This window comes from Galendromus occidentalis, unplaced genomic scaffold (assembly GCF_000255335.2).
Source record: "Galendromus occidentalis unplaced genomic scaffold, Mocc_1.1 scf7180000077508, whole genome shotgun sequence".
Lineage (NCBI taxonomy): Eukaryota > Metazoa > Arthropoda > Arachnida > Mesostigmata > Phytoseiidae > Galendromus > Galendromus occidentalis.
The window spans coordinates 137667-205821 of record NW_003805496.1 but is presented as its reverse complement, the minus strand read 5'-3'; the positions used below and the strand labels follow the sequence as shown (position 1 = coordinate 205821).

Sequence of the window (68155 nt, the reverse complement as noted above, 5' to 3'; positions counted from 1 at the left end):
TCCTATGTGAGACAATGTGTCTAATGTCGAATGCCACTGGGATTGGACCTCTTCCGTATATCCTCGCGCAGTGCTATTGGAACGGATTGATCAAAACCACGTTCAAATCAGTGGAATTGAATTTTTTTTCTTTTTTTTTAAGTCTCAAAAAAAAATCAATTTTAAGGCGCAACTTCTGACGCAAACAGAATTTCGTTATCTCGCCTCGTTCGATTTCTACGAGCTCCTGGAATCGGTGGATATTTCTTGCCCCACCCTGTATAATAGTAGGAATAGTAGTAAATCCACACGAAGGTTTCATGAGATTGACGGCTCTAAAAAAACACCTACCTCCAGGCGCGCATCCAGGATTTCCTTTGGGAGGGAGCACACGATGACTGCGGCGCTGAAATCTCGGGAAGCGGTTCCAGACGGCTACAGATGTATTATGAAACAATCATTTTTCGAAGGAACATTGGCCCCCGATGCCCCCCTTGAACACGCGCCTGCCTACCTCATCATGATGAACATGAATTTCGAAAACTTTTGTAGAATCGAGCTGCTCCGCTGCCACAACCCCTCGCACCAAGACTCACGATGTGTACACGAGAATCTTGACGAGCATAGGAGGCTCACGAGTCTCATGAGTCAACACAGAAATCCCGCGTAAAAAGTCAGAAAGTGTGTATATAAACAAAACGAGAGTTTGATCTTTTGGCAGCAGATTGTCTTTGAAAGAAAGAATCAATAGCCAATTCTTACAAGGGATCTGCAAGCTGAGCTATAAACAGCAATCTTCTCCTCAGAGAACGTGCAGCCCCCTTGGCTACTGCTCGGATGCCTTTACTCGTATTTCCAGATTTGGATTAGCTCTCGAGGTCATGACTTCTCAGTGTCCATCCTAATCGATCTCATGATCACAACACGCGCGCAATCGAGCATCGAGTGGGGCCTACGAACCTCGGGGTACATGAGACGACTCAATGCGTGCTCGTCTGCCTTCAGTTTCATTTCAGGCTGACCATGGTAGCTTTGTCTCTTCCCCTCCACCCACACCGGGCCTCAATGATCAGATCTCGAGTTGTCGAACTCGTTATAACCCGAGGGCGCGCCCTTTCTCTCATGAAGGAAAAGCTGTCACATGTGCTGGTCCCTCAAAAAGTAGGGAATGAGGTCTCGATTCTGCGCACGCTCCGCCGCCGGTCACTAATCGCAAATTGGAGCGATGCCGCTTCCAGTCCGCTTCAATGAGCATGAACAGAAAACGAGATCGATGACCGATGATGAGATGGGATCTTCGTCCCGACGCGATTTTCCGTCGGGAACGGCGCGACGGAGCGATTATCGCCGAATCTGAGACGAACTCCTATTCAATTATGGAATCGGTTCTGAAATTTCTTCATTGGGAATTACTCGACGGAGATCCAAACCCAAATCATGATAGCATCGAATCTATGTTATGTTACTTTTAGAGATGTCAGAGAATAGGTAGTCGCAGTTTTCGTTCGGAAGTTCCCGGGAACGTCCCAGGCAGCTCGAGAGGACAAACCTGCCTCAATACCATTTCGACCGTTCAGAAATCCGAGAAACTTGTACGGACAAACGTTGATTGCTATGCTTCTCGAAAATCCTCGAGCAGCCCTGAAAACTCTGAAACAAAACATCACCCTGAGAGTGTCGCTGGAGTCGCCCTGTGGACCTTTTTGATTGTTGCGGCCAGTCTGGATTTTCTCTCCACTCCCAACTTGCTCAGCGTTTCAGAGTTAATGATGTGCTTGCCGAGTGTTGTCGTTTTGGGTGAGTAGACGTTCCGGTTGCGATGAATGACAGAAAGGAATCAGTTGGCCAATTTGGCTCGAGGACACAAAGTTTCCTATCTCGGAGCATATCTCGTGTCCACGCTCTATCCTGCCGGCTGATGCCATCAAGAGGCAGAAGTGAAATTCGCTCCCATCACAGATCCGTGCTTCGGATCGATATTATCATGGGATCTCCAGTACAATCTCAAAGAATTCGGATTGTCTCCGATGATCTCTCACCGGATTCCACATCAAGCAGGGCTTTCCTTGTTGATCTCACCGACGCGTTGCCGGAAGGCGTTGCAGGAAGCGAAAGCCATCTCCAAAGATGGGTTGGTGAGGCATCGTGTTTTATGCAGAACTGACTCATGCAGTCCGCGCTATTTATATTCGGACATCTGGGGGACTTGATCATCGTTCGCCTCCGACAGGCAGATATGGAAATACTGAAAAATTCACCGGAATATCGAAATATTCCAGGGCGCCTTCGCTTCCTCCCAAGGGATGGCTTTCGACGAGTATTCGGTCGTGACCTCGGACAGGTGGAAATTGAAGATTCATCGCGTGCGAAGTCCTGACGTCTACAATAGTACGCTGTCGACCCCCGTCCTCATTTCTCACGGACTCACGTGTTCTTCTGCGGATTTCATGATGAATCCCCGAAGTGAAAGCTTGGCTTTCATCTTGGCTGATAACGGTTTCGATGTTTTCTTGGTGAATCACCGAGGGAATCAATTCAGCTACGAAAAGGTCTCGAAATCCGGGCTTGCGTATCCCGCGAAAGGAGAGGACATTTATGAATCGGCGTGAGTCAATATCTTTCGGAACCGGTTCCGAGTCAATATCTTTCGGAACCGGTTCCGAGTCAATATCTTTCGGGACCGGTTCCGAGTCAATATCTTTCGGGACCGGTTCCGAGTCAATATCTTTCGGGACCGGTTCCGAGTCAATATCTTTCGGGACCGGTTCCGAGTCAACCTCAGTCGCGACAGAACTTTCCTCGTGGAGAAGCCGCCGTTCGAGCGATCAAAGCCCAGACTGACCCTTCCTGACTCCCGCCTATTCCTCGAACATCTGTGGTCTTGCAGCTGGCAGTTCATGTCGCAGTACGACATACCCGCGGCGTTGGATTTCATCCTTAAAGAGACGGGTCACGACAAAATTCATCTGGTCGCTCATTCGCAGGGTAATCCGGTCATCCTCGGATTCCTAGGAAGCGACCACTCCTACGATGACAAAGTAGGACTCCGAAATATCGAGCAGGGCTTTGTCCAAATCGGAAATTTTGGTGCCGAGTCGAAACATCAGAACACAATCGCTTCACAGGTGGGACATTTCGCTGCTCTCTCACCGGTGGTAATACTCGGAGACGATCTCGGACCGACGGTCAAGCTCTTCCTCCGCGCATTTGCGCCAATAGTCGAGAAACTTCCCACGGTATACCTCGAGTTCATGCCATACGAGCAGAACCGAATGCATACTCAATGAGACTAAACGCGGAAAAAGAAACGAGAAGCGCATCCCGGATCAATCCCATGCAGGAATCTGTCACGGTCTTTCGATTTCAGTTCCTGTTCAAAATTGTTACGCAGGCCCGCATTTTGACTAGCGCTCAAACGTTCGGCAACCGATTCATTTATCCATTCTGCGATTTTCTGCCAGGGGTCTGTCAGCTCACTGTCAACTGGATTCTTCAAAGGGACCTCATCGATTTCTTCACTTTGAGCCCAGAATTCGATAAGGTCAGTCTTCATGCCCAGTGGTCTTGTCCCGGCTTTGTACGGCGCCAAAGGGATGCCGCCGATGCTACCGGAAATTTTTATCATAATCACCTCTCTTCCAGGGGAGAACCACAGTATTGAAAGCGGTGTGGCCTGGTGGCGTGACCGGCATGAACACTTATGAGCTATCTTCCCAAATATACATGAAACAGGAAGCTTGGACCAGGATCGACTACAGGAAGATCCCTCAGAGCGGTATCACCAATCAAGAGATGTACAACCGCGTTAGTATCACGGAGTCTCGAAGCGAAATCGAAATTCATAAATCGAGTGGGACTCGCTCCGGGTCGCTGGAAGGAGTCGGAGCCGATCCACTGCGACTGTTTAGACTTTCCTCATTTGCAGGAGGATCCCCCTGAATTCAAATTCGACGAGGCTCGGGTCAACTCATCGTATATCTTCGCAAAGAACGACGTATTCCTTGGCCTGAAGTCTGCTCAACGAATAGTCGACTGGTTGAAACCCATGAATCAGCTGATAGTTGATGAAGAAAGATTCAGCCATGTTGATTTCCTGTGGTCTTGGAGAGCTGCCTGTTTGGTTTATAATTTTGTCGTCGAGCAATTCGTGGAGTCCGATGTCGCGAGGAGTGCTCCCCACGCTCAATATCGTCGTGTGGTCGCGGAGCATTTGAAGAGCTTGGAGAGCCCTCGCTGTTCCTACATGGACTCACTCTGAATAGGCTGCCTGGGATGTAGGAACTTTTCGGAAGCGTCAGAGGATGAATCGTTCCATCCTTCATCACGACTATTTCAGAATAGGCAGACTCGGAAGGCGATGATTTTATATTCATGATGATGACAATAAATTAATAGCCTTCGTGTACGCACAGAACTGTTTCGTCAAGCTGCGTCGATCAGATCGAACGTTCTCTAAGCACACATGCTTCACACCTTCACATATGCCGCGCGTGGTAGAACTCGATTCGAACACCGTGTGTATAGGCTAAGCCGATTTTTCGATGAGGAAAAATCGGCCTAATGTTGTCCAGAGCTTCTAGGTGACTTCGAATCGAGCGCGGATTCCTCCCGTCGACCTCCCTGACAGGGGTATTTACCGAATAGCATACGATTCTGTGCCCCCGGAATGATTCAATCCGAATATTTGTCAAAGGCAGAACTTCGAGGAGCACTCAGTGGGTCTCCTTTGTAGCTCACATGAAAGGAAGCGGTGACTTATTCTCAAATGCTACGTCTCAGGAGTCAGGTATTCGTCTAGAAGGGATTCCGGAGCGACGCAAAATGCAAGGCTGTGACGATGCGACGAATCCGGGTGCGTCCACTGAAACTAACTTGGAAAGCAAGGAGAATCGGTCAGACTTGGAAAACCACGATGAACCGAGCGGCAAAATCCTTCGGATTCCCGATCCTGACGAGCAAGGAGCGTCGACCCTGCCGAGACCACCCCCGAATGACGGTCCACGGAAATTCATCCGACGGCCCGCGCCGAAGCCTATACAATCAAGAGAAAGGAGTTTTGTGAAAGACGAACTTGATCAGCGATCTGGAGTGGATCGGCGAGAAAAGAGCGACCGCGGAGCAGATACCGACTTGCTCGAAAGTCCTAATCAGCGAGAAGCAACTGTGCGCACCTTCGATTCAGAGAGACGCGGAGCATCCGATCCCCATGAGAAGTCTGAACGCCGCGAGAGATTCGTCCGGAACGAGGCAGTCGATCAGCACCGAAAACCCGATCAGCCTGGCGAAATAATCCGGCATTGGCAAGGGAGTGTCGATCGGAAAGGGAAGCTTGATCAGCAAGGGAGGAATGACCAGTCCGGAGAAGTCGATCCGAGGGAGGATACCGGTCGGTTAGGTAAGGTCGATCACTCGGATAAAAACTTCCAGCGAGCCAAAATCGATCAGCACAGAAGCATCGATCGGCGAGGGAAGACAAATCGACCGTTCAGGCGCGATTGGGATGATCCGCTTCGTCAACAAAGGATCGCCCCACGTGTAGATAATGCTCGTCAAGATATGATCGCCCGTCAGGAGAGGATTGCAAAACAAGAGAGGATAAGGAGGGAAGAAAGACTCGCAAGGCAGGAGAAGCTCGCTCAGCGGAAGAAAATGGCACGTAAATTGAGAATCGCGCGGCAGGAGCGGCTTGCGGAACAGGAGAAACTAGAACGACAGGACGAGTCTGCGGAACCGAAAAAAACGCGGAGCAAGAGAGGTTTGCGCGCCAAGACGGTGTCTGGGAACAAGGGAACATCGCGGTACAAGGAGGGATCGCCGGTCAAGAGAGAGCCGCGACCAAGGGGAAAACCGCGGGATGGGAGAATAGCCCGGGGCGGGATAAGGTCTCGGGGAAGCCTCGCGTCTCGGGTCGAGGAGACGCGACTCGTCAGGAGGAGAGGGGGCGGAAAGACAGAATCGCGCGGTCACAGCCTTCGACGGTGAGCATAGAACATGCGGCGGACAGCTTCGCAAGGCGAAACTACATCGATTGCGAGTGGTTGACAGATGTTCTTAAAGCCCCGCTGATCTATGACGAAGCGAGTCGACGTAGACACGCGACGTTCCATGAGCTCCTCTTCATTGGATGGGGCCAGGCTCTAAGATATCGGAATATTGGAGCGAACTGAATCCTACGCCTCGAGCACAGAACCCCTAGACCTCCACATTATGCCACATGACCCATTTTTTATCTGAATGAAAATACTCGCTGACTTTGAGCGCGAAACATCCTCAAATGTGTTATTTGTGAACGATGACAATAAATTGACCCAAAGGCTGAACCAAGTGATTTTTTCTCTGTCGGTGAATTGCAGAAGGATGAAGATTCGGAATTCAGTCGCTATTCGGGGACCAAGGGTTTCCTTCGTCAGGGAGAGGGGGCCGGCACACTGGCTTCGAGCAGAGGAGGGTCTAGGGCGATTATCTGCCCACATACCTCAGCGAGAGGGACAGAGGCTCTTCAGAGGTTGAGGCTTGTCTTCGCTGCGCGCCGCGGACTGATCGCAGAATATTGTCGCAATCTCTCCCACGCAATCTCTCCGTGCGCACCTTGAACCCCCTCACGGGGGCGGTCAGTTTGATCGTGAATTCACCCTTGGCTAGACCGTTCTGGAAGAGATTATAGATATGAAAATTGACTAGAGGCCATCTTCGGAGGAGAGTGATAGTTCAATCAGGTTATTATTCCAGTGAGCAGACTAAGGCAGTGGTTCCCAACCTATTTCTTCCATGGGGCCCCTAGAGGTTCCGTAGGGGTTCCGCAGGTAGACTTTGGGGTCCCGCGCAATCCGCCACGGAACCCAAGGGTTCCGTGGAACCCCGGTTGGGAACCTCTGGACTAAGGTACAGGGCTCGGAGCGCTCGGGAGGTCTACCTTGAACGACCAATCAGCTGCTAACGATTGGGAATACCAGCGAAAGGAGGAGGCGGCTGATTGAGTTCTCAGGAACGGGCGAGCGTCCTTACCGTCGACAGGTGACATCGAAGTACATGTTGGACTGCTCCTCCCGATCAATTTTTGAAGATTCGCATTCCGCCTCCCTCGCTCTCGCGTGGTAGCCGGAGTCCTAAACTGCCAGCTCCCGAACTCTGACGCGGAGCCTCACAGTAATCCTTAGCGGGATCCGCCCGGAAGCCTTGAGAGGAACTATGATAGAACTTGCCGTCTCCGCGCCGCTCGATCAGAGTCTTCGAGGCGTTCCACGGAGCGGTACACGCGAGTGATTTTCTCGTCCACGCCGCTTTAGAAAGGGATCAGAATCATTTAGATTCCATGTTATTATATCTCTTGACTCTGAACTCAGATAAGTGAATGTCGTAAATCATCATCTCTCCTGGAGAATTTTCCGATGGGAAAACTCGCAAGCGCAGCAACTCATCGATCACTGAGTCCGAGGGCTGAAGTTCGACAGATCTCCGTCTCCGAGGAAGAAGTAAGAAGCCAGTCGGCGTATATGCGGTCATGCGCTCTCAACACTGTAACTCAAGCGGTGCCTACGGTCACTTTGAGACAATGAAGGAGGCATCGCACTTCCCCGAATCCACCACTGCAAAGAAGTTATTCCGGAAGAGGAGGATCGCGGGCCAAGCAAGCGGAGTATCGTTCATGATCGGTGCGCAGTTTAGGACATGGCGGTGATGCGATGAGCCCGCACTCCTCCGAGAGGTCGACCACAGACGGCCTAGACAACTTTCCCATCTCTAGCCAGCACTAGTGGGGAACTTTCGATCGAAATCAAGGGTCTAGCATTCCCGTCCCACGCCCGGAAACGACAACGATCTCGGCGATTCGTAGGTAGATTCCTCAACCCAAGTGGAGGTCGCCCCGGAACAGAGTAATGTACAGTCTCTCGACCTAGAGGTCGCCTCCTATGATATTCTGAACCATTCCCACCTCCAAAAATTATAGCCGTCCAACAGGTTTCTGACATCCTCGCTCCAATCCTCACCCTACATCGTGCTCGTTGCTCAATCCCGATCGAAACAGATTTCACGTGCTCGATAACCCTTCATGGCAGTGTAGAAGGAGCGCTAGCCGCGAAGGGTGAGTCAGCTCACACGAAATCGCTCACACGAGCTTACAGCTCAGTGCGAAATCCGAATCTGTAGCGTCGGCCTGTCGTAGCATAATACCATGACTCCAAGCAGAGCGGATCGACCGCACAGTTCGAGTGAAACAGCGGCACTCGTAACACATGGAGCGTCATCCAACGTGACGTGAGGACGACGAGCTGTCGTAGACGCTCTGAGAGAAGGAAAGGAGCCGTGCACTTTCAAACTAGTGGACATTTGAGGACTGACAACAATAACGCCGACATCTTTCTGTCTTGCAATGTAGACCGAGTGAACGAAGACTGGTCGTGAGCGATCAATCAGTTCTGCGCCGGTGTCGAATGAACAGAGGAAAAATGTGAAAATGTGAGCTGTGATTGTGAGCGAGCACAGGATGTCAACGAACGGCCATACAGACCAGCCGTCGAAGACGCCTGGGATCTGTGAACGTTTGTGGGGCGGAGTGTTTCTAGTCATCACCGCCGTGCTAATAGCCACGCTCTACAGTTACGCGGTGCTGTATTTGCTGCTGAGCGCACACCTTCTGAGCTTGATGATTCTCATATTCCTCCTTGTGTTTATATTCTTCATGCTCATGTGGTCGTACAAGGTCACACATTCTACACCGACACTACCGATCCCGCAACGATTCGAATTCACCCCGGTCGAATGGGCCTTTCTGGAATCCAGAGCCTTCCTGTCAGAAGACACGCGGTATGAGCTGTGCGCATGGGCGACTGCGCGCGGGATCCGAACCAGGGGCTACAATGGTCAAGTAAACATATGCCGGACCTGCCGCATCATGAAGCCGGAACGCACTCATCACTGCAGGATATGCAGGAAATGCATCCCCAAAATGGATCATCACTGTCCGTTTTTCGGGAACTGTATCCATTTTGGCAACTTCAAGGCTTTTCTCCTGACGCTGTTCTATGCGACCTTGGGGTTTTTGTACATTATCGTGGCCACTGCCGTGTGCACTGTGTCCGTGGGAGCAGAGAAGGCGTTCCAAACCTTGAACGAGGACGTAGTTGGACTAGTTGCGTACATTGCGCTCCTGATATTTTCAGTGATGGCAGAACTCTCGTTAGGGGCCTTTTTCTGGACGTCCTTCCGACACGCTATGCACAACCACACGACTCTAGAGCACATCGGTGGCTCGGTCATCTTCGCGAGCGGATCAAAAGAATCCTACGACCTCGGAAGCTTCTGTAAAAATATGAAGAATCAGTTCGGACCCTCTATCGCTGCGTGGTTCATACCCAAATCGACAACACCCGGAGACGGAGTGACTTTCCCGGTACGCTCACAGATCGAGGAGCTCACCGAAGTAAGACCGGCCATGTGACGATAATTCATTTGATTATATGTATAGCGCCAGAGCACTGCGAAATGAGCACCGCCATACGGGCGTCAAGTACGGCACAGCCTCTTCGACAGATTAGAGATTGACCTTTTGTGGGATTTACAACAGAGAGCGAACTTTGTCGAGATCCCGGTCAGCATACACAGCCATTCCGAATCTATCTCACTGAAATCATCAGTTCTTGTGATTCTTAGTCGAATGTAATCAATTTCTAGGATTAAATGGTTAAATTAATAAATGTGATCATCTGTGATTCATGCTCAGGGATCGCGAGGTCGCTGCTTGGACATTTTGCACGGAAATTCCGAAGAAGATTGAGATCTTGATTCTGACCCTAATATTACGCCGAGATTTCTTTCTCACCTACTAGATGCTGAGGACTAGCGAATAACAATCAATGAATAATAATTGATGGGCTCCTCTCTGGGCCCTGCTGATGTCAATCATTCCGGATCGAGGATTGCAATCAAACGATTCTGTAACGAGAGGTGAGTAGCAGGACAGGGAGACGTTTTTCTCCCCTCAACCGGAAGAGCGCGAGCTGGATCCAGGAATCTAGACGTCAGCGTGTGGCACCCTCCATTCGCCAGTCGATCTTTCTAATACTCCCGAGAAATCGTTCGAAGACAGCATCCAGCCGTTCCCAATCATAAATAGAATTTCCGTCCGCTCCGTGCTTACAGACTGACTCGCGGTAATCTTGATCAATGAGTGGGCGATTACCACAAATCTGGCGCAAACCCATGTGTCTCAAGGGTATTGCTTCAAACGCTCCATAGGATTTAGGTGAAGGCTTGAGCTCCTCCGGGCCGCCCGTAATAATCCACAAACCTGCACATGATCATCAAGTTCAACCCATGAGCCTATCATCTGAATCGGCTTCCTCTTTCGGAACATCGATTCTTGCGAGATGCGGGAGTCCGCAACGATAGATGGGAACGGGAAGGAAGGTGGAATTTAATGACAGGAGAGATGAGACTCCAAACCGCTCCACCGATTCCATGGCGAGCACACCCACGTGGCACCATGTAGCTGCCACCTTCCGAATCTTCCGCGTCGAGAGAAAATGTCGAGTCGAGCCGGAGGGTGCTCATGTTTTCCGCTACAACGCGGGGCATTCCGATGAGCTCAGAGCAACCGAGAGTATTCTTCAGGGAGCGTGCACCGGGTGGCTACGGAGAAAGCTATCATCTAAGTAATCCGATACGGGCTTTCCTTCTCTGGTTATGCAATTGACCCAGCGTCTGATCAGCGCCAACAGCGATCATGGAGAATTTCAATCAGCGACCGCAAACAACAAAGTCCTCATGTCAACATCGTTCACAACCGACTATACCCTCACGGTGCCGTCGGCACAATGTACCGCGAATTACGTGCTCACCAATTACTGGGGAAGTGTCCTCATCTTCGGGACCGCTCTATTGGTACTGCCGAGCTACATTTCGACACTAATGTGTTTCATGTCGAAAAATACTCTCGGTTTCTCCATCCTCGTGTGCTTCCTCGTTTTCTACCTCGTGATGGTGATTTGGTCTTTCGCGCTCACTCACTCGACAGCTCCGCCAAGCATACCGGAGCGTTATTATTTCACTAAAGAGGAGAATGCCTTCGTTCAAGACTACGAAAAAACCACCGAAGTAGAAACTCGTCAATCAATGCATGAACGATTGAGCGATATGGCGAGGCGACGAGGCATTCGCACATGTGCTAGAGACGGGAGCGTGAACTACTGCATAACTTGTAAAATTATCAAGCCCGAAAGAACCCACCACTGCAGCATCTGTCAGCAATGCGTCCTCCGCATGGATCACCACTGCCCCTTTTTCGGCAACTGCATCCACTTCGAGAACGCCAAGTTTTTCTTACTGACGCTGTTCTATGGATGTCTCGGAGCGATATACGTCCTCGTGACGGGGGTCGCTTGCTTATCCATGAGGTCCTCGATGCCCGAATGCAGCAATCGTTCCTTCTTCTGGTTCGGTGCAATGACTCTCTACTGCGGGCTCCTGGCGATTCTCGTCAGTCTTTTCTTCGCCTTTTCGATGAAAAACGCGATGCACAACCAGACCACCTTGGAGTCGATGTCAGACATCGTGTTCATCGACGGCAAGCCGCATTCGTACGATTTGGGTTCGGTGCGCAGTAACTTGAAACAGATCTTTGGACCTATCTCCGTACTCTGGCTGGTTCCGGTCCATACCACCCCCGGGGATGGCACGGATTTCCCTCTACGAGATGACTTGACTTCGATCGAGTTCACATGACGACGAGAAGCCGCTTACTCGTCACAGTTTCCATGCTTGGTAGGTTTGGTATTCGGAAATAAATCGAATTCGCAACTGTTCGGATGGAATCGTTCCTAAAGGCCGCTCCGTTCGGTTTCCGGAAGGGATCGTTCTCGAAATGAGAACTTCGCATTATTCAAGCCCTGATCCCTGATAAGTACTGTAGAAAATAAGCTTCAACCGATATCACCAATCCCAAATGTTTTCCAGTCAGAAGTCGCTGATTGGGAAGTGACGGCGCGAGATCGCCGTCGCCTGCTGAGAACGCATCACGAATCAGCGCATTCGTGGGAGTTAGGCGAAGTCTCATAGATTCTCTCTCAGGCTGTGTGAGGATTGCAGTTAATATGATCACTGTCACACTTTTGAAGGGAAAGCATCGAGCCGAGCTCCCCGGCGGAGTAGTGATAGCGGGTTGCTGCTCCCCCAATTCAGGGAGACTAGCTGATATTGAACTTTCCAATAAGAAAAAGATCACGATATCGAGGGGTTTCTGAGAATCGAGTCGGACTTGGGCAAGAGCCTCCGCCCGCGCCCGGTTTCAGTCTGCCCTATTCGAAATGATGCCTATATCGAGCGGCTCGTAATCAGTTTCCTGATGCATCGAAAAACTTTTCAAAGACCTCCTAGACCCATGCCTAACCCGAATCATCAACGTATACATGTACGTCGAAGGTCTACGGCTGAGAGTCTTCGGGAACGGAGTCGCTCGAGCTGCATCGAGAGGGAAAAAGTTCTCCGGAGAATGATTGAGTCTCAAGAACCGAATTTATTAACATTCGAGTTGCGAGAGCTCGCTGATGTGGCGGCTTTCTCCTCGGAGCTCACCGGAGGTGGGATCCGCGCAGGAGCATCGAGCTTCGTGGCATTGAACCTGAACAGAAAAGCCCAAGTGATGAGGTCATTCTTTGGACAGCCGTAGTCTCTCTATGCTGCGGGTGACTTGTCGGATGCCTGGTGCAGAATCATGGAAACACTCCCATTACTCACCTTCTTGTAATAACCAGATTCCTCGCAAGCGGGAATAGCAGCTCCAAGAAGACCCTTCTTCATCTGACGGTCGCGGTGAACGATGCAGACACAGGTCTCGAGAACACGGGAGGAGTTCTTCAGGTTCTCGCCAGTGGGGTGGACGCATCGGCACATTCCTGCGAATCAAGATTCAATTGCTTACAGAACTATTGACCGGTGTAGGAATCTCCGTCGAGCCAGATTCCGTATAGGAAAAACATTTCCTCCCGATGCTCTAAATCTCACCAGTGGATGCATGGCACTGCAACGCCTTCCATTCTCCGCTGTCCTCGCATTCCGGAACGAAGACTCCCAGCATACCAGCGTCGACTCTCTTCTGAGCCTCCTCTCGTTCCTCGATGCACGAGCCAGCCAAGGCCGAGGCCACAACAGCTGCGAAGGCGATCACTGCGTAGGATTTCATGTTTATAGCGTAGTTGCAATGAGAAATACTCGATCGCGGGCCGTATTTATAGCACAGCCACGGGAGAGCGCAGACGGATCATGGGATCGGAGCAGCCGGCGCGCAGACGGAGGGAGCGATTACGCGATCAAACAAAGCTTATGGCTCGATGGAAGCGAAAACAGAACGAACCGGATAACGTCTCCAGATGCCCTTGGGCCTAATCTTTGGAATAACAGGTATGAAGCTTATCATTTTTATCTTAGTCGGTGGAAGTTTTCGATTCGGTATGCATGCTGATCCTTACACTCTCTGCGAGAGATTAGCATCTCGAGTACCAGGATCCAAACTTTAGCATCCGGGGAATCCAAGGATGTCGCAAGACTCGTCTGGGAGGAAGTACATGATCTCTTTCGGGCTGAGAGAATGTGGACGAGGTAGAAAAGACGCCGTAACACATCTCCGCCGAGCCTTCGCGAAAGATATGTAGAGCCCCATCAGGCTTTACACGCGTCGGAATGTCAAGATGCCCGATGGTCGGGGTCGAGTCTCTCACCGGATGACCATTACCCGAGCTCGGCGCACTCCGGACGCGGTATTCAAGGCCCCCGGGCAGTCCCCTGAATTCGAAAGAGGTCTTCGGTAGGCGTAGCTGAATGTAATCCGATTTTAGCGTTCCAGCATCCTCGGAAAAGATGAAAGGAATGACTAGCCATTGCAAGTGGTGACGGTCTGCTTTGGTAACGACTTCCTATAGACGCCGGTTTAGATCTCGTCGGAATATTCCAAATCGAATTCGTCGTCACTTCCCCGGAGCAGTCTAGGCGCGATCGCTAGAATGCTCGAGAACAAAAACGACTCAAAAGCTTGCTGGGAATTAGAGCCGAGGCTGTACGAGAGTTCTGCCGCCGTCGGAAGCTCTTCATTGCCTGGATGCAGGCGTCTGAAACCGGATTGATACACGATCAAGAATACCGTACGAGTCCTGACTCAGGATTCGGTCCAAGGAGAGACCGAAGACGCTCGGTGATATCTCATCATTCGCTGACGCCACGAGCAACCGGGCTTAGGAAAAATGATGATAAAGGAAATTCTATTTCAAAGTTCGATGAGCGCAGCTGGGTGTGTTTCGAAGCTCTGGACACTTAATCTGTTGATGATCCTTCAAGCAATAGCGATCAAGTGACTCCGCAAGGCGATCCATGTGGCGAGAAGAACGCTGGCGCTGATCATGCGGGACTGCGGAAAAGACGTCCCATTGTGTAAAACGTCGACGCGGTACACTTGATCTTCACCGTTCGAGATCATCGTGCCCACAAGCTCATCCTCGTCTCCGGCTATGCAAAGGCGAACTTCGCCAACTTTCGAAGAATGCACGTCGATCAGCATGAAACCAATCTCGAACTCACCTTGGATGTGCGGGGGTGCAGCACCGGAACACATTCCCACGCTTCCAATGTCATTCTGGACACTGACATTCGAGAGTTGAAAGGTTGAAAGCGGGTAGCGTTGGTCGAAACCTGAAGCACACTAGGACCGTTTATCAACGAACTTCGTTAGGAGAAGATGGAGCGCAATACTCCGTCGCTATCATCGATCTTTGGAATAATCATCGATTTATGACAGTACGAACGCATATCCAGCGTTCCGGCTTCGCTCGAGAGGACATGTCGAAGGAGCAAATGGTCAGTTCTATGGCTGAGGAATGGAAACTCAAGGTCGAAGTCTCCTTCGGATTCCACTACTCTCCAAGTCGTTTGCACTCCACTCACTTCGAGCGCATATTTCAATCGATCGTAGATTCCACAGACAAAGCCTCGAAGACAGGAGGAATAGTGTGTAAATTAGATCTATAGATTGCCGATTCGAAATCGGAACCCTGGACCCGAACTCGCGCGTCTCTTACAAGCTCGCTCGGACTTCCCGCGATAGCGTTCTAATTGCTGAACTTCACCACAGAAACATAAGATCAGAGCTGTGCGCCGCGCCCTGATATCGCCGGCGATCGCCGCCGCCGAGCTCCGAGCACGGCGTCCTGCGGCGGAACGGCGCGCCGTCATGATCACCATGGTGAATAGTCAAGAGCCCTTTTGAAAGATTTCGGAGCGAATCGAGGGAATACAGCAGAAAATGTTCATCGAAGTCAAAGAAAGAGAACCTGGGCCGAGCTCGATGCGCTCGCTCGATTATGAGAATCGTAGACGATTCATAAGCTTTTCTGTCGACTCCTCGCCGCACATCAAGAGACGAAATAGGAATGACGATCCTGCCGGCTTGTCTTTCCATGCACGATAATCGAGAGTTCTCGCAGAATAAATGACTTAAGAATGAATCAACCTAACTTGTGCTCGCTCTTCGATTCCTTCTTTCGCCATTGCGAAGCTTACTCCCTCTTTGGTGCCCGAGCTCAGTCCTTGGGATCTACTTTCCCCATGGAGCTCGCTCCGGGTAAGAGAGGGCCGCGGCGCGCCGTGAGTCTTAAGTCCGCTGAAAAACGCCGCGGCGTCCGCCGCCGCCGCCTATTCTTTCGCCTGTTGCCGCCGCCGCGAAAAATCAGATGGCGCACAGCACTGCATAAGATTCACCGGAGATGACTCCAACCGGGGGTCTATCCCTAAGGAAGATGTAAACTCACCGATAATGAGGACCGATGCTCCAGACCGTGAGGCGGCAAGAGGTCAAATTCCCCCGCTCATCTTGAGCGGCGAGAGCATCGATCATATGTAGCTCCTCAAGAGAATTCGCGCCTCGCAACAGACAACTATAGGGTGTTAGTTGTGTAGTGAGACATTTCAAACGGTTATGTCCCGTCGCGAGCGGGATGTACACCTCCGGTGGAAGTTCGCGGCGAGGCGTCAAAAAGGTCTTTTCGACGGGACGTTTCCCTCTGTAGGAGCCATCATCCTGAGCTATGACAAGTATCAATAATCGAGGAACTCCCTTGTCCACCTCCGAGAGACTCATTTTCGCCGGTGCGTAGATGCCTGGACAATATGGAGTCGACTACCTACGCTTCAGTACGGTTGATCCACGATCTCCTAGCGTCATTCGGTGAGCTTCACAGAGGCCTGTGCTGGGCAGAAGGAGCAAGGATGTCGGAAAACATCGACGAATGCCCCGAAGACCAATTAAGCGAGAAAGGCATCCCCGAAATACCTCTCGACTTCCGAAGCTTGGGACTGGGGTTTCCGACTCCACCGACGATTTCGAGGATTTACCCGATCTCCTCCTCGGAAGGTTTATCGAGGAATTGCGCAGTTCGCATCGAGGCCTTTGACCGATTTTTAATTTATTCTTTGAGAATTCTCGGCATGAAGAAAGTGTTCGGCGCAGAGCGGGTCGATTCAAAATATTTATCCATCAGTCGGTTCCTGAGACGCGAGGGTAATGCGACGAGCGATCGAAAGGATGAAGTCTCTAGTGAAGCTAAACGGATGAGAGGTTGGAAGCCGAGAGTCTGCTTAATTAAAGCGGACCTAATGCCTGACCCGCATGCGGTCGTTTCACACAAGCCGTGCTTCAGGGTTCCCCGGAGAGGAATGGAGCTTCAGATATGGACTGTGACATCTCCAAACAGAGCACGAAGGATCGTCCCATACCTGGATCCAGGGAGCTCTTCTGGCTCCTTAGACTGAATTGCATCCAATCAATTGGACCGGAGAAGGTTTCCTCGTATCCGGAATAGGTTCCGCGAGCTTGATTTCGTCTCTGGCAGCGTTGATGTTCTGCTTGGCCGCATGGGAACTTCGATGTCCCAGAGAGACAATTATAGAGTGAGCTCTTGGGTCCAATCCAATCCGTAAGGAAATGGGCTCGATCATGGAAATTCTGATCGTAGGGATGCTCCTCGTGTGTTCGTTGTATATGATGCTCAGGGTGAAGTTCCGAAAGATGCTCGCGATCGCCTTCAACGAACGCAATTTCTTTTGGTCGGCGTAAGTAGTCATTTTGACTTGTACCTCATCAGCTTTTGAGGTGTGTACACGGTATCTCTTTACCCCCCTTCCATGGAAAATCCTAGAACTCGAGCTCGGGTGCTGATGGAGTGAGTCCGACGAGGGGAAAGCCTTAGGAATCGACCCAGAGAGCGGTTGCGAGTCCCACGCTCAACACAATATTTTTCTTCGACGTTGAGCTCTTCCAGATCAGGAAAACCACGACTGAGATTGGCACTCGTCGCTTCCGTGGCCGGGCCATGGAGCATGATTCTCATCTCAAGCACTGTTATGGGCTTTCGACCGTTCGACTATCGGATGGGGAGCTCAATCGAGATTTTGAAGGAAGTCGGATATTCCACGGTCAACACTCTCCTCTTAAATTGCTTGTCCAGTGTACATATACATATTCATGATATTTGTATACGGGACTCTGAACGATTGTCTGGGAGGCGTCTCCGAGTCTCTCCGTGGCTCACGGGGAAAACCTATCGAAATAGAGCCATCTTTCGAGGCGAGTCTCCTCCCGATTTGATCACGAAGCGTTGCCTGTTCCTCCCGTCTGTCGACTATTCGACTGAAAGAAGCGTCCTCTCGATCTTCGCCAAAAACTGGTCACGATTTTGCATCGTTTGCTCTCATCCATCTCGTACACCTGTTCGCCGCCGATCACTGCAGCGTTCGGAGCCCTTATGACCTTCTCGCTCCATCAAATATTCCTAGCAAGCGTGTCTCCCGCGAATTCACAAGGGCTTCTTTAACCTTTCGCCTCCAGCGGGCTCTGGACATTCGGCGCAACAAGGACTAGTTGCCTGCTTCCTGGACTGCTCACGAGACCGACGGGTGGTCGAGTGGTTAGCGCGTTTGTCACTACTCGTGCGAACGTGCGTTTGACTTCGTGAAATGCCGCAACGACGCCGCTCGCGCGGGAGGCGGTGTGGGTTCGATCCCTGCTGCCGGAAAAATATTCCTTACGGAAACGCAGGTACTCAGCCTTCATCATCCTGGGTACATTTGCTCTATGGATCCGTCCTCGGGAGCAATATGAATAACGGTACCCGGGACGTTAAACCTTGGCTGTGTGGATCAGCCCGAAAAAGTTTGGGACTGCTCACGAGCCTTCGACAGAGTAGACAGAGCGAAGCTTTGGAAGATCCTGACCAAGCTTGGAATGCATCCATCCTGGGTCAGCCTCCTCGAACGACTGTATACGAATTGTAAAATCAGAATCGTACATGGAGAAGAAACCTCGGGATGGGTGAATTCACACCAAGGAGTGAAACAGGGATGCCCTGTGAGCAGCATACTGCACTTTACATAGCAAGTTTGGAGGAACGCCTGATCCAGCCCAAAGCGGGCATCTGGATCAGAAAGAAAGGAAACTTCTTTAATGTGAAGGAATCCGAATACTCCATCCTGCCTGGACTACTCTGCGCCGATGGTCTCGTGCTTCTTGCACACCACAGCGAAGACCTCCAGAAAATCTTTAATTCCACGTCTGCGTTAGGGAGGATGAGGGAACTCGACTTCAACCCCCAAAAAAGCGCGGTGGTGGATCTCCAAACACGGGACGGAAGATTGTAATTGCCCACAAGCACAAGGCAAAGAACTCCCAGTGAGCCACGAATATACTTACCTAGGATCCACCCTTCGTGAAGGCTCGAACTATGACTCAAAGCAAGAAGAGAAAAGGCTCGACAACGCCAAGAGAGCCTCACTGCAGATGCAAGCACAACTCCTGTGGGGTTTCAACAAGTTTGCCATGACCAAAACATACTGGAAGGGTGTTTTCGCTCCGGAACTGACCCATGGCAATGCAGTCACGACGATGGAGGCGAAAACTGCCGAGAGATACAGCGATGAGCAGCCCGGAGGGCCCTTGGAGTTGGATGGAACGTAGCGAATGAGTTCCTTTCATCCGAACTCAACTGGAGCCCCTTTGGAGCAAGGGAAGCCAAGAGTAACTTCAGGTATCTTGCTCGCATTCAGTCCATGCCGGACACACGGTGACCTGAAATGATGCTGATCGCGATAGATTTGCAAAAATCGAAGATCAAAGCCTATCGGAGGATGGAACAGCTAAAGGAAAAGTGCGACTGCGAAGCACTGCAAGTCGAGCTGGACCACTACGGTCGAACGTTACTTGGAGCATGCTTTCGGAAGATGACCGAGAATATCAAGACGACACAAGACATAGCATGGGCGAATTGAAAGGCCGGAAAAAACTACGCTGGATGTGTATCGCATATACAACAACAGTCGCGGCTCGGCGCCTTGGGTAGAGCTGGAGCTCTCCAAATTGGACGACGCGACGCAATATATTCTTCGAACCTGAAACGCACTGCGAACGATGTGGAGTTCACCGAGAAACACTAGCACGTGTTATTTTTAAATGCAATGACCAATGAGCTTCTCAATACTGATGAAGACCTAGCTGCACGCCACGGCCTAAGCAGTGAGACAAATCCGAGCACTGAGTATTTTCTAGAGGATACTTTTTTCTGAGAACGAGTAATTGATTGAGGGTTTCCAATTCCCCAGAAGTGTGTCGTGTCGATGTCGAAATAAAGAAGCCCTAGGAATCACAAAAGAACATGGAAGCCTGGAAGTATGGCGGCGGGCCGCGTGTCGTGCACCCCTGGCTAAAGAGCAGCCTAATCCTCGATCCAAAGATTTCAGAGCTCCGGAACCTCGTGCGCAAGAATTCTCCGAACCGGACACGATTTTAAGAAAAGTTGCTCATCCCGCCAAGGTGCTCGATACTTTCGATTGGGACTTCCGCATCGTCGTATCGGTGAGTCCTCGCGTCGTCTGCGAGACTATCACGATCACTTCGGGGCGGAGACGCTTGTCACGAGGAGCCCGGAGGATTTTCAAGCGACGCTCTTTGCCTACTCGCTCCACCGATGCGTCCGTCAAGTCGCGACGCCGCTCAGTCAGTGGATCGGCGAAATTCGCAGGATTCGTGCGAATCTGGCGGGCCGGATACGCTCAATACGTGCTCGCATCTACGCTTGCATGCGTGGGAGTAAGTGTGTGAAGGATTGGCAATTGCATGTACGTCGCAAACGTTATCTGTCGATGCCAAACGTCGACATCCGTTGACCTTGAATCCGCAGACCCACGGATTCCTGTGGATTATTCGCTCAGACTCTTGGTGGATACAGTTGCGGAATGATTGACCCCTGGTGCGGAGTCGCCCCCGTGAGTCACAATTTTCCCAGCCACGCCCAAGCAGGGTGGCGACAGACCGGAGATCGTCGTCGAAAGACTCTGCCTGAGTTAGACTGTCTCGGCGCGAACCCGACGAAATTCCGGATTTTAAATGACCTCGTACCACAAAACAGATCTCGGAGGGACGCACTGATCCCGTTTGACGCTGACAAGCTCGGGCTCTCTTCGACACTGCAGGAGGGAGCAGTATTCCACTCGATTGCTCGTCGTATCGGGATTCTCATGAGGCATTCATCAATTTGCGATCAGGAGGAATAACTAACAAGGCGAAATGAGGAACAGTGCGGAATTCGACTCCTAGGTCTGACGACGGGTTGTTGGTGGGGAACAGAGGGACGGCGTACGCGAGGTGTCCCGCGCAGATCGTGGAGGGCGCTCCAACGCTGCAGAGATAACGGTATTGAAGGAGTCGTGGGCAATCTGATTCGAATTAGACTGACTGCAGTGGAACTCCCTCAGGCATGACATGTCTGTGTATTTCCTCTGAGGCTGTCACTCTCATTGTGAACTACTTCATGGTCATCGTCCGATTCAAAGCCATCATGGTCGGTTCTGCATCGAGCAGCGGCTCCTGACTTACAAAGGTGATTGCGTGAAGGGACACCCTTATGATTCTCGATGATAATCCTATCGAGAAACGTTGAATTTCACTCGATGTCGGGATTCGGGTTAGGAATGTAATGTTGCGATCTCGATGCAGGAGCCGCCTCGGTGCATCTACAGCTCTAGGCGCGGGGGTTAAGACCCCACGAGGAAGCTGGACAGAACCGTTCGGAATCCGGAAGAATCTGTACCGCAGCCACGAAGCACTCCGGTCATCCGATGGTCGGAGGGCGATCGACAATCCATCAGCTCTGTAGATAACGCAGCATCATCACTAATACCGTCCCGGCTCCCCATCGCGACTTCTCGCTCGGTGATCAAAAATTGAGTTTCCGCCGAGCGCGACTCACCTACATGCCACCCTGGCCCTGCGCCCCAGCTCATGTGTGCATCGTTCATACACAAACATCAGAAATCTTCAGGGTGCTGGGTCCCGCGTCGTTTCCATCGACGCGCTAGCGCAGGTCCACTGTTCCTTATCCGAGCCTTACGTTCGTAAAGCTCCGGACGTAAGCTTACTCCGAACGTAAGCTCTGCGCGCCGTCGGCACCCCTTTGTAAAAACCTGCGAGCCCGTCTCCCTCACGCGAGTCGTCGAAAGCCCTTTGTAGATGCCCCCGTTCATGGGATTCGAACCCCTCCCATTCACGGACGGCTATACTTCTCCAGATCTGAGAAATACGAAAGCGCTTCCGACATGATTTTGCGGGAATCACCTTTCTGAATCGACCCCTTTATGGATACCTCCGTTCATGAGATCCGAACCCCTCACTTTCACGCAGGTCGTCGGAACCCTTTTGAAGATGCCCCCGTTCATGGGATTCGAACCCCTCCTCTCCACGGACGGCTATATTTCTTCTATTCGAGGCCGCGAGTCCCCTTTCCTAATATTCGACCTTTCCCTCAACCGTTTAGCAGATCATAAGAAGGCTTCAAGCCGCGTTTGCCCATCCAAACTCTAGAAACCGTGAATCGACGATATCGCGCTGGAATCGGAAAAAGTTAGTCGAATCTCGACTCTGTAGTCATCATGCCTCCCAAACAAACCAGATTGAGCCGGTCAACGAAGAAAGCTGCGAAGGGGAAGGCATCTCGGAAGGCAGAAACTGAAGAAGAACGACAATTGCGGTTGGCAGAACGTCGGGAGAGCCATAAAAGTGAAACCGAAGATCAACGGCAGAACAGACTAGAAGCTGATCGCGCTCGGAGCTCAACTACCCGCTCCAATGAATCAGACACCCAACGAGCAGCCAGGTTAGCAGCTAATCGTCGCCGGACTTCATCTTCACGTTCCATTGAATCAGACACCCGGCGAGAAGTCAGACTAGAAGCCGACCGTGCTCAGACTGCTTCCACGGGGAAGCGAGGAAAGCGGTAGATTGGGAGGCGCATCCAGAGCACGCCGCCCCCCCCCTTCCCTAATATTCGACCTTTCCCTTAACCGCAAGCACACCCGGAGCCAGCGCATGTGTAGAGAGTCTAGCGCTACCGAGTCGGTGCGAAGCGGGGACCAGGAACGCTAGTCTATATCTATATACCGTAAATATTCTAATTGAAGGGCATGCCCGTCTATTTTTCGACCCCTCCGAAACCTGCCCGTCTATTAGGGGCTCCCCGTCTATTGCAGACTGCCCGTCTATTTCTTCTATCCCCCGACAAGAGAATAGGACCAGGTTGCTCATGTAGCCATAACAATACTCAAACCGTCAAATAAATGCCTAGACCATGCTAGATCTTCATATACGCAAGCTTCGAGAGAAGGTTCACTTTTTCCGCGACTTGGGCACCTGAATTTCTGCCCCCGAAGGCGCCCGTTTATTGGAGACTGCCCGTGTATTGGAGACTGCCCGTCTATTTCTTCGGTCCTCCCGAACCTGCCCGTTTATTAGAGACTGCCCGTTTACTGGGGACTACCCTTCGGTATCTAAGAATATCTGTCTGTCTGTCCCGAACGCTCGAACCGATCGCCGTGAAAATTCAGGGGTGGGTTCTCGGGAGCTCCAGGAAGGTCATATCAGGGTCGCCGTCCTCATGTGATTGGTCCCCCACCATAAAAAAATTCGCCAAGAAATTCGAAAACTAAGAAAAAAATTGAAGACTGCCGTCATCACTGGCCTTCCTATTTCTACCAATGAATCTCGATGAAAGTTGCTGTAGCCGTGAAGGGTATAGATTTTCCGGAGAACATACGGAATAAAAGTTAGGTAACGGGAAAGCGGGCGAACGGGAAAGCGGGACGAACGGGAAAGCGGGGGAACGGGAAAGCGGGGGAACGGGAAAGCGAGGGAACGGGAAAGCGAGGGAACGGGAAAGCGAGGGAACGGGAAAGCGGGGAAACGGTAGAACGGTACGCGCCTCCAGAGCGAGCGCGTCCAGAGCAAGCGCACCCGGAGCAGGCGCATGTGCAGAGAGTCTAGCGCTACCGAGCCGCCGCGGAGCGGGCACCGGGAACGCTGGTTAGGAATATAATAATAGCTCGAATGAATGACTTACTTAATGAGACAGGGCTCATGATCGGTCCTTCGATGTCCCACAAGACCTAAATATCTCGATTCCGCTAGAGTTCCATATCTCGATTCCGGAATTCGGATCGTTCCGTTGCGCTTGAGGTTTCCCATGAGACTCGGAGCTAGGATTCTTCCCTGTGAGAAATTATGCGAAGTATTGAGCGGCGACTTGAGGAAGTATTGAAGGAGGCTCAATTGACGCTCGTGGCTCGTCGAGCCATACCTGGCTGCCGGGAGCTATTCTGGCTCCTCAGGTTAATTTGCGTTCATCCGGTCATTTGGGAACGGGATACTTCTGCGATCTCCGGGACCGGTTTCGAGGCGTTTCTGTGCTCTGTGGCTGCGCTCCTCCTCTAGCAAACCGTACAAACGCTTAGGGAAAGCCAAGTGAGGTTTTTGCGAGTTCTTCTCAAGACGAATCCAATACGAAAGGAGAGCGACTGGCTCATGGAAATAGTGAGCTCGGGAATGTTTCTGGCGACTTCGCTCTGTCTCCTGACCTCTGTGCAACGTCGACGAGAGATACATAGGCAGGCATCCCAAGCGCCATCGACCACGTGTTTTTGATCGCTCGACATTTAGGCGTGCACCTCCGGTCCGCCACTACAAATGATTGATGCGGAGTCGAATGGAATGAGAGTTATGGCGGAATAGGGGTGCGAATTTCACGTGTCTTCCGCGAGGAATCAGAAATGATCGAATGAGCAATGATGACCTTGAGACTTGCGAAGGGAATCTGGGCCAAAGGATGATCTTTGAGATCGAAGCATGCCCGAATGATGATCTTTGAAATCGAAGCATGCTCAAATGATGATCGTGAATATCCTGGGACTGGTTCAAATGATTATCATCGATGAGTGCTTCGTGAGTGACTGAAGATGGCAAGGCCTCACATTTTGCTCCCTGTCTCTCCAACCCGCGAATCTCAAAATGATTTTTCCATGCCTTTCCCAGCTCTTGTGCGTCCTCTCTCGAAATTCATGAGCACTCGACCAATCATCCACCCAGCAGAGGGACTTCGAGAAGCGTGTACTCCCCACTCGTGACTCGCGGGAGGTGGCTTGACTTCGCTCCCAGCAGCCGGCAGTATATTTCTTACGGAATTTCTTGAGGGAAATGTGAGGAGCAATGTGGAGCAATGTGAGGTGAGAAGCCATTCTCGGGACGTCAAACTTTGGCTGTTTGGTCCGGCATCGGACACTTTGGGTGCCCACGCTTCACGTTTTTCGTTCTCCGCTCTCCGGACTGCGAATGAGGCGACCTTCGGAATTCACGACGATCAAGCCTTAACTTCGCTGTTTGTGCGATCTAATTCGATACAGTTATCCTATCGAGCTCAAGGAGCAACCCTATGCACGATGTCATAAGTGCAAAGATCGTGATATAGTTCGTGAAGCTCTTCTGAATACCTTGCGATTCCCATCGGTGGGCAGTACCCTAATTTCTCCGGCCGAAGTATCAGGGGGTGCACAAATCGGTCCGCCCGCTCCAAGGGGTGTGCGGATGGAAGAAAGATGTAGACCTGCTCTAGAGTTCTCAATGTCTAGAATCTGGCAGCTTCCATGTCCGTTATCAAAGTTGCGTTGCTTTTGTCAGTCCGGACCCGCGGTCCCCACGAGCTCGAGGATTTGTCACTCGTCTGAAGGATAGGTACCAGCGGAACGCCTGTTTTCCGAGTGCTTGGTGTCGGTTTATAATTGATCAGCGGCCGGCGCATTTCTTCACTGAGGCGAAGCTCAAATCTTTTTCCTTCGAAGCTGGCGGCCTCTGCAGAGGAGTTTTGGGGGCTTGAAACGTCCACGATCACGGTATTCTCACAAATATCTCCCGTCGAATGATGGCTCTCCGATCGGTCCAATTCCTCCCTGAGTTCATATTCTGTCAGTCATGATCTTTTTCGGAAGACTGAACTTCGGGACCAGTCTAGAGCTGAATCCCGGACACTCGGTCCCATCCTTCGAACGAGAAACGAGCCAATGAGGCGCATCTCGTCGTACCTACGTTGAGAACACTCTTAGCCGATGTGTAAGCCCTTGCTGCGATCTTCAAGCTCAACATTCCAGCTGGTGGATCTGGCTCGTGGAGCCGGACTGTCCGAAGACGATCAACCATCGGGCCACCTGGTCCTCGGAGCCTTTCCAGACTTCCTCGAGAGTTCGAAGAGGAAGTCGAGGTCGAGTTGTCCTCCCCTCAAGCGAAACGTCGCGACCGCTCCCCTATGCGGAGCTCCGTCTCGGGAGCGGAGCGCCCGGTGTGATTTTTCGTGAGCGGCAGAGATCATTTGACGTTTCATCATCATTCGCATCATCATAGAAATGTTTACAGTTCGTATTAAGATAATTCCATCCAGCGTAACGTGAGCGGTTCCTCAACTCTATCTCCGCGTCGTTCACTTCTCCAAGGACGCTCTGTCATCTGGAGAACTTTGCTCGGAAACAAGCCTCGGGTCTCGGAACTGGCAGCTTCTGAATGAGTGCTCGCTCTGGTAGCCGGGAGAGGCCGGAGAAAGACGGTGCCTCACGCTCTGGGGCCCCCGAATGTTGGGCCGCACCCCTGCACCACTGCATTACACGCACATGCGGCGGAACTGAATTCGGTCGGAACTCTCCATGATGAGTACCGCTGAAGAAAATTCGCGGAGGATCTGCATTTGAAGTTGTGCGAGATCGCGCCACTAACTTGTGGCTCTCATGTGACAAGTGCTCGCGAGTGAGAACTCCGTCGGAATACGTCGAACGAGCCCATGAGTCAACTGTGCTTCATCTAGAACCGAGTTCCGCAGCAGGTTCTTCGCTTCAGTGGAGAGTTCTCTGTTTCTATCAGGGAGTCTAGAGGACCCTGAAAATTTCCGCGCGGACCAGCCCCAAGCTCGGGGTCAGAGGAGTGTGCGAGCATGCCGCTGCAGCGAGATTGCGCACATCGCGGTCGGGCGTGAAAAGGGTTGAACGACGATCCGCGCTGAGTCAGAATCGGGCGGCGTACCCTCGTTCGTCGGTTCGTCAGTCAGTCAGTCAGTCAGTCAGTCAGTCCGTCCGTCCGTCCGTCTGTCTTTCGATCTGTCTATTTGTCAGGACACGTTGAGAGTGGCGATTGGGGAGGCGCTCTCTTTTTTATCTCTCCCGTTATCTGACAAGTGCGTCGTGTTCTTGCGCTCTGTGATGCAAGCGGAGGCCGTTGCTGCTGCTACTGAAAACTCTGTGTGGAGGGTGGGTTCTCTATTGTCGCGGATAATCACTTACGCCGTACTGTGATCTGTGTCGCGTTTTTTATCAACGTATGAATTCAACGTTTAAACGTATAAAGCGCGTGACTTCGTTTTAGGCTGCGTAGGTTCGTATCGGTGGTGCTAGGTTCGCATTTCCCCACTAACTTCATGTCGCCTAATTCTCTTGAGCTCCCGTGCTCACCGCTCATCCACTGTATTTGTGAGTAGTCCGCTGAGGAGCCTCAAGAGCAAGTTCATCTGACAGCTCCTAGGTCCCGACCTCAACGTTTTCTCCGGTCGCTCGCACGATCTAAATTGATATTATCAATGATGGCGCAATAGAAGTTGTCGCCTAGGTCGCGATCTAAGTTTGACGACTCCACCGTGACCTTTTCTTTCCCGCGGTCCCGCTCAGGGTCCCCGTCGCGACCAAGGACCTCCTCCGGAGATCTGGAAGCTCCTGTCGTGAACGGTCAGCCGGTCCAGATCCGGACCATCGAAAGTCAATGCAATCGAAATCGGAAGCTTGATAGCTTCTAATGGGACGAACATTGTCGACTTGTCCGCGGCGATAAAACCTATCTCCGATTCCGCGAAGAATTCGAGGTGTATGTCAGAATCGAATCAGCATTATGTCTACCCGTCTTCTGCTTCCAGGTAGACCCGGCGCAAGCCGTTGTGGGAGAATCTCGAAGCCGTTCATCTCCCGTAGCATAACGAGAAGGACGGGTACTCAAACAAGTGACAGGCTCTTGGGCGTCACCTGGAATTCATATGTTGCCAGAGCAAACCCAATAAAGTCCATGCTCGAATGACTCTGCGTCTATTACTGACTCTTGTTCATCCTCTCGCTTATCGAGTGCAAACACGATTTTCATTTGATAGACGGCGGAACATTGGATTAGGTCGCTGAAGCCAGTCTCTGTGCCCGCAGACTTCGTCAACAATAACCAGGCGTTCATTGTACAACACAAATTTACACGGAGCAAAAGTTATTACATCGACGACGATGGGCAAGCGAAAGCGGATCCGAAGCAGCTTCGATGGAGTCCGGAGGATCCTGAGGTGAATTTCCCCGAGCTTGCGAGTCGATACATTCGCTTGAAATAGATCCAATCAATTTCTCGAGCCCCATCTCCCCACCCCCGGTCATCGGGAATTATAAAATATTTCTCGGCTGCAGGTAATGGAGCTTGCGTTGAAATCCGGTGTCTACATAAAAATCGCGGATCTCGTGAACGTATTCCATCGGTCGAAGAATGCGGTCTCTGCCGCCAGGAGGCTGTTGGTGTGCGTTTTCAATGATCAGACTCTCATGGAACGGAGCGTCAAGGGATCTCCAGATAGACCTGGCCTCTGCCCAATCACACATCAAGCCATACTCGGTGAGTAATAGTCTTTCATTTAATCAGCCATGATTTCCGCAACGGACTCATTCATGAGGGCCGTTACTGTTTGCTCAAGTCGGTGAGCCCTCTATATCGATGCATCGATGCGATTGATACTTTGCGGAGGAGTACGGGAGGCGCCCGGGAATGCTGAACGTGAACCGATAGCGGGAATGGCTTTCCAAAGTGCCGATCAGCAAATCTGAGCCGCGTATTCCTGGAAGTCGGTGCCGAACTGGATCTCACCCTTGCGTCTGATGTTTTATTTTCGCAGACTGTGTCGATCAAATCAGTCATCTCAAACCGGGGGACTGGGCTGCTGACGAAACGATGATAAACCGGTCACTCATTGTTCGCCTCTGCGAGTTGCGCTCCAAGCGGACCGCGAAAATCTACGTGACATCGCAGACGAGTCCGCTCGCGTTCGAATCCTACTTACCGATGAACAGCATCGACTTCGCTTGAAAGTACATCCTCCAATGTACAGCAAACATACTGTGAATGAGCATCGGCGAAGTTGTAGTTCTCCTCTCCGCCGTCGCCGTCCTTGTTCTCCTTGTTACGGTAGTTATCGATGGAACCATTGTGCATTTGCTGCAATAAGTCGCCTCTGACGTCAATTCACCTTTTTGTTGCATATCATGAACTCGCTGTACCGTGATATTCTGCCCTCGACGAACGAGCCCCTATCGGGTGGGATTTTCTCGAAGTTGGGGCGACACCAAGTCCCCTTCTTTAGGGTGGTTCGCGCTCCGACAGGGGAACTTTTTTTCCCCCCGGGAAGCCTCAGGTATATCGGCGCAGAGGTCCATTTGTGTCACATGGAGACCCGGTACATTACAAGTTGGTATTCCTCGGAGATAGTTAAGAATCTAGAGTCATCTTCGTGTCCGTCGACGCGTGAATATCATACAACACGACGCAACACATTTGCATACTTCTTCACCTCTTGAATGATGGATCGATGATTGAACGTGAGTATTAGCCGATTTCGGTCAGACTCGGCAGATCGGACGACTTCCCAGGACGGATGGGCTGCTGAACGTCTGAGGTTATAAAGCTGGGATCGCGGAGTCAGAGAGCGACCATACGGCTCAATCGAGAGGGGTAACCTTCTGGATTGGGTTAGTCGTCCGCCCTTAGGAGTCGCCATATATCGCATTCCGGCGCGAAATGACGGGATCGCTTCAAGCCGTTCGTCAAGCGAATTTCTCGATTGCTTGTCATAATTCAATTTGGCGAGACTCGCCGAGAAAGCCCTATTCATATTGTTAGGTATGCAGCGGCGATCCGCACCTAATGAATAATAATTTATATTTCGATGGATCTGTCGCTGTAGGTCTAGGATAAGGGTGGTCGACCCGAAACTCAAAGTCACATTCATGTAAAGTTCTTCCTATCATCCTTTTGAGTTCTCGAGCTGTGGTCAGAGCTCCTTTGGAGAAAATCTATAAGCCCGGATTTGGTACGGGCCTTTGTCGGACCCCAGGCGTGTCCAAAGGTATGTTAGATACTTATGAACCGCGAGCCAGGAACAAACGTGCCGGGAGCGTATCAAACTCGCAAGAAGGTCACGTCGTGTTCAAAGGCACCGTATCACAGTTTATGCGTGAGACTGAGACTGTAAGCGTATGAGGAGATGCGAGTTCCTGAGGGCATACCCATGACTCCTGACGATGGCAGCTAAAGAGGATGGGATGATCCAGCGTGCCATACGTTGTTGTAAAGTACACGATCATGCTACACTTATTGGATATATATACAAACACAATCATGTCGTCTGGTGAAGTTCTCAGACCAGCCGCGCAATATATATTGTAGTTGGCCTCTATTGTAAGCTTCGAAGAGCATCTACTCCTCAAAGTCAGTCAAATAAAATGGAATTGAAATGCTGAAGATTCGTCTCTTGAACCCATGGTCGCTGTCGCGTATAATGCGGGGCCGAGATGAATAAAATGAGGCGAAGTTCCCTCGAGCCGGACGAGCCCGAGTTCGACGTCTCCGGATGTAGCGACGGTGATACGTTCAATTTTTAAATATAGATATTTATTGCCACAGTCTTCCTACTTTATACATAGAATATTGTACAATTACCGTCAGAAGGCATCGATCCGATCAAGAATCTTAATGAAGAGATGGGAAGGGATTGTGGTCGGGTGGCGCGAGAATCAGGTGATGGATGTCAATCGGTCGCTCTCATGATTCGTTCTCTCTGCAAGTTCGGCTGGTTGCGTTGGGTAGAGAACTTAGCAGCAGCTACCTTATTTACACAGCTAAACCAATTATAACTAGATATCGTAATCGTTGAAATCTCTGTTCTTGAAACTACACAGGGGTCCGTTGTTCTCCCTTATGCGTGAAATATAATTTTCCCGTTTATTCTAATCGTCCATGATGACTTTGCCTCTTGAGGTGAACGAGAAAAGTCAGATCGGCAGCGAAGCTCAACTCGATGCGACGAAATAGCTCGCTTTGGTGACAGCGAACAGGGTATCGCAGGAGAAACGGTGAACATGATTGTGAGGATGATGGGAATGACTGGGATAACCAAGGAAGTTAAAGGCGAGGAAGGATGGGAGCTCCGAGCGAAGGAAAATTATGGTCCTCAGCGAGTGAGAAAACGCGCAATGACAATAACAATGACGATAACGATCGGTATCGACTACTGGACTTAGCCACATCGAAAATGCGGTAGCGGACCCATATAGCGGTTATAGTAGCGATAATAAATGCAAGTAACGGTATACACTTCCAGAAGCAATGGCTGTTTTCGATGGATAATGCGGATAAGATAAATGAGATGACAAAAAGAACGATAATCGCAATAAAATCGAGCGGGGTGATGTTTTTGTAAAATAATAGTGATATATCTGTCAAACCAAGTGGTAATGGTCTAGTAATGATTATAGTAGTCGTTGTCGTTGATGTAGTAGTATTTGTCGTAGTAGCAGTAGTAGTGCTAGTAAATCTAGTAGTCGTAGTAGAGTTGACATCTGGCGAAAACCAAGGAAGAAGCCGAACCAACAACTTAGTCGAAAAGATCTCACATTATTATTTCGCTTGACACGTGCCAATTCGCAATCATGGATTTGGATGATAGCAGGGACGGGGATGCAGAGTGGAGAGAAGCGAAATTAATCGGGTCATGGTGCTCCTGCCTACGGCGACGTAAACGGAAGCGGGAGAAGATCATGCGGAGGATACATGGGGATAAACTCAATAACGATGGATATGGGCGTGAGTAAGACTGGTGTAGTTCCTTTCTCGTCGGGCATTCTTCATCCGCTTTCTCAGCAGCTCTCTTAATGTAGTATGTGTATCGATAATCCAGAATCGAGTCGGCCCCTGTTACATGGATTACCACTCATCATCGAAATGTAACTATTACAAAGGGATTTTACGTGCTTTGCACGCTGACCCCATCGATATCGACCGGAAGCACTCTAACCGTCGAAACGAGTGGCGATCCAAGTAGCAGTTGAGATTGATTCATGGATATCATCGAATTGAGGTTAACGCCTTTGAGACTGCCCTGCAGAGAAAGTACACTGCTCAAGTCTATGGATGGCATTTGGACTATCTGCGGAACGACGACTTCGTTCGCGCCGACATTAGCGATCGCGGCTGCGGCTTCTTGCTTGCGCTGCTGTCTGCTTTTCGCGGGTTCTTTGGGCTCCTTAGGTTTGGTGAGGTCCTTTTCAGGAGCCTTGGCGCAACGTGACCGATGTCTACGGATGTCTTTGAAGGCATTTCCGCAGTGTGGACAGTTGTGACGAGTGTTGTCGAGGTGCTTTTTCAAATGTCGCCTCAATAGCGATTCGATGGCGAAGCGTTTGCTACAATGGGCGCATTGAAATTGACGTTCGTCCAGAGGCGTGTGCTGGGTAACCTGAAATAGGGAAGACCGTGATTTCATGAGGGATAAATCTCCCAGCAGATCGAAGCCCCGAAGTGAGAGCTAAGTTCTATACCCTACAGCGTACACCCGAGATCCAACCTCTCCCGCACTCATCTGTCAGGAGAGTAAGGGGAATATCTCTGCTTGGTCCGATAGCGGACCAAGAAATATTCATGAAGTCAGAGACGGGTTATGGCGTATTTTCTGGTAGTGGTCGGGGCTCGCTCTCGAGAAGTTTCCTAAACTACTTGTGTTTCCTTACCTTGTGTTTAGCGAGGTAATCGCTGGTACGCGCCTTGTATGTGCACTGTTCACAGCTGAACACTTTGTCGCTTTCATGGATGTCTTGTTTGTGTCGGACGAGCTCCGACCGATCAGTGGTCTCGTAGGGGCAGAAATTACATCTGAAACGGATACAAGAGTCTCATTCAATTTTCCTCCGTCACCGAACGACAACAAGTCCGGAAAAGAGCCCGTCTCAAAAAAATCGTATAAATTAAGGTGACTGACGCCGACTTCACGCTGATCGCCATCTCGGTAGCCTCTAGTGGGCCACGAGCTTCCGCGCTTGAGCTCGACGAAATCACAATTTCGGGATTGCTTATTCTTGCATTAATTAAAACTGGTCAGCCGTACGGAGACGGTTCAAATGCTGCCCGGCCACCACACAGCTTCCGAGGAGCGACCCGAATCCCGGGCACGAACCGGAGTAGGAGCGGGGCCGTGCTCCGGAAGAAAATGCCGACTACTCACTTGTAAGGAGGAGTTTCACCGCCGTGGGTTGGAATGTGCGCGTGCAGGTGTCGCTCGGTCTTAGCACGGTAATCGCAATGAGGACATGGATATGGCCGTTGATCAGCGACGTGCATCTGATTTACGTGCGCGTTCAGATTCCCCTTCTTCTGAGTCGTGTAATTACACTGATTACAATGAAGTAGATCAGGTTTACACTCAACGGGGCCCACTGAAATGATCCGTGTCGATGTCGGCTGGCAGTGGGCTGCCTGATAGTGATTTGAGACCGTATTTTGGTCGCTCGCGAAAAACGGACACACCTAAAACGAGAGGAAACCGTGATACTCAAACACCCGCTCGGCGGCACGGGAACGATTCCGACTCGACGGAGGCGATCGCCACGAAAAATCGAAGTGAGTGTGGTTCGAACAGTTGGAGCCGCTGTTCCCCGACCGCAAAAAATTCGAATTATTTAGACAAACGACCATCACGGCTGAGTCCTCTCCACGGATGGCGCCTCGCCGAGACTGGAATTCGTCAATGCGAGAGAAAGCGTTGGCAATCATGTGAAAATTGTGTCCGAAGGAAAACTTTCTCAACAACTTTGAATCTGTGAAGCGCCGTTGGCGCTAGTTCATTCGAGGGGGAAGTTGGCCTAATCGTGTGAGGATTTGTCCTACGTGATGTGCGTAACAGGGCTGATACCGCAATCGATCGGAGTTCGTCGATTCCGTCAAAGGATTACTTGCCTGACACTTATATGTGTATGAAGGCAGGTTAAGATCAAAAACGTTGATCTCCGAATTCGAAAGGCTCTCTGATTTGGCAACGCTCATTTTTCGAAACCGTGCAAGGAGACTACTGCTCAACGGGACATAGTCCTGCAACCAGGGTGGAATTCGAGGTTTTCGACTGCGTCACGAAAATATCAGCAGCTGAGACCCGCTTTTTCGTCTCCGTTCGCTGTTTCAAATAGACAGACCGACCACTGAAGAAAAGCACACAACACCATAACACAGAAAACAACAGCAGCAGCAGCAGCGTCTTCTTGTTCACACACCACACCAGACCACCACACACCACCAATAACATATACCCACTACGGACGAAAGCGACGATGATCTCTGTCTGATCACCTTTTTTTCATTTCGAATGTGCGGCGGGAAAACTTCATGAAGCTCGACTTCTCCGATTCAGGACGAGTGGAAGCGGCAGGAAGCGATGTGCGGGGCAGAGCCACATGGGGGGAATCGCCGCCGGGTCGAGAGGGCAGTCCGATCAATCGCTGGGAAATTCGGTCAGCAGCGAGTCGCTTCGCTCGGCCCAAGGCCTCTCACAATTGGGCGCAATCCGTCTGGGGAATGCGTTCATCCAACTGCTCGGAAAGCCATCACAGGACACTTCGTACTTTTGCTCTTGTTTTCACTACCGACTTCCGGATGATCGGAGCCTCTCAGAGATTCTGAGTTGCTGGCTCCGAGGTTCATCATATACCTACCGTTTCAGCCGGACGGGACAGACACGACTTCAGGGGCGGGCGGCCATATTGGCGAATAACGGTGATAGCCAGCTTGGCGCGGCGCGGTTTTTGAGGAGACTACGAGAGTCGTCTGAGTGAGTGCCAGACAGACCGAGTACGAAGCTAGAGAAACGCTTTCGAGAATCGACCCGGAGATCTTCCGGGTGGAGAGGACCGTTATTGTCGGGGCTTTGTCCACAGAGCCCTTGGGGGAATCAAATCCGACAGTCCTCGAAGCGAGGGCCCGTGACATTCATGAAGTCGAAGCACAGTATTCTTCTCATGAGTTGCTAATATTTCATCTCTACAACCCGCGTCCGTGAGCTCGTTCATCATAACGGAGTTTCTGGAGTTACAGCCCCGTTGGATTAATCGTTCATTCCCTCCGTGAAAATCGTCTGATTGTTCTCTACCGTATGGTAGATCGTGGATAGGAAGGGCTGTGGCTCCCAGCCTCTCCCTCCTGCGGGACCCCTTGCAAGGAGCCCAGAGTTTCGAGGATTGACGCTTTGACATTCCGAAGCAATGGATAGATATCTCGATCGCTGACCTAACACTTTGGCCGCACGCTTTGTGGAAGAACATCCGAATTCCGAGGCGGCGCGAAAAAGCTGAGATAATACCCGTAACCTCCGGTCACTCGAAAAGTCGTAGGCCGGGCCATCCTTGCTCAGCCCCAGAAAACAGGAATCAAGGAACCCTGAGGTTGTGCGGACATTAGGTCAGGGAAGTCCTGGAATCGGACAATGGGACCCCAAGGTATCCGCGGAGCACCTTCTGGGAACCCCTCATCTAGATACACGTCGATGGCGGGGTCCATTTTGCGAACCATGGCTATTCCCTATTAGGGGGAACAGTATACATTCCCGAGGATGGCAATCGTCATCGAAACGCCCACGGACCGGCAAGTATCTGGGCAAGGGGCCGCTACATTGCCGACGATGCATGGGACATACGGCAAGCTTGGGAGGGTCCCTCCGGAAACCACGGTTGGATCTCCTCTCCAAGACTGATCTCACGAAATCAGCGATCCACGAGGTCTCGAATTGATTGGACGAGGTGTGTACAGTCACCCCAGAAGGCGTTGAAACAGAGCGTATACGCTCGTCTGCCCGATTGAATGCAATCCGGATCACTCGAGTCCGAATCGTACGAAGAAACACAAAGACTCCGTCCAAGCATTCCCGGTCTATGCAAATCCATTTCCCGGGAACAAGAAATCTTGAGTCGGCGAGAATCTGTAACGGCAATCGCAGAGTCATAGCTCGTCATAAGTCTTGTCCCACTCGCGTCCCGCGAAGCGCTCAACGAGTAGTTGGATCGCCTGCTCGGAGATAGGTCTTCTTCTGCACCGGGATGGTGAGCTATCGCGAGTTGCGCTGAGTCTTCGCGGAAAAACGCGGATTTTCCGGAGACCCGCCCCGTTCGTCCCCGTTGACATCCGATGTTAAGCCGAGGCCACAACGACCGGCGCCGGCGGTTCCAGGAGCTACGACCATGCTTCGCGGAGTATAGTCGTTGCACGTAAAGCCAATGGAGAAATAAGGGTCTGCACCGAATTTTCGCATCGCCCTTCAAGACTTCGAACTCGCAGCTCTCCACAGGGGGAAATGATTTCGAGATTCTCTGGTGCGGAAATGCGCTGCATCGTTCGGTCGCACGCCTCCAAGACAGCGGATCAGCCAATCGCCGCCACTACCGACCCCCATCGATCCCTCTTTCAGTATCTTACAAATCGCGTCGACTCCGGTTCGAAGCTAGCGCCAGCTATTTCGCAGCGTACCATAGCTATACGTCAGTCTCAGTCGGTCTGAATGGCGGAAGAGCTCCGGATGACATTAGACATTTTGGTGAAGACCTTTTGGGCCCTTACGATTAGTCTAATAGGAGGGAACCGGTCCGGAACGACCCCGTTCGATGGCAGCTCTACGGACAAGTTCGGAATGTTTCCAGGGCGTATCCGGAAGCGCTAGGCCTGGTGCCTCCTGCTTACGATCTTTCATTAATGGAATTCCTTCCTGGTCTCCTCCGTCGAGGTCGATGCAGGGTCGGTCAGGCTGTGATTTTGCGTGGAATCGAAAGCGAGAGCTCGATCGTAGCGAGTTTGGATCAGATTCCGCCAGTATCCCGCGAGCGCGCTCTTCTCGATCTGCAGACGGCCATGTGGAAAGCGAGTCTCATCTTGCTCGAGGACCCTCGCCTGGCTCATCTTACACCGAAGGAGCTCGATCGTCTGCTCTGACGTCATACCTCGCCCCCCCGCCCCAATGATATGGGAACACGTTCACGAATTGTCCCCGGCAGAGTGATATCAGGAAGCATCACTTGCTGCATGACGGTTGACGGAGCTCTGACTGTACTCGATCACATGTGAGTCTCACGGCGACTGGCCCCGCTGCCCTGGAGCCATTAGCGCGGAAACCCCCCGCCCCCTCTATCCCGAGTCCGTATCACAGGCCTCTAATGGAGTGAACTTCGTAGAAAAATTGGTTTGATACAATGAGTTGCCTATTGTATCGGAAAAATTATCGAGAGGCGAGCTTCGAAGCGATTGAATGCATATTGTAGAATCAGATAGGAAAACTCGTCTCCGCCCATCGCACGCCTTGCCCCTCGCGTGTCTCCGCGATCTTGTACCGTGAGGTAGTCAGGGGTTCGGAACACGCAACGTCAAGCAGTCGCAGGATATGTCAAAATTAGCCAGAGATGTCATCAAAAGAATCTCATTCCTATCACAGAATGATGTCGACTCCATAGTCAAAAGAAAGCGATGGTCTTATCAGGTAGTGACAGTACAGAGAGTGCAATCCGATCTCTTATCGAGGGAGGTGCGAATCGCAGCTCCGGAACGGAATTTCGCCCCCATCAGACCTATCCCTCCTCCCAGAATCCGGCTCCAGGAAACAAAAACTATCCAGCACCGAATCTCTAGAAGCTGGGCGAAAGCTTCCGGAATGATCGCTGTCGGGGCCCAAACTCTCGGAGCCGATCCAGTCACGAGGGCGGTAACATTCTGTCCCACACAACAATTACGAGGGTTAACTCGTCTGGGCCCTATTTCGATCAGTTCTAATGCTCTCTGAAGATTGAGAGCTACTCCCGCTCTATCCATTTCGGCTTATCTTTACGCACAGGGAGACATGTTTCGCGCATCTTTCTCCATGAGCAGAGCATGTCGGGGCGAGACACGCTCGGGCGTCTCAGGACGGATGTCCGGATGGCGTTCGCCAGAGAACCTTATCCAATCGTCGCCGGACGAGATCATGACAGCTAGCTATGTACGTATATGGCTCCAGCGGCCACTCGTCAAACTGCATCTCGGCTCACGGGGGAAGCTTCCGCCGCGATTTTCTTCCATGCAGAACGCTTACTTCATCGGTCCCTCCGAGGTTGCGGGGCTCGTAGCTATTCGTGATGATTCTTGCTCCGGAACGTTCCGTACAGACTGCAGATAATAACACCGCCACCCTCCAGCTCATTCCTCTCCCAACAATTTTCACAGCGTCACTCAAATCGGTGTCCGTATAATTTGCTAATTCGGAGGCATGATCAATCACATCAACGTCACCCAGACATATTCCTGCTGGTCTCAGTGTATTCGGGTAATTTCCCTTGGATGCAAAAATGTTTGGGAAGTGTTCTCGAGTCCATGATCATTGAATTTCGCGCTCCGAATTGGGAACAGCATTGAAGGACAGGAAATTCGCCGGGGAATTTCGCCCCAACGCGGGTCCGTTGCGTACGCGGTGCTCGTTTTCTGTTCGTGGATATCTCGGATAGTAGAGGCATCCCGGGTCCCGTGCATCCGATGACCCAATGATCGCCCAAAATAACGACATCGATCGCTTCCAGGTGATTACGGCTAGCCTTTCTTCAGAGAATGAGGAGAATCGATGCCGCATCTCGACGACTGTGCCTTGCGAGGAGGCGCGGACCTCCATCGGATAACAAATAAATTTGATCTTCCCAGGGCTCTTCGTTGCTCCGCAGAGTGTACGCCAACGATGACGTCAACAGAATGCGAGTCGGGAGTTTCCATCATCCCGGGAGAAGAACAATCGCATCACGCCGTACGCGTCGACGGAGCGCCCTTGCGGCAGTGAGATCGATGGACTTCCGAAACCGAGCACCGGATGTCTCCGTATCAATCCATGTATCGGTGCCAGGTATACGCAGAACTGTGCGATTCTCATATGAGGAAACTAGTCGCTCGCAATTACCGGTTTGGAGCTGGTGAGATGAGCTCCCCCGTCGGAGCAAAATATTCGCGCTCAGCAATCGTACGTGTGGAGTGTGGATATGACTCGATGGCGTTCTCTAGATCAGGTGACGCCGTCTCCCCCTTCATTCCGGAAAGAGGAGAATCCGCGGATAGTTACACACCAATAATAATAATAATCGCATCCGGGAGGAATTCCCGTAGGAACGGCTTTTCGGGTGACGACGGACTCCACAGATCCGGCCGGGAAATCATGAAAGGCAATCTATTGAGGTGGGAACACTGAAATACATCATGTGGGAAAAGGTCTGCGTCGGGAAGGAATTCGTAGGGGAGGAATTCAATTCTTCCGACACGGGAGCGATCATCAAGACGGACGGAAGTTGACGGGATACAGTTTTTTTATTTTTCTCAGATTTCGTATTGCTAATCGATAATATTGATCCTACCAGTTCTTGTAAAGTAAAAGCATCACAATTCATACACAGTGCTCTGGTCTGCGAACGTCATGAGCAATGATCCTAATCCGCGATCAGAAGCGTCTCCTCCGTTTCGAGGTTCGTCAAGACACCCAAAAGGCGAAGACACGATCGCTCCACAGAGCCGAACAACGCTCTCCCCACAGAGAGCTGTGACTGTTCCAACATTTATTTATCATTATTATAATCGATGCCTCCATATATTAAGATTTGCGAAGGTGTTCATCATTGTTCCTCTAACCGTTCACCCGACAATAAATTGTAGCAGGCAGAGTGACGAACAACCTTCCAATTATTACCGACCTTGGCTCATCATACAAGAATTGTAGACTGCTTCAGGAGTTCATGTAGTTCTTGTGTACTTATGTATAACATTGAATACTCGCTGGTACGAAATCCGTGGACAGACTCCGGAAACGATAGTTTTCTCGAAAGAGGAACACGAGCGATCCCTTCTTGTAATCGTGGAAGCATACGAGAGACCTGGCGGGCGCGATTCATGCCGCGCTTTCGCCCGGTCTGCTTCCGAAGGACTCCCCTGATCCGTCCACAGGTGGTTTAATTGCCTCGATATAGCGCAAGCCTTCCTGCGTTTTTTCGGTCATGAAGCGATCAGCGACGCAGCATATCTGAGTATCAATCTCTGCAAAGCACGGAATATTCGTCTCGATAATTATTCGGGGGATGAGGGCAACCCGGAAAGCACTAGTACAGCGGACGAGGTCCACTCCGCTTAAGCGACCGAGGGCAAATGGGTTCAGACGCGAAAATCCGTGTCCCGAGAACGCCAGAGCGTCGCTCTAAGGCTTGGGGTAGGTTTCCGCTTTGACAAGCACGTGAGATGAGTAGCTTCTTAGGTGAGAGAGGGTATCGGGGAGCTAAACGGTGAGGATACGACTCGGAACGGAGGAAGCAAGGCAATCCGTGCCTCGTTCCGTCCCGCGTACATCGAGCTGACTGAGACACTGGAGCACAAATGCATGGACGAGCGGACGGGCGAACGAACAGACAAACAAACGAGCGAGCGAGCTAGCTAACAGTATCGGGCATCACCTTTGTCAAGTTCCGTATGTGCTTCCCGCTTCCAGGTTCCTAGTCTATTTACAGAGTGCTCTCGAATAGAAGCTCACAGACTTGATTTAGCGTTCACCAGCTGAAACAAGAAACGAACACTCCGTCTATAGAAATTCGGCTTGACGGCGGCGCGGCTACTTTATACAGAGAGACAGAGAGAGAGACGGATGTAAATGCTGTGATTATCAGCATCATCGTCTTCATCGTCATGGTTGTCAAGGTCACGAACGAGAAAGAAAATCATTCAGAGAGACTGTCTGAGCTCAACGACGAGCTTGCAGCGCGTCTCTCACCTTCGCACATGTCGCGGTCTATTTGACAAAAATCGCTTTCGCTCGAGGAGCTGGGAACGCTATCTTCGAGGGCGGCGCGCGCGGAACCAACCTTGCGAATGTCCCAAGGCTCCTGGAACTTCGCCACTGGCAGAGGAACACAGTGCGTGGAGTTGAAATCGAACATGTGCCTCTTCGCAAGGTAAAGGAGCAGCTGAGCGCGCTGGTCGAACGGCATACCAGCACCGAGCTGCATGGGATATGTGTCACCGTCTTGGACGGCTTTCTGGAGGAGCCGCTCGCATTCAGCGTCGTCGACATGCTGCTCCTCGTAAAGAATCTTCTGGTGAGATCGGTCGCCCGACAACCACTCTCGAAGAACCCAAGCTGTATCTTCGCAGATGACTTTGGGGAAACGGTGTCGCAATACTTTCGTGAGCAGATCGTTCGCTCGATTGGAACCTAATCGATTGTTGATATCCTGCGAGAGAAGAGGAAGACCGAGTGAGTGAACTTGTTTTCCGCCAACTGCGGGAATCCCTCAATGGAAGCCTGCACACAGCATCCTCGCACGAGGAGTTTCTCAATAGATATTCGAATACTCGGAATCGGGAGTCAGGATTCCGAGCTCGAATCTGGAATTCGAGGCCTTACCGTGGAGATGACTTCGTCGTTGGTTCGCCTGTACATGAGGATGGGACCAGTGTACTTGTTCGCTTGCTCGGCATTATTCAAATTGAAATAGTCGGCAACGGTCCGTTCGACGATGCCTCGAATCGTGGTTGGCATCTTGGATGCCGCCAGAGGAACTACGTCGTCGAACGTTGCATCAAGGATGAGACCCTTGATGTCAGGGTAGTTCATGGCGCACCAAGAAGCCGTATACGCTCCGATGGACCACGAGTATACGATGATGTCCTCCGGTTTGAATTTCAGTTTGTGAATCGCGAACTGCATGACGACGTCGACAGCGTTCTGCTCCTGAGCTGGGAACGGGACGCCCTGAAAAGGTGGAGATGAGTAAATTATTGTCAATAATTACTCTCTGTCAGAGAGTTCTGACTGTGCTCGTAAGTCTGTACACAGTTTACGCATTATAAATTCAGATAGCGGACGGGGATCCGGTCACGTACCGTGCTACCCGCGAAACCAGGGTGGTTCCAGCCCAGAACGGAGTACTGGGCGTCGACCGGGGTTGCCATTATGCCGACTTCGTAGAAGCCAGCGTTGCCTTCACAGCAGAGGACCAACGTTTTGCCTTGCGGCAGATTATTGTTCCGTCGATCCACGAAAACCGAGTCAATGAAGTTGCCGTCTCTCGTGGCCAGCTTGTAACGAGTCGCGCGGTGTTGCTCCATGAGTTTGGCCCGTCCCTCCAGGAGCATGGGTCCCACGGCGGCCTGGAACAGCTTCACCGCACCAGGATACATCATGCTCCGTCCGAACGAGTGAATACATAAGAAGCCAACGACCCGCAACGGCAAGTCGCGGACGAAGTCCAGAAGACCTTGACCTCTGGCGGAGGATGCCGACGGCTCTGTCGTAACTCGCGGTTTGTCTTTCGAGCTGCGAAGGAAGGACGTTCTTTATTTTGGAACGCTCTTGATTCTGGAGCGCTTTCGGGAACGGAAATGACGGAAGCAGCGGCGGTCGCTGCTGCCGCGCTCGTCGCAGAACACGATCAGCTCCGCTCAAGGGGCATCGGATCGATTTTTCTCAAAATCGCTGCGTCACCATGAGCAAGAATCGGGCTGCTAATGAATCCTCTCGGATTCGCTCTCCATCGGAGTCCAATAGTCAACTCATAAGTAGACATCCTACTTTGACATTTCAGAATCTGAACGGCTGATGAGCTGTCGAGCGGCGCCCTGTGGCCAGCTAGCTTCTGCTCGCAGGAGACACGTCCGCGACAATAATTTCGGGGCTAGATTTCACCCTAATGACGTTGCTCACCTTACGACGTCGCTCCATGTGAAATCGACGGGCCACGCGTCGAAGTCTCCGTCGTAGATTTTCAGGGCAGCTCGGTCATTCTGCGCTTTCTCGAGAGCGGCCAAGAATTTGAGGTAATCCGTATTCGCGCACCGGCCGATGCCTCTGAGACATAGCGTTCCGACCCATACAATGACAACGACTTTTGCGAGTCTGGAACAACAAAAATCACAGCTCTTGATCCGCGCCGTGTGCGACCGACTGCAATCTTTCCCGACCGACTGCAATCTTTCCCGACGGACTGCAAGGTCGCTCGGAACTAATCCAATTCCATTGATGTTCGGGAAGGTGATAGCGGCTCGGGAATGATCCGATTTACATAAGAGGGAATCGTTCGCGTGGAACCTAGGCAGACTCCGCCTCAGGACCTACCCTGATAAGTAGAATACGACGTCAAGCGATCCAACGATGCCTTTCCGGTAGAGAAAGTACGCGATTAGAGGTGATGCCAGAGCCCCGAGAGACCACGCGAACGAGAGCTGGAATATAATCATTACGTGAGGAAATCCACCGAATCTTCTAGATCGTCCACCATGCGGTCTTTGTCTTCTTCCTCAGCGGTCTTCACAGCCGCCGAAGCGCGGCCCTCATATGGTTTAGGGAAACATGAACGATCGCTCGCTCTACGCAGTGGACGTGAGAAAACGAGTCCGAGGAGAACTCCGTGTTCCTCAGGCGTAGCGGAACGCTTCAGAAACGACAGCAGGAACCACCTGACTGCAGTGAATGGAATAAATTCCAAGAATTGGGAAAACTCACTGCGTATCCGAGGGAACGAATGATGTTGTCTGAGTAGCCTTCGAGACAGTTGGCCTCATAAATTTTCCCCTGGAAAAAAACGTCCGGATTGAAAACCAAGAACGCCTGAGCCAATACCGCAGACTCCCTGTCACCAGCTGAAATGGATCCGGTGGACTTTGAGGAAAAGCCTTCAGGAAAGTCCACTTTTGAACGAGAGTCACTGTTTCGGAACGGCATCGAGCTCAATCGGTATTACTCATCGTTCTCTCAGGCGAAACACCTCACGTAAACACGTGTCACTCTGAAATGCGATCATGAACCTGTTTGGAGCTGTCCCCGCACGAACCTGGAATGTATCCGTTTTGTACACTCTGTAGAGTCTCGGTCCTGAGATACATTTGAGGATCCACCCTATAGCCATTTTGAGGCCTCAGATCGTCCGGGTCTGACGAAAGCTTGCAATCTGCGGCAGCGTCAGTGCCAAACAGTTGCGAAAACGGTTTCACTAGCACAAGTCGCTGCTCCTCAGACGACGGAGGGACGGAAGACAGCAGTCCAAGTCGTCAGCAGCAGCAGAAACAGCAACACCAGCACCACCACCAGCAGCGGCTAGCGCAATTATGTCAGACCTTAAGTTTGGCCGGGACGGTCCTGCGCAAGAATTCTAGAAGCGATTCCACCAACGGCTCGGGAACGGAGCGTATCCTGTACGTATGCTAAGTCTACGGGGAATCCGCTCTCCGCGAACGGGGACTCAAATTAAACAGAAATGGAATCTTTGCATGGGAGAGTGAAGGCGAATGATGACGATGGTCTCTGCTGAGAGCCTCAGCGGAAGCGAGCGGTGCGTGCGACTGCCTCCTCTGGAATTGGGACTATCGATTCGAATTCGATTGTATGAAGGAATCGAGCATGGTCGGTGACGATCCCGACCGGAGACTCGTCTATGATCGGATCTCAGTCCAGGCCTGTCTCGCCCCACAAGCTGAGATGCTTGGATGTCTTTGAATGGATTTGTCCTTTGGGCGGAGTCCTGCGTCACCTGATGCCCACCGCTCTGCACTAATTCAAGTTCCCCGTGATCGTGTTCCGAACCCCCGTAAGTTTCCCAGGATTCCGCCGGAGTGTCCGCGTGTGCTCGAGCGGACCTTTCGGTGCGTTGTCCACGGAAATCATACCAAAGTCGTCGTGGGTGCGTGAGCTGCATCCTGGTTCATGGAGCGTCCCCTTCATAAAGGATCGCAGCTTCCCACACTCTTACAGCATTGAACACCCGCAGGAATTCTCTCCCTTGAACTCTGAAGGGTGTTAGGCGGATGAAATCATCATGGCGCTAAACAGAGAGTCTCTGAAAGAGATCAAGTACACATCTCCTCGCGTCAGGGTTGCCAAATTATTCACTCGACCGGCTGATTGAAGCCTGATTGAAGTCCCGACAGGACACGCAGGAAGCCAAGGATGAACATTTACACATATCTTAGAATGGGTAACTGAAAATCTTTTCCGTCCGCCGGTCTTGCCCCGTTGAAAACTCCTCGAGCCAAATTCAAGTGTGTACATTATCATAACCTCTATCCTTGATTCTTCCCGGCTCCTCCATCATCCTCGATCAGAGCGGATATCTGGGCTCCCGATGACTCGCTTATTCTACATTTTACATCATAGTGATATTCTCAGCTCTCCGTTTCACCGGAACGATAATCTTCATTCCGAGAAACACCGCCTGACACGAGTTTTGGGAAATGGACTCCTCATGGCCTTGGACTCCTAGCGAGCTCATCCAACACGGAGAATACGGCTCGGTTTTACGGAGAATCGTGTTCCTCGATCGCTATCATCCATGATCCAGAACTGACTATCGGGGGACGCGTTCTTCGAAAAAGTAAGCATCGTTTTTTGCTCCAACTCGGGCTCTTTCAAGCTGCGCGCTTGTCTCCTCCACGGTCAACTCTCTCCCCACCAGTCATCCGGAATGAAAACAGGCAAAATGGCGGCGCCCGCGTCCGCACCGGTTGGTGTTGTTGAAAATGCTGCAAAACTCTGGAATTGCGACGAGTCCTACGACCCAGCGACGGTCGAGAGGATCTACAACAATGAAATCACCAAAGCGACTAGTAAAAAGGCGCTCGAGTTCTCTCAGTTCCTCGAGAACTACCTCTGGCCGAATTTCGTTTCGGAGAAGGCGACCAAGGGCCACCTGATATCGATTGTTGCAATGGTGAATGAAAAGTTCCGGGAGAGAATTCCCGCCTGGAGAGCTTTCCTCGATCACCCCAAGGAGTTTCCCGCCTTCTTCCGCAAAGTCATGCGCGCGGCACTCGATGAAACCTTCCAATATAGCATTCAGGAGCAAACGAGTCTTCTCATCTTTCTCAATCGCTGTTTCAACTCGGTCGAGGTAAGTATCGAGGGAAGTCGACACCCCATGGGCGCTTCTAGCTGAATCAATCATTCGATGTGAGGTGCCTCCGCACGCGAGGGAATTCGATATCAACGTATCCACGAGACATTCAGTCTCATGGGAGATCGAAGCAAAAAGCGGAGCTGTCCAATAGCAATCCAGCGCACGTTGTTCGCGCGAATGGCTGGGCTCCCGTATCCTTACTGATGAGGACACTGTCTGACAGACCAATCATACTTCCAGGTAGAGCTCATCCGGGATCAGATTCAGAAACTAGTGTCCATGCGAATCTGGAGCGAAATCCTCCCTGAGAGGCGCCAACACGAATTTGAAGCCAATCCCAAACTTCTGAAGTTCTGGAAGTTTTTGGAGAAGGCCGAAAAAAAACTGAGCCCTGAAGAACTGGACAACGTTCGCGAAGATCGTGTATTCCTGCGGAAGATGATCGACAAATTCCTGAAACTCTTGGAAACGATACCGGCGAAGGATAAGGTGAGAACTTTTCTTGGCTGTACCTGGAGCATGGATCATTCAGGGAGGAAACTCTCCCATCAGACCGAGAATTAGATATTCCTCACCCGATTTTCTCGCGAGCACCGCCTGGACGTTCCAAGGTCAGGCTGCCCTCCGTAGACCCGGATCTAACGGATATCTCGACTTCCAGGTCCACGCTCTCGAGCAGGGTGCCCTCGACGTCGTGACGTATTGTGAACGTTTCATCGAGCTTATGGTCGATCTGGAAGCGTTGTTGCCCACGCGACGTTTCTTCAACACGCTACTCGACGATTCACACTTGGTCGTGAAGTGCTCGATCTCCAACTTGAGTCAGCGACCCGAAGGGCGGCTCTTCTCTCAGCTGCTCGACATGTTGAAATTTTACGCGAAGTTTGAGATTAACGACGCCACCGGAGAAGCCTTGCGAGACAAGAACATGATGGCAATTCACTACCAGAAGATATCCGAGTTGCAGAAGGCGGCTTTCAAGTATTTCCCCGAGCTGAAACGATTCGCCCTGTCGAATGTGGCCGCCGTCGACAAGCGAGAATCTCTGGTCGAGCACTTCGGCGACCTCTCCGCGGCCCAACTCCACCCGATCGCAGCTTTCCTGAAACTGGTGCCGCCGCTCTCGGAAAACGGAGATACACCCTTCTCCAAAGAGTTTCTGTCCGAGTTGTTGATTGCTAAAAATGAGAAACGGCTCTCGCAACTCGAAGCCTTGAATGAGATGCCTCTGTATCCGACGGAAGAAGTTATCTGGGACGAGAACGTCGTCCCGACGGCGTACTACAACGGCGAGGGGTGTCTAGCGCTACCCAAACTGAACCTACAGTTCTTGACCCTGCACGACTACCTTTTACGAAACTTCCAACTCTTCCGACTGGAGTCCACTTTCGAGATCCGTCAAAACGTAGAAGACGCTGTCCTACGACTCAAACCCTGGGCATCTGAGGACGGCGGCGTCATTTTCGGGGGCTGGTCCCGGATGGCGACCCCGATTTCAAATTTCAACATTCTCCATGTAGGGGAGCCACGGATCGGCGAGAAACAACCTAGCGTCGTCCGAGCCGATGTCACGATCCACCTCAACGTGAAGCGTGACGTTAAATCTGAATGGGAAGCCCTGCGTCGGCACGACGTCATGTTCCTTGTGACGGTTCGACCCACGAGAGACCCAGGTACGGCTTTCAATCGCAAGGAGCCATTCATCCCTCAAGTCGGTCTCACCTACGTCCGAGGTTGCGAAGTCGAAGGTCTTCTAGACAACAGCGGGAAGATCATTGAAGATTTCGAGCAGGTCCCGCGTTACGAAACCGACGATCGGACCTATCGCGTTCTCCTCGACTGCAATCAATACAAGGAGGACACGGAGAAGATCTCGAAGGGAGGCGACAACGTATATCAGAGCTTCAATATTCTCCTACGGCGCAAACCGAAGGAAAACAATTTCAAAGCTGTCCTGGAAACCATCCGGGAGCTCATGAACACCGATTTCGTCGTGCCGGACTGGCTACATGATATCATACTCGGTTACGGCGATCCGGGCTCGGCACACTACAGCAAGCTGCCTAATCAAATCAGGAGTCCCTTGGATTGGAACGACACGTTCCTGGATCTGGATCATCTGAGGAAATCTTTCCCAAAATACGAAATAGAGGTGAACAACCCGCAGAACCTCCCCGTCGAACGACCCTTCAAGCTCGAATTCTGTGATGTGAGAACGGAGACGCAGAAAGCGATCGAGAGAAAAGTTATGGTCACCCCTCACAAATTCGAAATCAGGAGCCCGTACTACAAGAAAAAGCCGAAGGTGAACCAAGTTCCTTTCACGCCTACACAAATCGAAGCGATCAAGGCCGGAATGCAGCCCGGGTTGACCATGGTCGTAGGTCCACCCGGGACTGGAAAAACGGACGTGGCCGTTCAAATTATCTCCAATATCTATCACAACAATCCGGAACAGCGAACTCTGATTGTGACGCATTCGAATCAAGCTTTGAATCAGCTGTTTGAGAAAATTATGGCCCTCGACGTCGACGAGAGGCATCTGCTGCGTCTCGGACACGGTGAGTACTCGACAGCCCGGTCGATGAATACAGGCGGAATTTCGCTTGCAGATCGTTTCAGAATTTTTCTGATTCTTCTGATACATCTACATCCCTGGAATTTTATTCGATCGAATCTCCTATGATACATTATCTATCGAGAGAACGCTCGCTCAATGATTCAGAATAATTCATACTCACAGCTGTTTTCTTTCGGGCTTCAGGCGAGGAGCAGCTGGAGACGGAGAAAGATTTCTCGCGTTATGGTCGCGTGAACTACGTTCTCGCCCAAAGGCTACACTTGCTTTCCGAAGTCGGGACGCTTCAGCAGAGCTTGGGGGTGACGGGCGACGTCGCTTACACGTGCGAAACAGCGGCGTATTTCTATCTCAATCATGTGAGTGCGCTCCGCTGTTCATTCATAACTCCAAGCTGCGAACGTGACAATAATTGACTTCGTTTGCTCCGTTCTCAAAGTATCCCTCTGACGACAGACGGCTGACACCCAAATATTCGAGAGAAGCCTCGTCATGGTGCATTAACAAACCTACAGAATTTCCTTTTGGTTTCCCAGGTCCAATCGCGGTGGGATCAATTTAATGCTAAACTGAAGAATCCCTCCGGAGACGCATGCGAAATCCAGAAAATCTTCCCTTTCACTAAGTTCTTCGATTCTCTTGATCCGTTGTTCATCGGTGATTACGAAGCCGACCTCGAACAAGCCCGCAAGTGTTTCTTCTACATTCAAGACATGTTCACTCAGCTCGAAGAATTCCGAGCGATGGAGCTCATGCGGACCGGTTTGGATCGGTCTCGATACCTGCTAGTGAAAGAAGCGAAAATCATCGCCATGACTTGTACGCACGCCGCCTTGAAGCGGCACGAGCTCGTCCGACTCGGCTTCAAATACGACAACATCCTCATGGAAGAGAGCGCTCAGATCCTTGAGATCGAAACCTTCATCCCGCTGCTGCTCCAGAACCCCCAGGACGGCTACAACCGTTTGAAGCGATGGATCATGATTGGAGATCACCACCAACTCCCCCCAGTCATCAAAAACATGGCTTTCGAAAAATACTCCAACATGGAACAGTCTCTATTCACCCGTTTCGTGCGTCTCGGAGTACCTGTTGTCCAACTCGACGGCCAAGGTCGTTCGAGGGCTTCCATATGCTCCCTGTACAACTGGCGTTACGTCACCTTAGGGAATCTACCGCACGTTATCAACGATCCCGAGTACCAAGTTGGCAACGCAGGACTCGCGTTCGATTACCAACTGGTAAACGTCGAAGATTTCAACGGGGTTGGAGAGAGCGAGCCGAATCCTTATTTCTACCAGAACCTCGCCGAAGCCGAGTATTGTGCTGCTCTTTTCATGTACATGAGGCTACTCGGCTATCCCGCGGAAAAAATATCCATACTCACCACCTACAACGGACAGAAACATCTCCTCAGAGATGTGGTCAAACAGCGATGTAGCGAGAATCCACTAATCGGAGAACCTCACAAGATCACCACTGTTGACAAATATCAGGGTCAGCAGAATGACTACATAATTCTATCGTTGGTTCGTACGAAGAATATCGGCCACATAAGAGATGTGAGGCGTCTGGTCGTGGCTCTGTCTCGTGCTCGACTGGGTCTGTACATTTTCGGGAGAGTGTCGCTGTTCAAAAACTGTTATGAGATCAAGAGAGCTTTCGATATCCTCTTGAAGCGACCCCAAAAACTACACATCGTCAAAGACGAGACCTACCCTACGTCTCGCAAAGCCACACAGAAGCCGAAATCGGTTCCAGTGGAAGATATGAGCGCGATGGCACAACTCGTTTTCGATATGTACGCTGAGAAAGCCAAAGCCCTCACAGCTAAACACGAATTGAAGGATGATCTGAAGGAAGAAAAGGAAGAGGACGAAAAGATGGAAGAGGGTGGTGAAACAGAATCGAAGCAGACATCGGAAGACAGTTGAATTATGTGTAAATAAAATTATTGTACACGGCGAAGACCGGCGTCGTTCTGCCAGGATGGGGGAAGGGGGGACTTCATGGATCCGTTCAGTGATTCGATCCTAACGAGATCGAGTATTCGAGATTGCCGAGCCACCGTTCCTGGATCGACTCCACGCACGATTCGGCGGGAATGCCTCGTACAGTCTAAGGTCACGTCGGAGGATTCTCGGAATCGAGTTTTTTCGGGCTGAGAGCTCGCCACCGCGCCAGGAAATCCACTCGATTCTTTTCATGCACGCTCAGGACACCAATTGAAATTCACAATGGCGAAATCAGGACCACCAGGATGTGATCAATATTTCTTCAACCCATTCGACAGTTGTTTGCGAAGTCAGATGCCCACCATGCACTAACCAAGTCGGGGAACGGGGAACGGGGGAGGAAGGAGCTCGTTTCCAAATGTTCCACAGAAAAAAACAGAATCTGGGAGAACCGCCCACTCCTCAATACTCCCATCCTGGATTCCGGGAAAACAAGAGGCATATGACCATTCGGGGGAGAATTCGTTGAGATCTTCCGGTCCGGGAAGTCGTGTAGAGACTCTGGAGCGAGCTCATGCAAAATATTGAAACTGGTCCCATCTGAGAGAAGATCGAGCATGAGGGATCGCTGCGAGAGGAGCAACGAGCAATGGCGAGATTCGTTTCTTAAACTTCCCTGGGAGACAAAAAGAATTCCGGTTGAAGTCCGATCACACCGTCAGCGAGCGATTCTCATTCGAATGTCGGAGACGAGGGATATTTTTCGGAGCCAGATCAATGTGTCTACATTAGCGGGCGATTGCGTCGAAGGGATCACTTGATTGCATAATCGATCTGACTTTCTGTGATTCCAACTCAACGCTGACCGCAGACGAAACCGCTTCACTAGAATGATTCACGCTCAACCTGACTACACTTTCCGTCCAATAGTCGAATCAATCACAACTTTCCCATTCGCGACCAGTGCCGGTCGGGCCGCGGTCGATCAGCGAGTGAGAGATTGCGACATCGAGCGAGGCAAGCGGGACCATTTGCATAGAAACATCATTTCCTGTGAAAACTTGTGGCTTGCTGACGAACGAACTTGCGATGACTAGTGATCGATTGAGAACAATCTGCCAATTGTGAGCAACGAAGTGGAAATGTTTCATGAGCGCCCTAAAAGACAACATCTCGCCGCGAGTTCGCTGCGAGCTTTTCGATTTCGCATTTTAAAACCTTCAGTTCAGAGTCCACGATTTCTCACTCGGATCTTCCTGTGGGTTCCTCTTTCGCTCTGGCATACTCTGGAATCTGCGTGTTCTGCGATCAAGCGGTTCATGCTCCAAAGAGCGAAAAGCAAGCTTCTCGAATAACTGTCCTCAAACTCGGGGATCTCCTAGATGTTGTCGGTCCTATTATTTAGAAGGTTGGAAATCACCGAAGTAGCATCAGGGGGGGGGGGTGATTCTGAGTACTCACTACTCACTACCAGAGCTAGGAAATTAGGAAGAAGCAGGCACGAAAACACTGCAAATATGTGGAGTAGGCAGAAGAACTGCGCAAAATAGGCATGACGGGCAGGGAAGAGGCCACACAGACTCCCGAGCTCCGCTTATTGATTACTGTACGGAGGATGGAATCCTTTTCAGTTGCAAGAGAGCTGATTCTCGACCAGGAATCGTTCTCTGTGGAATTCCGTGTTTTCTTCCTCGCTGCGATGATGACTACCGCGAGAGTACTGAGCATGCCATCAATTCCTCTCCGAGACTGTTATTTGCTCCTTTCTCAGTCAGAGGGAGAACACGCTCAAAATTCTTTCCGTCGGCAACCTTCGTCGCCCGTCAAGAAGTCATTGGCTTCTCTGTAGAGTCTCCACCAACTTCAGATAGAGAGATTCTTCGGATCCTGATCCGGGCCGTCACTCATCAGCGACCCAGGCAAGAATCATTGAATCATTGATAAGGAGAGCTTCCGGTTTGGAGATTGTGCTGATTCGGGAGAACTCTCCTGATGCGTTGTTGAACCAGGAACTTCCATTTCAGGCAACGATTCAGAGCTCTCAGAGCATTCGATGCTCCTTTCAATTACAATCGGGAGAGCCAATTCTGATAGACTCATTAGACATTGAATTTCACCGTTAAGTCGATTTGAAGGGGTCGCCCACGCAATGGCGCCTTCGACAAACCTCGTCGAGCATTCCGTCACTCTCCAGCTTCGAGCAAACTTCAAAACCAGGCGGGCCTATGAAATGCGATTAATTATATTCGTTGTCAGAGGTTTCAGCCGCTCTAGCTGATGCCGTCCAAGCTTTGGTGATGTTAATGGAATGGAGAAGATGAAGAAAATGAGGCTTCAAGTTCATCTCCACCCAGACTTTGACGTGGTCGTCGAAGACAGCACTGACAACTTGAACAAGCGACCGAAGCGAGTCTACCTAGCCACGGAACGGACCCTATGCGCTCTGGCGAGAATGAATCGTTTCCGGCAGATGTTATTGTCTGCGGGTATTCGTTTCTTGTGCCTGAATACCACTGAATCCCATAGAGCTGTTAAGTGAAATTGGCTGTTTTTTCTTCATTTTCTTTTTCCGCCGTTAGCAAGAGTTCTGTTGTTGATATGATGAAGCGCTCTTTAACAAAGACCCTCAGACGTGTCGTTTCCTCGTTCTCATTAGACGTCTGTTTTCTCTTACCGCTCGACAGTCCGCGATCGGCGAATTTTCGCACGAATAGCGTACACGAAAGTTGCGATTGCGTGAGGGATCCGTGGCGAGATCGAAGGATTCGCAAAGAGTTTCCTCTCCTCCCTGGGGCGGCCGCGTGAGTCGCTCCGATATGCGTTGGAATTCTCCGCCTTCAATAGCCACCTGATTTAAATGTAGAAATATGCTAACGATACGCCTCCTGTCAACTCGAATGGCGACCATCCCGCATTCTGCGCCCTCCTCACAAATTCTCATTGACGTCTTCCCTTTCACCTCATTCTGACACACGAAGAGGAGAACGCAAGGAATGTACGTAATTAGTGCGAGGAGGAATGTACCAGCGGATATCGGCATCGATATTCTAGTCACAGAGGGATTGGGATTCGGGAGATGGCTCGGATTCCCGAAGGTCATGCAACCTCTCAAAAGCTTGGAGGGATTCCTTCCTCGCTCTCCTGAATACTGAGTCCGGAAAGCCGAATCAATGCTTCCGGACACTTAAGACACCGAATCGAGGCCTTTAGATTAGAGCGCCTGGAATCGACTAGGTGTCCAACTCGCTCCCAGTCGATGCCCTGGGAGGAGGATCCGTTGATGAGATTCACAGGACTTCATCCTACACATGCCGATCCCAAAGGAATCAGCCCATTCGATTGAGTGACGAGGGCAGCAGAATTTTCTCTCTGACGCTTTTCTGGTTGTTCCTTATGAATGTGGGCTGGCCATCTACATCTTGTGGCGGTGTCTTTTCTGCTCCGGTCGACGGACGGATGCCTGCTGTTGGTTGCGGAGTAGTCCCGATGAATCGGCTCACGCATCCACGAAATAGGGGTCATCGTAGTAACCCATCCGAGCGCTTCGCGTTCGATACCGTCGGGTAACCGCTCGTTACTGGGAGGGATCTAATTATGAAAGACCCTCCTGACGAGCGCGATTCTCGATTTGGCTTGCATAATTCCGCATCGCCTCTATAATAATAATTGGGTGACTAGGAGATAATTTTGGGCTGAATAATTACCCTCCCAGGTACAGGGAATCCGTGGAGGAGAATCACGGAGGAGAGCGTGAACGATGACTCGGGGGAACAGAGAAGATAATCAGCTGAACGCTCCTCCGTGATGGAGGCCGGATCGAATCGACTCGAGTTCCAGCCAGAAACTTTCCTCAGGGTCGCGGTTCCGCCGACTCGAGTCGTATCTCCGATATCCGGAGAACTTCACAACTACGTCTCCATTTGGAAAATCTAGGGTATGAATCCCTCTTTTTTTTGCCAAACAGAGGAATTTTCAGCCGGGCCAATAAAATGCACCCGCGCATTCGAGACCCGAACGACAGAGAAGAATCGAGACACGGTGAAAGCGCGCGAGAGAATAGCGGGAATGGCAAGAGAACGGCTAGAGCAAGCCGGAACAAAAAAATCAGTCTGCACTTGACATGAAAAGGACTCGAGTCCTGAGTGCACAAAAGGCTCGGATTAATTGCTACACGACTACAAGCTGCCGAAGAACAACGCATAAAAAGGATTACACAAAAGGATACAACTCAGCCAATATCTCCTTCCTGTCCTCGGTCTTCCTTTTCTGAATGACGCCTGCAACGGAGTGCCGGACTGCTCTTATAATACTGCGGTTCCGAGTGCTAGCAGTGTCGTCTCAGTCTCTCTTCTTCGCCTCCTCCTCGCCTACGAGCGGAACCTCAAATTTCGAATAGACAACAGAGAGCGCTGTCCATGGACGTCTTTTGTATCGGATCGGTACCGATAATCCTCACAGCTTCGTTGGAGTTAGGCTCTCGTGCTCGGAAAGGCCATGCCCGAGTGAGGTTTCGCTGCTCGGAAGTCGAGACTTCATGATAGCTCTCGCCCGACGATATCCCGGAAAAACGACCGTTTCGGACACCGAAGGATAATATCTCGCGCGCTTAGGTTCGGGTGTCGGCAGGGGGATGTGATTCTCTTTCAGTTTAAGATGCGGATCGCTCGCCATTAGGAAAATGGTTTAGGTATTCGTTCGTCACGAGTAAGAATGGGCGATCGGTTGGCATTGCTGCCGTTGCTGCAACACAATTTCGATTATCATGCTACTAGACGGGCGTTTGGGCGCGACACAGACACACACAACATACACGCTTACACTCACTCGTTCGCTCACTCACACACAGCCGAAAGAAACAGCGGGATCCCACTTTAATTGCATGGATAGCGTAGCGAACAGCCTCACGAACCAGCCAAGCAGCGGCATCGAGCGAGCGAGCAGGCGAACCAGTCATAGGGTAACACAAGCTTGTATGAATACAATATCGGAAAGCAGTGACACAGGCGCTCAAACGGCCGGACGGAGGGCCAGATGGATTTACAGACGAATTAAGTCGAACAATGACAATTGAATAAACCAATCAATGAGTGAATTGACGAATGGACGAATTAATGAACGCATCAATGGCTTATTCAGCGAACTGAACGCTTGGGCAAGCGAGTTACGACGCCTGAGCGAAAGGATGGATTCGGCTCCGGACGTCGAACAGTATAATGATGATAGTAGCGTCGGAACAATCGAGTCACCATCGCCGTGGTCCACATCAAGTGCGGGGCAACGAGATTATTGGTGCACTTGGAATCTGCTCGGAAAGGCTGCGCCGTCTTCGATCAATGAGCTCACGGGAAGTGAGCGAGGGTTTCAGAGAACCATCCCCCAAAATATCAATAATAACCCCAAAATCATTGTGACAATAACGACACGATACGTCATTGAAATATTATACTTCCTTCGTATCGGCTGATGTCTCCACGCGGCGGATCTCTCATAGCAAAGGTTTCTCTCGCGATTTCCGGCACACATCCATTGGGACCTCGGAGCACACCGACGGACGGAACGATTTAACGTTGCAAACCACCTCTAGCGCTACCCCGGCATCGAGTACCACTGCTTGTGCCGTTGTTGAGAGTGGAATTCTGCTCTCAGACATCCTCGCAGCTATTTCAGTGTGAAATTGCCCCAGGAATCCATCCCGAAGCTGCGGAGCTCGTTTCCCCGCACGATGATGGAGCACCAGGAACTCAACACGATCATAATTAGATTGCGAATCGTGTGGAGGACCGCCATCATTGTCGCCGCTGTCGTTGTCACAGATTCTCTTGTCCTGAACGAAGAGCAGGCGGACGTCCCAAGGGGCGGACGCGCGCATCGTTGATTCATTGGCAGCATGTGCGACCGCGAGATCAGCCAAAGCTGACTGAGCAAAAATCGTGGAAGCATCAATTATGTTTCCATCAATCAGACGAGCGATCCTCGAGCTTTCAATCAATGGGGATAGCGGAACGAGAATCCGACGTGGAACCGCGTAAACAAGATCGATAAAGCGAACTGGGTTTGCTCCCAATACTCGGTCTGCGACAGGGGAGCAGCTCGGGTGGATCGGAAGTCCAGACCGAATACGCGCCTGAAAATCAGAGGCATCCTCCACTTTACGGCCAAGCCCAAGATTGGGGCTTCCCTGATCGAGTCTAATATTGTTGTTCCGACCACACGCAAACATGGAGTCAGAGCATGAAAATCATAACAAACACGATTGTTTGTTTTGTGTTCTCAATGACAATACACCCGAAGACGGACGTGGCTGTCACTGGACGACCTCACGCATGGCTACGCGCATTACCCCAATCTAGGTTCGTGTAGATGTCGATCGCCGCGAATTCGTTGGAGAACATTTAGGAAATTTGTCCGACTGGCGAAGAATACCAGTGAGAGGTTCCGAAAGCCGAGCCTGGCTTCGGATTCAATGAAAGTCTGAGCTTGCACAGAACATACTACGTATAATATATTGAAGTCTCCGGTCGAAGATATTCGGGACGTTTGAGGTCGACAACACCGGGATGAGAATTTCGAATCGAGGAAATTGAAGAATCGTTGCCGAATGGCCCGAGAAACTCGGGAGGTAGGGACTGAATGAGAAGAGGATCACGCCAGGCTCTGATCGACACCGGGACTATTCGAAACAGGTCTTTGAATCGAATTCGAACAATTGTCGAGACGGAAGTAATCGATCTAGCGACGATCCGCTAAGGAGCCGTTTATCAACAGGTCGGAGCCATCGCAGGTGCTCTTTCACGCCGCTATTGAAATAGTCGATGACAAAGAACACCGCGTCGAAATCTGTCCAGGACTGACTTCTGCCCCGCGCTGGATCTCGGACAAAGAGCGGATTCATTCCCTCTCGCTCACGCGGATCAGTTTCCTGAATGCGGAGAAGAGGTGACGAATGGGGATGACAGATTTTGAAATTCCGCTCTGTCGCGATTAGAAGATTTCGCAAACGATCGACGCCGTCGTTCAAGTACGCTGTCTCAGTCCTCGAACAAGGAGCCGAAGACCGCGATCGGTGATGCGTTACCATAACAAACAAACAATCAATTTAGAAGTTTGCTGTTTCCTCAAAGACGATATCCGCATCCGAGCCTGAAACTGTGCGAAACTGTGGCCACGAATGCTCGACGGTGAAGAAACTTACGTTTCGTTTTTATTATTACCTATTCCTGTTCCTCCGGGTCTGACGCGAGAGACGACGTCGTCGATGTGTGAATTGACCCCGAGCTGCTTCGATGCGGACTGAAAGACAACCTGCTAGGATTAGCGCGCGATCGGACGAAAGTCGGTTCTTGACAGTCGGAAGAGTCGAAGGGGTAACAGAGCGCAGTCCTTGCCTCGAGGGAAGCTGGACAAAAGTTCGCATTTCTACGACGATGCGAATGATCGAGGGGAGCTTGTTTCAATGTGTGTACTTTAATAGGCACGGACATCAAGATTTAAATCAACCGGATCAAAAACGGATTCGAAAGCATCTCGAGAGCCCCTCCCCCATCCATATGAAGCAGAACAGCAGAACTGTCTGAAGAAGAGCAGCTGTCCAGACTGTCTGGTCGAGTGCGCTCTCGAAACAAGCTCCAAGATCGGACAGTTTCCGAAGCGATTCTCGTCCTGATGCAGCTACATGTTCGCGCAGCGCGCGACAACTCAGGAGTGAGACAAACTCTTCCCTCTTTCTTGTTTTATCTGACTCTCTCTAATCGAGCGAGTAACAGACTTGCTTGCTCGCTCACTCACTCTATCCGTCGAGTACATAGTTCCACTACATGGTGAGAGTCATTCAACAACGGGTCGACCGAGGTAGCCAGCTCTCCAAGTCCAGGGTTTCACATCGTCCCTCTGTCACAACATTCTTCCCCCCTACGCGCTGTCATCTGGTCCTGACAGTTATGAACGCTTTCGGCAAGAACCTCCTCCTCGATCTCCTCTTTTTTCTCATCCCCTCCAACCGCTTTCTCCGAGCAAGTCTCTCCTCTACTCATCGTGGTTCCCTAAACGTTCTCCCGCCAGACTGGCGGCGGGCTTGAATTCTCTTATAGCGACTCGGCGCTGAAACAAAAAGGGGTTTTGTGCGCGACGGGGGGACAAGAGGGGGAAGACGGGTGGATAGACAGACGGCTAGTGGTTCAGGGAAGCAAGGGTTAAATTGCAAAACTATATTCGACCACCGGCACGAGCAGCTTGAAAATCGAAGAGGCCCAAGACAAAGGCCGCAATTGAGGAGCGGCCGTCGGAAGAGATGGGCTTGAATTGTTGTTGAAAGTATCGGATACCTTCCCCACTCCCCCCTCTGGCTCTATTCAGATAGAGAAGATGGGGTCGATGTGAAATAAGACACTTTGATTTGCAGATGCCGAAGGCGGGAGAGACGACTTCGGGGTTCAAGCAGGACGATTGAGAACATCTTGTGGTGTGATCCAGCCTGTTAGAGGATCGGCGTGTCCGCTTCGATAAACTCCGATCCGAGGAGGTCTGTTGGGAGGGTTATTCGACACCGAGTGACTGTTTCTGCATGCAAAGGTCAATTTATTCATTCGCTCATTCGATCGAGCCTTTGTAAACGTTGTGGAGACCACCACCATGCAAACAAAATAAGGTGAATTACTTTTTGCGATGACGAGACCGATCTGAAAGGCGAACTTCTCCCGAGGAGATCTGTCAAAGTGTTTATTTGTCCGATGGGAGAGTGCAGGTAGCTTGTGCTCGAAACTTTCACGCCATCGGATGACCGGGGAACTTTCTCTCATTCGCGGCAGTCCGGACGGCTGTACGTGGGCACATCGTCGGGGACGAAAGCGGAGGATCGGAAGAATTTCTGCCCGAGTTTTTGATGAGAGGTGCCGTATTGGTGACATAGACTTAGTTAGCTCAAGGAGGAACCTTTGCTTTCCTTAGGCTACCGCTTCGGAAGATTATCGAAGACATCCTCGACACAGATCAACAGATTCAGTACCATCACAGCCAACCACAAGGGATTAGGAACGGCAGAATCATGGGGCTGCTCTTCTGCCTACTCGGTGGCTTGCTCGCTCCCGAACGCTCGCTTGCTGATAGATATGCTGTGATACAAATCGATGGGAGGCCTGAACAGGAAACCTTATTATCGAGAAGAGAACCACGTCGGTCGGGGCAACTGTTCCTCGACACAAATCCCAGAAATATTGTTCGCTGCCAGCTCTGTGACATTCACAACGTTGATTCCGTGCGATGGACTTCACGGCGACGTCTTCCCGCTTTTCCCTCGTCGACATAACGTCTGTGTGCGATGGGGTTGTGGTCGTGAATGAGTCTGGAGGCGCGAATCCTCGATTCGGTGCAGAGACTGCGACATGGGCTCGTTTTCATCGGAGCGTTGCAGATCATGCGCGGAATACATGTGTTTAAACTCCTAGTGTGACGGAATGACCCCGATGGCTGCTCAAGAGTGCGAACTGTCATCTGAGCATACGATCGGATGTTAGTGCGCTCTACAGACAAGAGCACTCGAGGCACTTGAAGATATGGTGCTTGAACAAATCGGACTCTTCGACAAACATAAAAACTGTCAAGAGCCAAATCGACACCCAGAGAGTGGAAGAGTGAGGTATCGCTCGCTCGTCCGCTTGTAGAATAATCGCACGCGACCTAAACGAACATTCAAATGAATGGATGGATGGATGGACGGACGGGATGAATGGATGAGTGACGAAGTGAATAGAGAGCGCGGGAGAGTAAATGAATGAGTGAATGGATAAATCTATTCGTTCAACCGGCGGCGCGTAGATGTTTTTGTGTGCTCACAAACAGACACAAAGTTGTGATGCAAGAAGATGCGAGTCGTCTGCAGAAGAAACGCTGTCAACTGCAGCCGAGGCGACCGCGCGGCTTCATTCAATATTTCCTGATCGATGAACATCTGCAAGGATGATGATGTCTCCGTGCTCCGCACAATCGCTTCTCGCAATCGGAGACGTGGGCCGATATTCAAGAAGTTTCTCAATGAACTTCATGTCATGTAATGAATGAACGGGGAGTCCTGTTCCTCTCCACGAGCCTTTGCCTGGATTGCTTTCCCGATCCCCCGCCTTTCCTGCATCGACCCTGTGGATTGACCTGTCTCCTCGGATCGTTCGTCCTTAAGTCTTTGGTCGGAGGCCGTCATCGAGGCTGCTTGCCCGAGCTCACCGTCGCGGTTTTCCCCGAAAAAGAGTCGTTGACCCTGTAGTTTTGACTGAAGCGTGAATGGACTCGAGCTTCGTTCTATTATACACGCGAAGCCGGAGCGTCCTGCCATTCGTCTGGTTAGACAGTCGCAGGTCTTTCGATGTGGGCGTCACCGGGGAATGTCAACTACAAAAAGCAGGAGACGGACTCCTGAGCTGAGTCCCCGGTCTGATTTTTTGAAAAATAAACCGAGACACGTGCTCTTACCGCCCTTGCGGGAATGGCTTTTGTCGACAGAGTCACCGCCTGGCGGAGAGAAAAAGTGTCGGCTCGACCGCTCTTGGTTTCGGGTTGAAGAGCGAAGCTTCCGTAAGCGACGAAGATTCTATTACATCTGAATATCACGCTTGGTCATTATGGAAAACAGGAACACCCACACGCGCACACACACGATCCATGATGAGGAGACATATTGAGAAGGCCGTTGTCAACGCTGGAAACAAAGACACTGCGTCCATCAGAGCCGAGGTCGTTCGCTCCATTGCCTCGCGTCTTATTAATATCGGCACCAGAGACTTTCGGATTTCACTTCGGTTTCCCACGGACGGCGAAGATACCGTTGGAAGAGGAACAATCCGATCGGGATATCCCGAGACAGGCAGCCGATCAGAGTGTCGGAGCGTGTGGTGGATTTATTCTGCTTGTTGTCCGCTCCGATGGATGTGAATAAAAGATAGATGCGCATCGAATTCTTGAGATTCACTTGATCGCGTCATTAGGCATATTGTTCGAAGGTATCTCTGGTGACGATGCGTCGAGTCTCCTGGCCATCGGAGTCGTCACATGCTTGCCGCTGGATAAACGTCTACGGTGTCCGCGATCGTATCTTTCCCGTACATCCAACCGCTTTCTTACGTTGAGCGTGTGTAAATCAAATCCCATTGAAACTTCGTGGATGACCGCCGAAAACGCGGAAGTAGGATACAATTTATTTACTCGATCAATGTTATCCATTATGCTCTTGAGTTCTCGTCGGACAAAGGCGATCCCTGTCAAAACAGAGGAGCCTAAGTGGCTATTCTGTTGAACATGCTGGGACTCCACTCCCAAGGGAGCGGATTCCTCGCAAGCGGACCACGTTTCCGCCGGCCCGAGCTTTTCCTTTTCGCGGATTGTTGGAAGATGGATGCCACCTCGATCGGCTTGAGATTTGCGAGCCGCGCTTCTCGCTCGTGGGAGAAGTCGATCTGACAGTTCTCATGATTCGCTGGAAACTAAGGAACCATTGATCGGGCGGACGTGTCCGTAGGAAACTGTTCCTCAGGCCAACATGGTACACAATTTTTTAGTTTCCTGCAGCCCCGTCTTCTTTATCCTTAGTAATGGAGGAGCCATACATTAATCTGAAGTCTTTTGGAGCGTTTTCTAAGGCATCAAGCTACAGAACGCCGTGACCTGCTCAAAATTTCGGAACGATCTGGACCGTCAGTCTTAAAATGATCAGATTGGATCGGGAATCCTTGAGTCGAATGGTTTTCGGGGACATGCTCGGGTTCAGCTTTCGGTTTTCACCTCTTGAGGCGAATCCAACACTGAGTGGAACGAAATGAAGGGATACAACAGGGGGACTGGAAGGAAGAGAAATTCTGCGAAGATAACCTGACTTGGAGGAAGGTTTCGAGATCTCATGCAGGGAAACATCGCACCCAATCGGACGCGAGATAGAGCGAGTAAACACAAGGAACTTGCTTTTCGTATCTATACATACTCAGCTTCGTTTGTACAATTTATTCTCCAACGTTTTCGGCATTTTACAGATAGATAAGTCGAGAGAGAAAGAAATATCTTTGTCTTCGCATCCGCTATGCTCCATGTTGTGGGTATGACGATCCAGGCGGGCACGGTCACGAGATGCCGCGCCTCCTGACTTGTCGTAGTCTTTGAAGATTTGTTAAGCTAGCTCTCCGCGGTTTCTCGATACTTCGCTAGTGAATCTGAAGTACTGGGCCTGGGCAACGATCGCCGTCACCCCAACTGCGTTCGGACTCGACCGGTTATTTCTAGTGAATTGTCGATTTGCGTCGACAATGCTCTTTCAATTATGTACTCACACTCGATCCTTCGCCGATCAAATTCGGCCATGACTGTCGTTCTTTCAATGATAATATGCTTTTACTCAAATGTTGGAAATGTGTTCCATATATACAATGTACAGCGATTTTCCTCATTCCGTTCCAATCGGCGTCCCTCGATCAGCTTCATCAATAGATCGATTCTGAGGATGTTTCGAGAGACCTGGGATCGGAAATATCTTGAGCCCCTCGACGGTGTCTCTCCCCTTGATTTTTCCGGCAAAGTTCGGGGGGGTAATTCAGTTCTCGAGCGAGTCTAGGGAGCTTATATTTTGTTTCGCGATTTCTTATTCATAGATTTCCTATCAATTTCAAAGATTAGAAGTGTCTAACGGTCATGGACGCGCACGAGACAGCGTCACTGATTGAGGTACCAAAGGCTTTCTCTGACCGCAATTAGTTGAATTGAAAGCGACCTAATTCGGCGAAGTCTTCACCCCGTCACCAATCCTTTAAACCCGAATTCCACTCTCATAGAGTGTGACCGAATGCCGTCGAATACCCTCGAGAGATATGGATTTACTCCCCTCTCTTTCCGAGGAGGCAGAGAGCACGGGTGTTGGGAGCGAGAGTAAACAGTGTGATCCAATTCAGATCAGCTTATCCTCGGATATCGATAGTTCGTCGAACGGACGGGCGATGTTCTAGCCCCGCGATTTAAGTCGTCCGTAGATCTAATGTAGTCCTTCGTAAAATCCTATGAAGTTCTCAACGTTCTAAATTCGTTGGTTTCGGTTTCCTTATTAACAGCCTAATCGCCGAACACTAGCGATTCGCGCAATTGGGAAACGATCATACATTATTCAATATTATTAATTCAGGTTGGGTGTTGTTTCGTTCATTATGCGTTCGTGTATACAATGTTGAAGATCATTATTTTCTTGCTGCTGCCGTGTGCTGCCGCACTTACGATCAGCTTGCAACGGGGCCTTTGGAGCTTCTTCTTATTTTCCCTACGCTGCTTCTTCGAGGACTCTCGTTAGCGCGTTTCGTTTCCGGAAGACTTCCTGCAGGGCCGCCGCACGATGAATGATAGCGATGATCACGACGAAGATGTTGGTGGTGAGCGGTGAGGCTGAACACGACGATGATGACGACGACGATGAGAGAAATTCCTTCCAAGCCTAATAAGCTGTGGGTGGCGCTAGAGAATGGAACTGCAATGTAGCCTGATGGGGATGGAGGATGGACTGCGGAGGGTTTGTGCAGTTTTGTGGTGGATGATACCAATCGTTGTAATTCGCGTGAGGAGCCATCGGATTTATGGCGGTCGACAGCGGAGTGAGCCCGCCAGCCGCCGAAAGTCCCGAGGACATCACGGCGTTCTGTTGTATAAGGTGGTTGTGTCCGTGAGGAGACCGCAGCGGCGTGAGTCCGTGCTCGCTGAGACTTTGCTGAAGAGAAGACACGCTCGGAGTGGCGAGGATTCCCGACTGAACCCCGGTCGCACTACGCCCACTGGTAAGATGCCCCTGACTGTGCAGCTCCGATCGTTCAGAATGCGCGATCGAGAACGAGTCTGTCGTCGGGTTCGAGTAGTCGGATCCGTTTGGACTCAACGGAGGAGACTTACTGTTCAGACCCGTGCTGCTGCCGCAGTGCACCTTCATATGCTTGCGTAGTGAACTGGGGTGCGTGTAACTCTTATCACAGCCGCGAATGCCGCAATTGTATGGTTTGTCGGAGGTGTGCACGTGTGAGTGCTTCTTCCTGTCCGACGAGTTGGCGAATCTCCTGTCACAGCCATCGAATTCGCACTTGAATGGTTTTTCGCCTGTAAAGAGAGGGAGAATATTTTTGTCAGATTTTTCGAATAATTCTCTCTCCCGTTTCTTCCAGCTGTAATTTCCTGCCTCCGACCCGCTTGGGAGGCGAAAATAATGAAATATAGAATATCCTTCGGGGGGGTGAAACAGAGCGGACGGTGAGAAAACGGAGGACGGGGAGCTCTATCATCGAGCCATCAATCGAAGGTTAGGCCAACTTGCTTCTCTGAAACAAAATGAAAACGTCCGACCGGCTCGCTCTCGGAGCAAGGCTCGATCAACGAGGGAACCGAGCACGCCAATCTCAGAATAACCAACATCAAGTGTTTTTCGAGCAGCTGCTTTATCAACAACGATCGCAACAGTATCCACGAGATTTCAATTTGGATCCCGAACATGACAAACGAAAGCATCGATCACAAGCAACGTATCTTTCCGCGAAAGTCTTCGTCGAACGGCCGCGCAGAGTTCACGACGACGACGACGACGATGAAGTCTACGAGGCCGTTTAGATGACGCTTTTGATATCGACTGTAGGATCTATGTTCCCGGAATGCGATGCGATCAGACTTTGGGTGGTCGACCGGTCGCCAGGTTAACGTCGACTGGAATTCCACAGCTGACCTTTGCGTTCCTGGTCATAATTGAATTGACAGATCGGCAGAGCCTGGGTGAGAAAACCGACTGACCGCAGACGGACCTGTCTGGAGGTGGACATCGTAATCCAAGGAGGAGACGCGGGTGACAAGTTCCCACGCACGACCCTGCGATAGGCTGCATTGCCCTGAATTGCTCTTCTCCTCCAAGGAAAAAAACCTAATGCATGAGCCTTCTTCCTTAACCGAGATCGAGTCTGCCTAGACCGTCACTTCGTTTGTCGACTCTTGCTGTTGATCGTTGTCAAACGGTGCAAAATCAATGAGTGCGTGCTCGACAAACACTGAGTCAACAACTCGGGTGGATCTCCTCTCTGATTAGATGCTCACATTTGAGTGGTTCCGCTCAGACTCCGCCTTTTCACCGGGAGCCTCGAGGGTGCGCACACGACGACCACCACTACGAGCAACATTGGCAGGGCAGCCCCATAGCATTACCGCAGCGGTTGCTCGCTAGATAGCCGGGCTATAACTCCCGGGGTCCCAGGGGTCGACTGGTAATAGATGCGCAGCGAAAGTCAATTAAGTTTCAGCGCCACAATGTTTGTCAAATACACGCTCTTATACGACATGTTCTCGGTGATGCTCGAAATCTCGACAAGTGATCTGGATCCGAATTTGTTTTGATTTGATCATATCGATTCGTCCCGGAGGAAAGAAATCGCGACAAATGGAGTGTCGATCTCCGCACGAGTCCTCGGAACGAGCACCATGTCTCAGATCGAATATGACCGGGATTAGGAACGGATGAGTCGCGATAGAGTAATGATTCGAGCGAATCGCGACGGACGGACGGAGAGACGGGCGGACGGCAAAGCAATGGACGACTACGAATACCAAGTGACGAGACGAGCGCGATGAGACCATCAATAACGATCTGTATGAAACATTTGTCCAGTGAAGAGTTAATCCCCAATCGGACGAGCCGTCCAGGAGCCAGCCGCCAGGCTCATCATGAATCAAACGATAGAACCCGATGACCTAATAGTGACCGAATCCGAACGAGTGAGGCGGATATTCATCAGAGCCGTTCGCGAGGAAAAATGAAAAATGATTTTCAGAGGACCCCTGTCCCCTGAGACACCAGCTGACTGACGGGCTATCCTTCCCACCGATTGACTTCACCCTCGCAAGGAACGCATCACAGCCACGCGATTGAACGCTAATTCCCTCGATGCTCCGATAAAGCGGATGCAGAAGACCGAATCGACAGCTGATATTTGAAAGTCGACTTCGTTCCCCGAAAGTCTGCTCCTGTTGTTCTGGGCGCAGGAGACGGCGTTTCGAACCGCGAGTCGCTGTGAAACGGCTCGAGATGCAACTGTTGTTATCGCGTTCTCGGTCGGAATCGCTGTTGTCAAGAAGACGTATCGAGACAAGCGCCGAAAAAAGAGAATTGCCGCCGCCAGTTTCGGGAGCAAGCTGTTCGGAGAGTTCGTCGTGTTTTCATTGCAAATCCTTTCGACGCACGCGATGTTGTAACAAAGCAGATCTAATTACCGAATGAACGAGCTAAAAGAGACTCGCGACCCTTCCCGCTTCGGAGTTTATCAAGTTACCGACTGTTGTTCCGCAGACAGTCTCACAGGAACACAGCAATGAGACGAGTCGGTGCGCCGAGAGTCTTTGTAGTCAAAGAGTCAAATGTTGATGAATGGCCCGCCACTTGCTCTATTCAAAGCCGAGTCGCCAAGGGCTCCGAGAAATTCAAAGACGAATCGCGCGCGAGCTTCATGTCGCTGAGTCAGAGTTCCCGGCCAATCTCAGTTTCTGATTTTCGTGGGATCAGCCAAAAGTCATCGACGGTGGATTTCCATCGAATTCAGACCGAACTCGCGATCGTACGAACTCGGAGAGCGAGCGAGCGATCGTCGAATTCGACTTCAGCTCCGAACTCGAGTGAGATAGACTGAGGTGGATATTGGTAAGGCGCGGGCGTCGCGGACAAGGCCGAGACGAAACCCGTGAGCTGATCAAACCCTCTGCGTGGAACATCGAAACAGCCATGCAGGTGGCAATCGACGCCGGAGGAAGCCGAGTCGGTGGTCGAATGAGCTGAAAATTCCTGCAACGAGACGCGGGCAGAAGAACGAGCAAGCGAACAGAAACAACAACCATGGCGACGAGCTTTCAGTGCGCACCGCTCGGAGAAAGACGACTGAAAGAAACGCAGACAGACTTTCGGACAAGCACTTAATGGGAAGTTGAGGTTAACGTTTTGGGAGGGTAGAATGGACGAGCAAGCGAGCGAACGAACGAGCGAGCGACACAGCAGAGGAGTGCCCCATAACACCAAAGCCGAATCGCGCGCTGACTGACTGACGACTGACTGGCTGGAGCCGTCGAGCGGCCTGCCGCTGACGTCGCTCGATGATATTGCTGCATCTATGTATCCACATCGAGGCGTTACTAAGCGTTTCCTCCACTGACCGACCGGACGAACGGATGAAAGTCCGAAAGAATCAATGAGCGTCATCCACTCGGAGGAAGGCTTGTCGCAGAACTACCGCAAGAGGAAGGTGACGTTTCCAGATCGTCGTTGCGTTGCCTCGCGATGCTGAGCGACGATTCTCTCGCTATCCTCGACTTGCTTCAGACGGGAGCTCCTCCGGGACGTATCGTCGAGTGGATGTGGTCGCCGAACGTTCCTCGTTCCAGGATTCAACCAGAAAATCGACTCCGAGGTAGAAATCTCAGACGAGAGGCTTGCTACGTTCGTGGCTCACGAGAGGAATCCCGGCTGTCACCACTCTTTCACTGCGTCCATGCGCTGTTACTGCACCCATCAAGTCGTGTGTAAACAATGTAGAATGTTGACTTTCCACTAAGCGGAAGGTAGACAGGCTGGCAAACAGCCCTTTAGAAGTGAGGCAGGCACCGAGGCAGCAGGCCATTGTCCGCAAGAGTCATCGTTTGAGATCTTCAGACACCTCAATGGCTTCTTCGGCAGCCGCACAAGAGCACCGTAAATGTTTTGTCATTCTTGACGGGGACACTCCCAACGTTACGCAGGAAGGTTTGACTTTAAGCTCCTTAGCGTAAAGCGTTCGTCGTCATTCGATCTTCAGAGGAATCTGAAGGGACCGCTCGACGCATTCTTCCGAGTCTCGCGAGCCCCATGGAGGAAATCCACCTCATTTCCTTCGAACATCTCCCAATGGGGTCCAGCACAGAATTTTACTAAAGTCCGATCTCGCCCTAAATTCGAACGGCCGGGAAGATGTAAAATTCGGCTCTCGATGAGATGCCGCTCGGCGAACTTCATGGTGGCGAGTCACAGAACTCTTTCGGAGGCTCTTCATCTCCTTTTACGCAAATATTTAATTAGTCGAGAACTCGTCAAACTTCACGCGCGTGCAAACACTGCTGCTCAAAATGATCCTATTTTTCTGACAGAGTTTTCGTGACTACGAGTGGAGAAAGAAATAAAAAGCGGACATCAAATGCGCTCCCGAGCTACACCACGCGATCGCCATTATTTCCGCCGCCTGATAATTGCTCTAGCCTTCTGGAAGGGTTATCAGACTGAAGGTTTCTG

General features: G+C 51.1%; 9 protein-coding genes across 11 annotated transcripts in view; 5 read left to right on the top strand and 4 right to left on the bottom strand.

Annotated features, from left to right (window-relative positions):
* The first annotated feature begins 1748 nt into the window (after window positions 1–1748).
* Window positions 1749–4237, top strand: LOC100905152 (lipase 3). Its single transcript, XM_018640853.2, has 8 exons — window positions 1749–1776; window positions 1939–2114; window positions 2259–2584; window positions 2867–3017; window positions 3105–3215; window positions 3347–3520; window positions 3622–3783; window positions 3905–4237. Exons 1-8 carry the CDS (start codon window positions 1749–1751, stop codon window positions 4235–4237), a joined length of 1461 nt encoding a protein of 486 aa, XP_018496369.2.
* Window positions 4238–8311: 4074 nt separating this feature from the next.
* Window positions 8312–9742, top strand: LOC108864708 (palmitoyltransferase ZDHHC15). The gene has a single exon (XM_018640861.1). It carries the CDS (start codon window positions 8465–8467, stop codon window positions 9416–9418), a length of 954 nt encoding a protein of 317 aa, XP_018496377.1. The 5' UTR covers window positions 8312–8464; the 3' UTR covers window positions 9419–9742.
* A 920-nt stretch (window positions 9743–10662) lies between these two features.
* LOC100905012 (palmitoyltransferase ZDHHC15B-like) lies at window positions 10663–11700 on the top strand. The gene has a single exon (XM_003746896.1). It carries the CDS (start codon window positions 10663–10665, stop codon window positions 11698–11700), a length of 1038 nt encoding a protein of 345 aa, XP_003746944.1.
* A 767-nt stretch (window positions 11701–12467) lies between these two features.
* Window positions 12468–25426, bottom strand: LOC100902034 (saxiphilin). Of its 3 annotated transcripts, none has more exons than XM_003746878.2 (4): window positions 25399–25426; window positions 12979–13069; window positions 12712–12869; window positions 12468–12595 (listed from the first exon to the last, which is right to left on the bottom strand). In XM_003746878.2, the coding sequence occupies exons 2-4, from the start codon at window positions 13049–13051 to the stop codon at window positions 12494–12496; spliced, it is 333 nt and encodes a 110-aa protein (XP_003746926.1). In that variant the 5' UTR covers window positions 13052–13069; window positions 25399–25426; the 3' UTR covers window positions 12468–12493. The 3 variants fall into 3 exon arrangements, with proteins under 3 accessions (XP_003746926.1, XP_028968307.1, XP_003746925.1); XM_029112474.1 differs by having other exon boundaries at window positions 12470–12595; window positions 12979–13125; window positions 25399–25420; XM_003746877.2 differs by lacking the exon at window positions 25399–25426 and having other exon boundaries at window positions 12470–12595; window positions 12979–13183.
* Window positions 25427–27250: 1824 nt separating this feature from the next.
* Window positions 27251–28479, top strand: LOC100904869 (uncharacterized). Its single transcript, XM_029112472.1, has 4 exons — window positions 27251–27275; window positions 27553–27683; window positions 27802–28003; window positions 28281–28479. The coding sequence occupies exons 1-4, from the start codon at window positions 27251–27253 to the stop codon at window positions 28469–28471; spliced, it is 549 nt and encodes a 182-aa protein (XP_028968305.1). The 3' UTR covers window positions 28472–28479.
* A 1549-nt stretch (window positions 28480–30028) lies between these two features.
* On the bottom strand, window positions 30029–55485 carry LOC100901887 (transcription factor E4F1). Its single transcript, XM_003746876.2, has 7 exons — window positions 55475–55485; window positions 40367–40374; window positions 34483–34485; window positions 33389–33673; window positions 32658–32959; window positions 32167–32308; window positions 30029–31895 (listed from the first exon to the last, which is right to left on the bottom strand). The coding sequence occupies exons 4-7, from the start codon at window positions 33473–33475 to the stop codon at window positions 31404–31406; spliced, it is 1023 nt and encodes a 340-aa protein (XP_003746924.1). The 5' UTR covers window positions 33476–33673; window positions 34483–34485; window positions 40367–40374; window positions 55475–55485; the 3' UTR covers window positions 30029–31403.
* Window positions 38891–43664, bottom strand: LOC100901742 (protein ABHD16A). Its single transcript, XM_029112471.1, has 9 exons — window positions 43282–43664; window positions 42954–43022; window positions 42567–42673; window positions 42156–42347; window positions 41336–41768; window positions 40857–41204; window positions 40224–40683; window positions 39910–40009; window positions 38891–39499 (listed from the first exon to the last, which is right to left on the bottom strand). Exons 1-8 carry the CDS (start codon window positions 43354–43356, stop codon window positions 39996–39998), a joined length of 1698 nt encoding a protein of 565 aa, XP_028968304.1. The 5' UTR covers window positions 43357–43664; the 3' UTR covers window positions 38891–39499; window positions 39910–39995.
* LOC100904723 (RNA helicase aquarius) lies at window positions 44923–49851 on the top strand. Its single transcript, XM_003746894.3, has 5 exons — window positions 44923–45333; window positions 45580–45828; window positions 46001–47900; window positions 48104–48276; window positions 48454–49851. Exons 1-5 carry the CDS (start codon window positions 44923–44925, stop codon window positions 49849–49851), a joined length of 4131 nt encoding a protein of 1376 aa, XP_003746942.3.
* A 7834-nt stretch (window positions 55486–63319) lies between the features above and the next one.
* LOC100904577 (zinc finger protein ZIC 4-like) overlaps window positions 63320–68155 on the bottom strand; it is a 22619-nt gene continuing 17783 nt past the window's right edge. The window contains exon 2 of the mRNA XM_018640851.1: window positions 63320–63969. Coding sequence (XP_018496367.1) covers window positions 63320–63969 — 650 coding nt within the window. The remainder of the gene's footprint in view (window positions 63970–68155) is intronic.

Excerpts from the sequence above, each read along its gene's own strand:
- LOC100905152 (XM_018640853.2), top strand. The coding sequence starts at position 1,749 with ATGTGCTTGCCGAGTGTTGTCGTTTTGG. Across the intron at positions 3,018-3,104 it reads ACCACTCCTACGATGACAAA|GTGGGACATTTCGCTGCTCT; the intron begins GTAGGACTCCGA and ends ATCGCTTCACAG. Across the intron at positions 3,216-3,346 it reads TAGTCGAGAAACTTCCCACG|TTCCTGTTCAAAATTGTTAC; the intron begins GTATACCTCGAG and ends TTTCGATTTCAG.
- LOC108864708 (XM_018640861.1), top strand. The coding sequence starts at position 8,465 with ATGTCAACGAACGGCCATACAGACCAGCCGTCGAAGACGCCTGGGATC.
- LOC100905012 (XM_003746896.1), top strand. The coding sequence starts at position 10,663 with ATGCAATTGACCCAGCGTCTGATCAGCGCCAACAGCGATCATGGAGAA.
- LOC100902034 (XM_003746877.2), bottom strand. The coding sequence starts at position 13,156 with ATGAAATCCTACGCAGTGATCGCCTTCGCAGCTGTTGTGGCCTCGGCC. Across the intron at positions 12,870-12,978 it reads GCAGTGCCATGCATCCACTG|GAATGTGCCGATGCGTCCAC; the intron begins GTGAGATTTAGA and ends CTTGATTCGCAG. Across the intron at positions 12,596-12,711 it reads AATCTGGTTATTACAAGAAG|GTTCAATGCCACGAAGCTCG; the intron begins GTGAGTAATGGG and ends TTTTCTGTTCAG.
- LOC100904869 (XM_029112472.1), top strand. The coding sequence starts at position 27,251 with ATGTCTACCCGTCTTCTGCTTCCAG. Across the intron at positions 27,276-27,552 it reads TACCCGTCTTCTGCTTCCAG|ACTTCGTCAACAATAACCAG; the intron begins GTAGACCCGGCG and ends CTGTGCCCGCAG. Across the intron at positions 28,004-28,280 it reads CACACATCAAGCCATACTCG|ACTGTGTCGATCAAATCAGT; the intron begins GTGAGTAATAGT and ends TTATTTTCGCAG.
- LOC100901887 (XM_003746876.2), bottom strand. The coding sequence starts at position 33,475 with ATGAGCGTTGCCAAATCAGAGAGCCTTTCGAATTCGGAGATCAACGTT. Across the intron at positions 32,960-33,388 it reads CATACACATATAAGTGTCAG|GTGTGTCCGTTTTTCGCGAG; the intron begins GCAAGTAATCCT and ends CTCTCGTTTTAG. Across the intron at positions 32,309-32,657 it reads GGTGAAACTCCTCCTTACAA|ATGTAATTTCTGCCCCTACG; the intron begins GTGAGTAGTCGG and ends TATCCGTTTCAG.
- LOC100901742 (XM_029112471.1), bottom strand. The coding sequence starts at position 43,356 with ATGGCTATAGGGTGGATCCTCAAATGTATCTCAGGACCGAGACTCTAC. Across the intron at positions 42,348-42,566 it reads GTCGTATTCTACTTATCAGG|ACTCGCAAAAGTCGTTGTCA; the intron begins GTAGGTCCTGAG and ends TTGTTGTTCCAG. Across the intron at positions 41,769-42,155 it reads ACATGGAGCGACGTCGTAAG|CTCGAAAGACAAACCGCGAG; the intron begins GTGAGCAACGTC and ends CTTCCTTCGCAG.
- LOC100904723 (XM_003746894.3), top strand. The coding sequence starts at position 44,923 with ATGGCGGCGCCCGCGTCCGCACCGGTTGGTGTTGTTGAAAATGCTGCA. Across the intron at positions 45,829-46,000 it reads CGATACCGGCGAAGGATAAG|GTCCACGCTCTCGAGCAGGG; the intron begins GTGAGAACTTTT and ends CTCGACTTCCAG. Across the intron at positions 47,901-48,103 it reads TCTGCTGCGTCTCGGACACG|GCGAGGAGCAGCTGGAGACG; the intron begins GTGAGTACTCGA and ends TTCGGGCTTCAG.